The 52,174-nt window shown below is 39.8% G+C and overlaps 2 protein-coding genes and 1 pseudogene across 2 annotated transcripts; 2 read left to right on the top strand and 1 right to left on the bottom strand.

The window, feature by feature from the left end:
- The first annotated feature begins 362 nt into the window (after positions 1 to 362).
- tpt1 (tumor protein, translationally-controlled 1) lies at positions 363 to 5,767 on the top strand. Its single transcript, XM_038720230.1, has 6 exons — positions 363 to 515; positions 1,161 to 1,234; positions 2,373 to 2,557; positions 2,670 to 2,775; positions 3,667 to 3,783; positions 5,302 to 5,767. Exons 1-6 carry the CDS (start codon positions 488 to 490, stop codon positions 5,302 to 5,304), a joined length of 513 nt encoding a protein of 170 aa, XP_038576158.1. The 5' UTR covers positions 363 to 487; the 3' UTR covers positions 5,305 to 5,767.
- A 2,458-nt stretch (positions 5,768 to 8,225) lies between these two features.
- On the bottom strand, positions 8,226 to 50,505 carry LOC119903927 (annotated as a pseudogene).
- LOC119903926 (BTB/POZ domain-containing protein KCTD4-like) lies at positions 29,397 to 31,370 on the top strand. The gene has a single exon (XM_038720229.1). It carries the CDS (start codon positions 29,638 to 29,640, stop codon positions 30,412 to 30,414), a length of 777 nt encoding a protein of 258 aa, XP_038576157.1. The 5' UTR covers positions 29,397 to 29,637; the 3' UTR covers positions 30,415 to 31,370.
- Positions 50,506 to 52,174: the final 1,669 nt, after the last annotated feature.

The following is a 52,174-nucleotide window of genomic DNA, read 5'->3' as shown; positions in this document are numbered from 1 at the left end:
CATAATGCGTTCCTCCACATCCCAAAGGTGCTCTGTTGGATTGAGATCTAGTGACTGTGGAGGCCATTGCAGTACAGTGAACTCATTGTCATGTTCATATATATATATATATATATATAATATATGTATAATAGGACAGTACAGGTATAAAACATAAAATAGGTGCTACATCATGTCATTGCTGTGCTGGAGAATCTGACCGCCATTGGAATGAAGGATATGATAAAATATAATAACAAAGTCAAACTTTACATGTACTAATTGAAAATGATGAGAAAGTAAGTTGAGTGTAATGGATGGGTGGGTGTGGGTGTAGTACCTCTTTCGGCCGCCGTGTCAAAGTGGCAGCAGAGCGCATCGCCGCGGTGACGTCAGCAGGATGTAAATACACCGCCTCGCGGCCCGATCGGTCTTTTTCCTCCCCTGTGCTGTTCGGGCGGCAAGCCTACACTCTGTCTCTGGAAGAAATAACACCGAAGCAGCAAAAATGATCATCTACAGGTGCATCATCTGCAGTAAGTAACCACGTCCTGTGTACTCTTTCATGTCCGGGAGGCAGCATTAGAGTCGCGGCCGTTATTTTGGCGGTGTTGCTTTATTGGGGAGAGTTTGCCAGACTAGCTAGTTAGCTAGCTAACTCGTGTTTTCATCGTCCCGAGGCTAACCGAGTGTTAGCCACCCCGTTGGCTAGCCGGTTAGCTTTTATACCGTTACTCAACTACCGGTAAGTTGGCGAAAAGTGGAAAAGTGTGCCTACCGTGTGCCTAATAGTGACGGGAACCCTTTTAGTGAAGTGATAAGACACTTCAGGATGTAAATGTAACGTTAAGCTTAATGTTCGTCATGATAAAGTAACGCGGTGTACGTGGCCTTTCGCCATCACGTAGCTGCTATAGTTAGCTGCCGTTTTATTTATGTCTGACTAGCAGATTTTTCTAGAGTTAGCGTTAGCATCGCTACTTGGGGAATCTGGCACCACAGCGCGGCTTCTTCGTCTTATTATTTAATCACTAACACGGGTATCAAGATGCCCCTCTAGACATAAGCTGTATATAATTGTAAGTTATAAATATGGTGTAGATTATGTCGCAACCAGAGGGTAGCCCGGAGATTTGCTTTGTGTTCAGTAAGTGTGATAACACTTTTTTTTTCTCCCGCAGATGATGAGATGTTCTCAGACGCCTTCAAAATCAAAGAGCATCCAAGCGGGATCTTCTATGAAGTTGAAGGAAAGGTGAGTCAGTAATACCAAGCTAGATGTGTGAGCATGATCAGACTCCGGAGGTCTTTCTCTCCACATGGTTGGCCTACACAATGAACAGGACATTTTACCAGTTCACCCTGTACGAGGATCTGCTGGACCCCACTTCAGTAAAAACGTATAGCCTGTGATCGAAGTGCTTTCAGAAGAGCAAAGACAGTAAACCACATAAAGCAGATAACAAGATACACAGTGAAAGCAATAAGAAATTAAAATACAGTTAAGAGAAGTAAATAAAATCAACTAAAATCAGGAAAGGCCCTATTACAAAAATGTGTTTCATTGGTTAACGCGCCCTGATTTCCTCGGGCTGGCTGTTACAGAGCCTCGGGGCCCTGACTGTGTCCGCTTTAGTTTTCAGTTGAAACTCTGGAACAAACAAAAGCACTCTGCCGAGGATCTTGAGGTACATGCTGTTGCATATGGGACTAAAAAGTCAGATATAACTGAATAAAAATGTAGCCAACTTTCATGGTTTCATACACTTTATTTTAAAGCATCCTGCCCTCTGAAAACAGCCCAATATTCACGGGACACGATTAAAAGACCATCACTATTGTCTTGTATTTACTTGCATTATTAACACACAAGAGACCGGGGGAAGGTGTTGCAACAAGCAGACCTGTGAGGGAACATATTTAACTTGTTACTCTTGATAGACAATTCACCATCCATTGTCCCTCACCTGAGATTCAGGTATCGGTCATGATCAGTGCTTGTTTTGCATCTGACTATGCCTGTAGTCATTTAAGTGTCTTCACATGATGTCACTGCAGTCAGGATGATTTAGTGGGTCTGTAACCCTCACGCGCACACACACAAGAATGACTCATGATAACTGAAGTTAACTACCCGGAGCCACAACCAGACCTCAACCACAAAAGTCAGATTTAGTTCTTCAGTGTGAGTCTACCAGCAAGTTTTTGCTTATTTTAACAAATGAAGTAAAGCTTAACCCTCCACTGTTGATCCAAAACTCTGATGTTCCAGCGTACATCTATCCTCGCCCGCCCACCAGCTGCATTACCCTGTTTTCACTGTGATCCACCATAAATTAATGTTCTGTCTGCCTCATGTCTGTCCTCTGTGCTCCCTTGCTTAATGTGTCTAGACCGTCACCAGGACAGAAGGGTTTGATGATTCTTTAATTTCTGCCAACGCCTCAGCAGAGGAAGTGTCTGAGGGCACAGACTCTGCCTCCATCTCTGGCGTAGACATCGTCCTCAACCACAAACTGCAGGAGACGGCCTTCGACAAGAAGCAGTACATGACTTACATGAAAGAATACGTGAAGGCGTGAGTATGCGTGCCAAAGGTTCAATGCACCAAGGAAGAGATGTTCAGATTTTAAATATGGGGTGGAGAGGATTTGATCATATGACAAAGTTGTGTCTGTTTGCATGTCCAGCATTAAGGCCAAGCTGCAAGAGGACAATCCAGAGAGAGTGGATGGCTTCGTGGCTGACGTCACACCAGAAGTTAAGAAGATCTTGGCAAACATCAAGAATTACCAGGTAATTACAGAGTCTCACACCATATTTATGAAACTCATTAAGGCAAAAGGTAGCTCCCAGTTAGCAGAGTTAATGGTGGAGAAACTCCTCAAAATACACTGATCTGGTATTAAAACAGAATGGAAGGGGAAAAAACACAAACACGCTTAACTTCCCATATCTTTATAAACAATTAAGTTTATTGACTGATCAGTCGTGAGGTAAATGTTTGCCACGTCAGAACTAAAAGCGTTTCCATCTCCCATTTAGTGCTTTAACTCTTTTTTTTTTTTTTTTTTTTTTGAGAAAGGTGAAAACCGCCTCAAGTGAGTGTAAAAACCTTGTATGAAATTGGCGTATTTTCAAATTTTGCCGTGTTCAATCGACCTTTTTTAATGTGATAATTTAAAATGCGGATAAAAAATCATTGAAACACATCCAATGAGCAGGCAGCTAATTTTTCACTACAAAATAAATTTTACTCACCTCAGACTCTTTCTGTAGCACAGAAGATCTCTGCTGCCAGCGTGTGATAATAAATTCTTTCAGCCTTATTCTTTGTCTTTAGAATTTTTATCTCTATTATAAACTCCTGTTTTGTGTAATTTCCCACGTCACTTTTCATCAGTTTTCTTGACAAAACATGGTTTGGGGACCAGTTGTCAGGTGATGGGTTTTTGGAGAATCATTACTTAAGTGAAGCCTCCTGCATCAGTCATTGTTTTATTTTCGTTGGTCAACTGTTGTATTGAAACTCAACTTTGTTTGCTGGCACTTCAGGGAATAGATCTCAGGACTGGCAGGCGAAAACAGTACTTGCTTGCCACAGTAGCAGGCAGTGATTTTCAGACCGTGCTAGTGTCCCTTGGGTCACTATTATCTTGTGACATGCCATCTTATGTCTCCCCACAGTTCTTCACAGGAGAGTCCATGAACCCAGAGGGCATGGTGGGACTGCTGGACTACCGTGAGGACGGCATCACACCATACATGCTTTTCTTCAAAGATGGTCTGCTGGTTGAGAAATGCGTAAGTACTCAGCTGAGTCTCCAAAAACACAAGTGTCATGAAGCTGCTTGTAATGCAGCGGTTAAAAAAACATTTCCCAGGCACATAAAACATTTTGACGTGTCACAGCAGGAAAAGCTCAGGCGTACAATAAGTCTAATTTAGCTTCAGTTTCAAGCTCTTAGTGTTAGTCAAGTCAAATTGTCTCAATATCTGAGCTGATTTTTGACTGCAGCAATTTGACATCTGTGATAACAGTCAACACTTGATCCTACACCTCTTTAAACTACATGCTGTGAGTTTTTAACACAGGCTTTAGTTTGAATACCTTGTAGAGCCATGGTAACATCCCTGTGTCTCACTGTCCCCCACAAGATCAAGGGCAGAATCAAAGCTGCTGGCAGAAATAAAACTGCCTGTTACCTGATACACATGCGCGGTACTCGGCCAAAGAGAGGCAACTATGCTGTTTTTTCGTTTGCAAGGGTCTTTGGTGTTCAATTAGACCATCAGAGTATGTCTGCCAGTCTATAAAAATGGATTGTTAGCTGTGGCGGGGCACTTTGCGATTCAGCATGGTTGGAACATGTAAAATAAACTATATTCCTGAAAAAAGAAAACAGTTGGTTTCAGTCCTCCTCCCTCTGCTGCTGGTAGAGAGGAGCTGGCTTCTCTCAACAAGCTGCTGAGTTTACAGGGATTAGCAAAATTTTAAGGTTTGTAGCATCTCAGCTAAACAGGTTACAGACAGACTTTGTTTTAGCTTGTTTATAACAAACTAGCTATTAGCCGAGCTAGCACATGTGCTTGTATAAATCCACAGCTGCAGTGGATGAGACAGAGCAGATTATAATATCGCTCTGTACAGGTTCCTGCTTATTGTACAGATGCCGAAAAAGCAGAAACGGCCTTTCACTAATATTGCTGATTTCGCTGCACTGACAGGTACGACCGTAGTTATGGTCAACGTGTGTAAGCTACACTGATCTCCGCTCCGCGTGTGTGCATGCGAAGCTCTGGTGAGACAGGAGGGGAGGGACTGCAGCGTGGCTCAGTGTTGGGCTGCTACCTGTGACTTGTAACCAATCAGCTAGTACTGTGGGCGGGACATTGTACTCAACACTCTGTGGGCTTGGACAGAGGGAGGTGGCTGCATCAGAGCCAAAGGAGCCCTTTTTTAAAATTTTTTATTAATTATATCGGCTCTGTTTTTAAAATGGCCGATGCAGATTATTGGGAAAAATACGCTAATATCTGCACAACACAGGAATCCTCACTAAATCTAATTCTTTTTAAATGTAATTGGGGATAATGAAAGTAGTATAAGTTATGGCAGTAATGTAGCAATTGCCATTAAATGTGAGCTACAGTTGACTTGTAGTAAAGTACTGACTTTTAAAGTGTCGGGTGTACTGGATCACTGTATAAACCAGAATTGGTTAATTTTGCCGTGCACAGGAGGTGACGTACTCCTAATTGTGAAAGATGACCGAGGATGCTTGGTAGATGTATATTAACGTGTTTTCATCTTTCTTGCAGTAACTACCTGGAACGACATCTGCTTTTCAATTGGCTGCTGCTTCCCAAAAGGCCCCAAGAGCAGACTAAAGGAGCACTATACTTTTTTTTTGCATCATGCCTGATCAGAAACATTCTTGTACAACTTCTTATATAGTCACATTACGGCACACAGCACCACTCCAAGGCTGGGTGAATCAAACAGTATTGGTCACTGAATACAGTTTTTAACTTTTTTCTTTTTGGCTTTTGCAGTGTTTGATTTTTATCCTGGGAATTGGCCCCATTTTGTGATTAAAAGTAGAAGGCGGGACAGTGAGTGGAGCTCTGACTCAATGAGTTTTTCATGCCTGAATACTGTTCTGCAATGATCTATACAGGTTGACCTCCTCAGACCTCTTTGTGTTTATGGTTGCATTAAATAAGATTCCATCTACAATGAAAAGACTGGTTTAATTTGAAAATAAAATCTAGTACCACCACTAAAGTGTTTCTGTGCATTTGTGGGATGTAGAATAAGCCTTTACTTTCGGACTTTTCTAAGGCTACACTTACTTGCATTAGTGCAGTGTTACTGATGCATGTTAACACAGCAGAGGGAAATTACTTGTATGAGTGGAGAGTAGTAGGTTCTTTCAATGTGGTGCAGGATTTTGGCCCTTTAGACCCTTTTCGTAAGTCCGCATTTCTGCAGACTTTGGCTGAGGGAATTGCCCGCAGTTCATAGCGGTATGACGTGAAACACAGGCGTTACCAGGGGAATCAGGGAAGCGAGAGAAATATCACGGCAAATCTGCATCATGAGAAGAAAACTGTAAACAAGCATCGATACCTGATGTTAAAATTGTTGAAAGTTCTTCACTTAAGATGCTGCGTAGGACACATGAAGTCAGAGGAATGCAATCACCTTATTACACAATATTACCGTATATTTTGCTTGATGCTATTTGACCAACAATAGTGTATTGATTAATTACAAATATTAACATTTAGGCTACCTCTCCTCCACTCTGTAGGGCAAGAGCCTGCAGGACTTAGAAATAAGGCAAAAACATTAGTGTGCAACGTGTTTCAGCATCAATGTAACGTGATAAAGTGGCAAAGGGCTGTCCCGTTCCTGTTTACAGCAGTTTGAGCCCTTGCAGCCTGTTGCACTCAATCACTTTCCAAGTGGTCAGTAAAGTCTGAGGGTTCAGGGTTTAGGGGGGACATTGGGATTGAGCCAATGAATGCAAAATGATCCTCAGTTTAGTCCACGTTGACGTGCTGTCAGTACGAGTTTTGAAAAAGTGACTAGAGAAATGCCCGTTGCCAACGTTTAAATCTTTTGATGGATAAAAACAGTACAGTGATTGTGTACTTCAAAGAAGGAGAACGAACCCTTTTTACTATGAATCCTCTATGATTTAAAGTAAAACAAGGAAGTTCACTGGGGGGAGATGAACACTTCAGGCCAACAACCAACCCAGCGTGGCTTGTATAAAACCAAAATCACACCGAAAATCAAAGTAAAACATGTAAATCACAGGCTGTATGACTTTCATCATGGTAACTCATAACGTGACTCAGTAGTGTGTTTGGCCCCCACATGCCTGTATGCATTCCTGCCCTAACGTCTGGGCGTGCTCCTAATGAAACGGTGGATGGTGTCCCAGACCTGGATCAGGGCTTCAGTGAGCTCCAGGACCGTCTGCAGTGCTACTTGGCAGCCTCGGAAGCACCGATAGATAACAGCCTAGAGATTTTCAGTTCAATTTAGGTCTGAGTAATGAGAGAGGCAGTCAATGGCATCATCATCCAGGAACTGCCTACACACTCAGGCGACATGACGCCGGGTGTTGTCCTGCACCAGAGTAAGGTCTGACAATTGCTCTGAGGATTTCATCCTTGTACCCAACAGCGTGGTACGGTTGGCTAGCAGGAGGTCTGTGCAAACCTCCAAGAATATGCCTCCGCAAACAATCACTGATGTTCACTTAATTTTTTTGAGCAGTATAAATAAACCAGTTGACACTCTTAGCACACTACTTCCTGTTGAGTTAACAGTAGTGACACTGTAGCTCTTGTGCATGTCTGATGTGACCCGACGCAGCTACTGTACCCCTTTCATGTTAGTTAAGGTTAAATCATCACCCTAACACAAGTAGGGAGTGTGTGGTCAGACTCTCAAACTTTCATTTTTAATCAGGTTTCAGCCCCGTGTGATTTACTGTAAATATAGTTAATGGTGTCCACAGTTGCTATAGCAACACTACTAGAAAGGTGAGTTTCCAATCATGTTGCTCTTTAATCTTTGTGTTTCTCTGGTTCACTGCTGCCGTTGGCAGGGCACACTGCCTTTATTTTGTGGAATACACAAATCGCGCAGAATATATTCATACTTGTACTATTTGAACAAAAAAGAAATGTTCTTGCTCAAGCTCATCGTCAGTGTAGCAGGAGGGCCTTGAGTCTTTAAACAAGACTGTATAAAAGGTCTAAACATAAATGAGTTGAAAGAAAGGCTTGTTCGAAATCAAACCATTGGCTGCCTGTGGTACAGTGTGCCTAGATAATAAACAGTAATGTCAAGTTCACTATATTTGGGCCTGTTTTAGCCCACGTACTGCGCACACTTGTACAGACTTAAACCCTCCACTGAAATGCATGATAGATGTTCAGTTTTGTGCTGTATACATTGTTTCCCATTCAAATGAAATCATGTGAAGTCAGCACCTGCCTGTTCAGCCACAGAGTGTTCAGAAAGACCCAACACAAAAAACAGCATTCATTAAAAGTAATGGTTTGAATGTTCTTGTGATAATACCTTAAAGGAGACTATTGGTGGTTTTTCTACAAATCAGACGGTCACATTTTAGATTTTCTTCACCTTCCACTTCCAGACAGATGCTGGGTATTCATTGCTCAAATTAAAAAGACTTCAAACCAGCGTGAAAGGGGGGAACAATCTGTTTATTTATGTTGCTGGCTAATGCAGTTTAAACTCAAACATCACATGCTACCTGCATATGTGCATTTCCTTTTTCTACATTCAGGAATTCACTTAGATATTAACAAATATGACCCAGCTGAGATCTCAGGTTGTAGCTCTGTTCTTTCCTGTGAGATGAGACCGACATCAGTGAACAGGCTCAGAGGAACTCGCTGGAACTAGGCGGTCTGCATCTCCTCCTCTTCCTCGGCAGACTGGTAGTGTCGGTACTCTGACTTCAGTTCCCAGGTGCTTTTATGAGCTCCCTTGCTGTTGTACGTCCCAATTTCCCTCATGATTTCTTTCAGGTAGGTCTGGAAAAACAGGTTGAAATGAAAAGATCGTGACAGACCACCTATATCTTTAACATATGGTGTATTTGACAGATGTGTTGCATGCTTTTGTGTATAATTTGCATCCAGCAAAACACACATAACAATTCTTCCTCTATAAAAAGTAACAGATAGAAAAGTGGAATCTACATCAACGTCCAGGGTCCTTGTTCCTGGGTTCCTCCTCTCAGGTACTTAAGCGAGTCTTTATGGTGTACCAGCAGAGATCCTACAGGAATAGTTTGCCTACTTCCAAAAACGGAATCGTTTGTATTTCTATTTTATTACTTTTTTAAATATTTAACTTTTTACTTCACTACATTTGACAGGTCAGGGAATCAAGGTCATTTTACTCAGAGAATAATGTATGTGAATATTTAAATTTAGAATAAAATAATTTTTTACAGAATGCAAAAAAAATTTATGACATTTCATTCTAGATTGAGCTACTCATTTAATAAAGTATAGTATGTAACTAGTACCTTTACTAGCTTTGACATTACAGGGATGAATGCATTAATAATAATATATTATAATCGGCCAAGTATATTTTGATGCTGTACTTTTACTTATAGTGCATTCTTGAATGCAGGACTTACACATTACATCTTGGTGGTTTAGAGGGGCTTATGTGCCAGAGTATTTCTTGCTTCCAGGCTTTGTGCCAAGATTAGCTAACCAGCCACTGGTTGGTCTTTTCATCTAACCCTTGACAAGAAAGAACATAAGCGCAAACTATTCCTTTAAGGTACTGAGAGGTTTGGGGTATGTGCCAACTCCTTGTGACTTGAAGACTCTGGCCTGATGTTTTGACAGTCCCCATCTGCTTTCTGATTTTATACTAAATGGCGGTTTCCCCGTGACCCTGCTTGGACAGCACCGTTGCCTTTCCTGAACAGACATAAATCCAACGCAAACCTCATTTCTAATACTGAGCAGGAGCTGTGGAAGACTGCAGTGCTGTGAGAGAGACCATACTCTTCAACCACCACCGGGTGTCTCTGTTGAGCTGCTGAGCAGAGACGTGGCCACTGAACCTCATGAATAACAGTCATGTGTTTCAAGACTTTTCATAATGGGCATTTCGGTTACTTTAGTTCAGTTAATTTGAGTGTTAGCCAAGTGCTTTAGGAGAGAAATGATGGTGCGGAGTGTATTGCGGCGTTTGACTCCTACTCAGCCGATGGTTATGCAATCAGATGCAATCAGAGGGAGAGGAGGACCTCAAGGTCTCATCAGCACCTACACATTGCTGTTCTCTGCGAGCTGGAACGAATCCACAGCAGTGTATCGATTCATCCCATGTTTGTGTGTGTGGTGCATGTTGGCACAAATTTGAGCCACAAAAGATTGTGTGAACAGGCATGAACGTCATGTTGTGGGCGATTTGTTCAAATTTAACAAAGCAAGGTGGGCAGGTGTGTTGTGTATTTTTTTGGTCTTTCCAGCAATATTGTTACATGCGTGTTTGTTTGTTTGTGTGTGTGCATCCTGCTCACCACAGGTTGTTTGGTGATGTCCACCAGGTCCTTAATGTTGTAATACTGGTGTTTCTCAAAGGCAGAGAAGAGCATGTCGAGCACGACCTGTCGCTCAGCCCTCACCATCTTCCCGTCCGACTTCTTCTTCTTCTCATACTCCACCTTAGAAGCATCCTCAATATTACTAATAATAATACTATTACTAATAATAATACTAATGACATAATGACACTTGTAATATTACAAACGTGAATCTGATCATTATGGTTTGATTCTGTCACAATTTGATGAGAATCCATACACCGTTATGAGTTCTTACATTGAAATCGTGGTTGGCCACAGGCTTGAAGACGGTAGTGATGGCTTTCTCCAGCTGCTGTGACAAACGCTGAGGCTTGGTGGACTCTTGAATCTGCAGTCTGACACACACACACACACACACACACACACACACACAGAAAGTTGTGATCTCCGCTGACAGATGTGCCTGTTGGCAGGGAAGCAACTGTCAGGACCTTGAGGTGAAACTAACCAAATAAGTAATGGCAGCTGCTCTGTCCAAAGATATTCTGCCTGCTATTTATTTTTTGTTGACTTTCATTCATCCTGACAACGTCAGTGAACACATGCAGCTGCCTGATGTTCTGCCATAATTACCATGATATATTCATAGTGATATATTAACCGTAAACAGTTATGCTAATGAATCGATCAGTAAAGCTTGCTTTCAATCTTTATATACTTCTTATTTTTTTCTAATTTCTTTGTAGATGAGTCACATTTCATCCACCAGGAGGTTAAAAAACAAAATGGATTGCATCACAAAACAAACAAACAATAAAATATTAGTAATGTCAACCAATGAAGAAAACACACATAACTCTATAAACAACAAATTTGATTTGAATTATTTATCTTAAATCCGTTTTCCCCCTTTAATAAGCACATTATGATCACTTTATCTACAGAAGGAGCCTGCAGTGAAGTTTCTACCAAACTGACACACACACACACACACACACACACACACACACACACACCCACCCACCATGACAACAATGTCCTGCATATCCTGTAGCCTGCCATGATGGAGGGACATTTGTCAGCTGCCATCCAAATGGGAGATTACAAAACTCCATGTGGAGTCAGAAACACAATGACAAATCTACATCACAGCACCATCCTGAATCCCAGCCAGATGATCAGCACAAAAACCTCAAGAACACGTTCATGACGGTCGCGAAGGGTACGCTTTATTTTTGCTCGTCCGTTATTAAAGTGTCTTACTGATGCTGATCGCTGATGGAGAAACTGTCTCACACACTAAAGCAAACTGCGTTGTGTGTTTGCCTTGGGTTGTATTGTAGCAGTGCATCTGCCACAGTGATGCGGTTGCTATAGCAATCCCCATCCACTAACTAGCTGGAATAACGGATTCTGATGAAGAGGGGACAGAAACCATTAAAAAAAAAAAAAAAGGCAGAGTGGACCTGAGTGTTTAGTGTACATAAATTAACAGTTCAAGTTCAAGTTTATTTATTTAGCACATTTAAACACAACACTAGTTGACCAAAGTGCTTTCCACAATAGACAACAAATATACATGACAACAGTAGAAAAAGTATAACATAAATGTCACTACTCAACTCTGTTTGAAGGCCAATGAATAAAGAGTTTGGACAGTTGCAGCGATGCCCCTTGTCAACACGTCAAAACTTCTCTGCTCTTGTTGGAATTAATTCACAACACTTGAACAGATTTTGTTTTGTCCAGGGGTGGAAAAAAAAAAAACAAGAACAACAAATGCTGCCCTGACTCTTATGCATTTGTGTGGTTATTATTCCACAAATGTTAAGAATGATTCATCAGTAGTCAGTCTGATCCTTTAATGTAATGGAAATGCAATGCAAATATATTAAACTTACACTCAATGCAGTGTGTAAGGGGAATTGAAGTTATTTTCGTAACAGAAACTTTAACACCACAATATTTAAATGTTTCCCATATTTTGCAAAAATATTATGTTGTCATCTGGTGCCAGTAACAACTGCTGTGCTGTTTTACAATATTATGTTCAAGTGAAATAAGTTCAAGTGTTGGCATTTAAGTTTAAAACTGTCTATAACATCCATTTTGCTGGGTTTTTCTAACCCAGTGCAGCCATGAGGCACAACAGCATTTAAGTTCACCTTATTTGATTTCTGACGTAATTCAGTCTCGTCAAACAAGCAATTTGAAAGTTCACTCACTTCTTCAGCTTCATGTAGTTGTCATTGACGACCGGCCTGCATTCAGCTCTGTGCACCACCATGCCCTCCAGACTGATTTCACCTACCACAAAGACAGTGACTCAGCCGCTCAATCATGATTCAGACGCATGCACACAGACACGCCGAGTTCGTTGAGAAAAAAAAAGAAAAAAGGTGCAACTCTCCAGTTAATAAAAAAATAAATAACTTATGTTTATATAACTTTTATACATTTTGCAGTTTAGTAAAACACAATCCAAACCGAGAAAATACATGTGGCAACATTCAGCTCACTGGACATGAGTTATTGTATTCTCATATCATATAATAGCTGTACTTACCTGTTTCCAACGTGTAAATATTGTTCAAACACTAAAATTGTCATAATCACACAAGTCAGATTTTTGTTAAATTTATCCGAACTGGCGCTTACAATACAGAAGAGCATGAAGAGGTAAAGAAATACAGTCACCTCACAATTTAGTGGACATCCCTTTATATTGTTAATGCATGCATATTTTTAAACCTCACACAATACTGCACAGGGCGTAAACATGGGAATCTATCCCGTCTCTACCAATATGACACGCTCATGAATCAATATGACATTAGAGAAAGACACACGTGTTCACTCCCCCCCCATCTCAAAATTGCTAAAGAATTCAAGTTTGGCATGACTCTTAACGTCCAGCGTTACGGATGTTGAGGCACAGTTCGCCATGGAGGACACCCAGCGCTCACTGTAAATCACAAGCTTATGCCTCGTGGAGCTGAAACAATTTGTAATAGTCACTTATTCTGCCTTCATGTACAGCTTTTATTGTGATGTTAAACATGCTTTGAGTGTATTGGTTTTTCCTTCACATGTAAAAAAGGAACTGTGTTATTAAAGGTAAATTCCCTACAACAATCCATGATTACCCCACAGGCCTCTATGTATTTTTCCCCCTCATTTGCCACCGGATAGATTTTAAAAGGAGAGTGGGAATGCAATCACCTCGGCAGGTACCAGATCCGTCCGTTACTTTATATTTTGCGTGTTGTACTTTCCCCTTGCTGTTTGGTGTAAGGCGAATTGGTACAAATTAGTCAGTCATTTGTTTAGTTGATTGTTGTCTATTCATTTTCTGTCAATTTTCTTTGAGCCATTTATTATGCAAAAATACCAAGCAATTTCTGGTTCCAGCTTCTCAAACCATAAAGTTCCTGTTTTATGTCTTTGTAAAATCATATTATTTGGGTTCTGGAAAACAAGCAATATGAGGATGGACTCTGGGAACCTTGGATGGGCAATATTCACTATTTTCTGACATTTAATTCACCAAATTATCCCAAATACATTGTGTTGTTCTTCTTGCATAGCTAGTTTATCAGGTACACCCAGCTTAATTCAGTACAATATACAACAATCTTGCAATAAACCCTACATCTACGAGTCTTATTGTTAGTTTTTGTTGCGTAACATGTTTTTTTAATATCACAATACAGTACAAAACAGCACCACAATCAACACCTCTGACACAGTGTCAACACAAACAAGGTTGTCATCCAGGACAATTATAATGTCTGACACAATAGCAAGGATGTAGTTAAAATACATGTGATGTTCCAGGCAACCCAAACTTTTGCTCTCAGTTTAGTCTCAGGTAGTTAATTTCAGTTAACACCTGCACATGCTCAAAAAGGGTTTTAAAGTCATTCACTAACTGCTTTGGGTTACTCCTAAATATGGCAAACCTGGACTTGACATCCGATTTGATCTTTCATCGCTACAACTCCACAGATCACTACGCTGCTAGAGAGGCTTTATGAAAAGTTTCTGAACGCCTTTGAGCAGCAAAAGCCCCAACCGGAGCTGAACACAACTAAAAATCCGCATTCAGACGTGAAGACTGCAATTTAGAAAACACTTTCTCATCCAATCAGACACAGCAGGAGAGGACCAGAAAGAAAGAAATGGCCCAAATCCAGGTGTGCACAGCGGGCTGAAGCAATTGCTATAAGTGGCGCCTCTAGAAAGAGCTGAATAAAGTGACTGAACATGTACCACGGCGGCAAGTTCAGTTTCCCATTTTTAACAAATGTGCAAAAATGTATAATTAGGAGAGTTAGATTGATAAAATCCAGCAAACTGTTATGGTCCTTTTAGAAGTTACATTTACTCAAGTAAGTAAATAAGATTTAAGTAGCAGCAGAAGTAGTGGAGGGTCACTACCTTAAGTTGAGCGCCTCTGGACTAAATTAGCTAACTGTGTGTAAAGTAGTTAAAGCTCTATCTTGACCAGCTACAACAGTAAAATGCTACATCAGCATTTTTACACAGAATATGAGTACTTTGATCTCTGATAATATTTATGTGCATTTTTTAAAGTAGGATTTAAAATGCAAGACTTAACATAGTATTTTTATACTGTGGTATTCAGGTTGGGCAGTAACGCGTTACTCAGTAATGCGATACTGTAATATAACTTTTCCCAGTAACCAGTAGTGTAACGGATTACTTTCTATAACAGTAAAATCATTACATTTACTAATCCAAGTAACGTGCGTTACTGAACGCACCATCCTTGACGTGAATACGCGTCTGTGCGGCAGCTCAGTGGCACCGGTCTTTGCTGTTCATGTCAGCTGATAGCCAAACACTAAAGGAAGAATGGTGAACGAGGGAGAGAGGTGTTCTTTCCACAGCTGTAAGTAGCTGCTGCCATTATTGTGTCACAGAGAGGCAAAGAACATTATCGTCTATTGTAAACTCTGTGCGACCTGCAAAAAGCTTTCAACCACGAACAATTCTAATTTACTGAAGCAAGTAGAAACAGTAGTTCAAAAATCAAGATTTACTTGCTTTTTTTTTGTAAAGAAAGGGTATATGTTTTGTAAAACACACACACTCCTTGCTGTTGTTATGAATATGATATTAGTTAAAAAGTCGGGAGAGACTGCGTTGTTTGGGGGTGAAGGGGGGTGGTAGTGAAAGCAGTGTTTCCCCATACATGGATTTGTTTGTGGTGGCCCAAAAATAAATCATTGTATGGGATAATTATCAACGCTGACTGCCACATATTGATTTTATATTGTTTTTACTAGGAGTACTTAAAATCGTATTTGATTGAGGGGAATATATTCATGCAGCGCTATCGCTCACTCTTATCACCCAGTAATAAGTAATATTACTACTTTTTTAAGGAGTAATAAGTAACTAGTAAAATATTACAGTAACTTGCCCAACACTGGTGGTATTGATACTTTTACTTCTGCTAGGATCTAAATTGTTCTTCCACCACTGCCACATAAAGTCAGCCTTCAATCAACCATTCACAACTCTGCCACTCAATGTGACATTTTCAGCTATTTCTGATTTACCTTGAATGTGGTCTTTTCATTTAGCGCATTCATTTTTCATGCTGTTATTTCATAAAGGTGCTTTAGCCAATTATTCAACCCACAACCTTTTTCCTAAGCCATGTGATGCCTCTTCTGTTCCTCTCCAAATCGGTATTGATAGCAGAATTCATGGTTTACTCCCCTCCCCCGCCCTTTGCAAGTTTTGAATTGACTTTCCAGGAAATGGTGGAGTCCAGTTGGAGAGCGTTGGCGTTAAATTGGCAGCAGTGCGGTCTATTGTGCATTGTTGTACAATTTGGCATCAAATAAACCAGCAGAGAGAGAGACACTCAAAGGGCAAACAGAGAGAGGAAGTCTACAGGGAGCTGCTGGGGTCAACAAACAGGGGGTGAGGCATTGATACAGAGCAGATTGACAGGCCCAGATGACCTGTGGAGGAGGGAGAGAGGCCGTAAACTTATTTTAACGTTTTCTTCCTACAAACTGCCAATAACCTCCTTTTGTCCTCACACTTCCCTCCTTTGTCGTTTCCTTTTTCTTTTAGTCTCTCCCACCTAGAACGTGGGGGAGAAATGCAAAGAAGACAGACGAGGAAAAGACGTCATCTGAAGCAACGTCAGTGTGTGATGACGCCAAAATAGCAGGATCGCCTGTCAGTCGCCTTCAGCAGCTCTGTGCTGTCTTTTGTTCCGTAGAATGTGTTTCCACAGAGAATGTGATGTACATTCAAATATTAATCACCGTAAACACATGCACCACAGACCTCTTTTCAGACTGTGTACAGCTCAAAACACTTTTCATATTAAGGGTTCTTCACAGCTCAAACAATGGAGCATTTTTCTATTCACTGATTATGCCTCTATTTACTTAAGTTGTGCTTGTAAAGTCACTGTTTAATGATTTATGATCAGAATGTGAGAAATAATTTAGTAGTAGTTTAGTTACGTTTGATTAAAAAAACAAAACAATGAGAGAGCAAGAGAGATTGGCTAAAAATCCTTACCAACTTGCTGTATGTGAGTGGGTTAAATTAATTTGAGAAACCAACTAGATACATGCACAAATTCAAATAATGTTAAACTGTAGCATGTTTACTGAAAGGTTCTGTAAGTTGTCCAGGTTCTTTGTGTATTTTTGTTGTCTCTGCCTATGATGCAACTGTTTGTCTTTGAACATACATATTTCATTGTGCTGTGAATTATTTAAGCTTCTGCTTCAGTCATCAAAGAGCAATTGGTATTGATAAAAAAGTGGCTACTTGACTGGTGGTTTCAGTTAGTAAACTTAAGTCATCTTTCACAAAAGGGAATTTACAGCATCATAAAGCTCAATCTGTTCTGGTAAAAAAAAAACATTGTGTGTAAAAATGGTGTGCTAGTCACTGCTGTCTCTCCCAACTTAAATGATAAGGCTGATCCTATGCCATGTATTTCATGTTGTCAACAAATCCCATTAAAAGACGAAACCCTACAATGTGTTGGTCCATATCTCAATACCTGTTTAACTTCCAAACTCTCACTGTGGAACTTCCTTCTGAAGACTTAGTAAAAACGTGTCACAAATACAGTTGTGGATAAGTTTGTGGCATCTAGTGGTGAGGGTTGCGAATTGCAACCAGCAGCTCATGGCGCATTCACGTGCTCCAGAGTTGTGAAGTCGTTCTTCCTAATTCAGTGTGTGTTCATGTGCTTTTGAGTCAGAATGTGGAATCAACATGGACGCCACTACAAAAATGTGTTGATTAACATTATCAGAGCATATAAACAAAACAGACTCTCACACTCTACAGAGCAGTTTGTCCATTTGGGCTACTGTAGAGACATGACAGCGCAACATGGTGACGTCATGTGAGGACCTGCGGTGTATGTAGATAGAATTAGCTCATTCTAAGGTAATAAAAACATAATGTTCATTATGTAAGGTCTTTATACACCTTTGAAAACATTGTTATGGATATTATATTGCATTTTTGTCAACAGATCCTCTTAAATATTACCCACTGAACCTTAAACTTTAACCTCTAAGACTCAATATAACAGCTGGCCACTGTAGTTTTTAAGCTATCATTTCTCAAACAGAAGTAAATAGTCTGTTGGGGACTATTTTCAGCTGCGGATTAATCCCCATTTGGTGTGCTAATGAGTATTTACAGCAACACAATCAGCCAGTGCAACACTGTGGCTCATTTATGTGCTTTTAATAGTTTTTGGACAGCAAATAGAGCTCTATGCCCAGAGAAATAAAATATATAGTGTCAGGCTTTGGCTACAGATGCAATTCTTGTCAGCAGGATGAATTCGTTGTCGTTTGTGTTTATGGGATTGGTTGGCAACCAAACAAGAGACTACCACCGGCCTTAAATTGAAAAAAGCCTTGATATATTCAGCGTTAACCACAGCCGAACAAATGCAGGTGCAAGTGCCACGGTCACCATAGTAACCATCACATGCCACCTGACATCACATGTCACGCAAGAGTCTGTCTTTAATTTGAGGCAACAAACCCTTCGCAGTACGTGTCACAGATCTCACTAATGTTCATCTTTGCCTTTTCCACAAATGGATGCAATTATGTGCAATTATTGTCTGGTGAGTGCAGAGCGCTTGTCACCAACACGTCTAAAAACACACGAGAAACATGTGTGCACATGCACAGGATCACTGACACACACACACCCCAACATCCCTGTTGTGCGGTACTCACGGTCAAACACCTTGTTGGATTTTACCAAGGCCGTCAAGAAATGAGGACAGTTTCTTTCCTGCCACTCAAGTCTTTCAGTTTCCTCTCTTCTGGATCCAGAGGCACAAATGCCTTTGTCAACATGGGAAGACACACATACTGTAGATAAATGGAGAAAACCAGTATGGGATGTGGACTGACCACAGCGTGTGTAGCTCAAGGCCTCTGTGTGTGGGAGGAACACTTGAGATAAATAGACTCCTGCACATTACTTTTACTATAAAACACTTAAGTTTTAGATCGGTGTTTTGGTCCAGACCTTTGGCAGACACTCCGTATCCTAATTCTCCGAGGCACCCATTATTCAGGGACGCATAAAGACTTTATTACCATTTAACTGTGGAAGATCCAGCCACATGGTGGATTTCCATCCATTTGGGCAGTTGCTCCCACCAGCATTTTCAAATATCTGCGAGGTACCACAGACACATTGGGCCTCACGCAAGACCACTTCTAGGAATAGATTAATTTTTGAGTGGTTTAATTGAATTTTTCACATTCACCTACTTTCTTATCAAGAAAAAATTCTTAGATACAAAATAAATTTAAGAGTGGTGCAGACACTCCAGACACAAGCTGAGAAGATTGATACCACTCTCAAGTCTGTCCTTTAAATATAAAGCCAGCAACAGTGTGAAACAGTTAGCCTGGCTTTGTCCAAATGTAACAAAATCTGCCTACCAGCACCTCTAAAGCTCACTGATAATTAACCTTTTATGTCATGTTAAAACAATACGTAGAAACTTCCTAGTGTCCTGTTGTCACTGAGACTGGTGTGTTCTGGTGTGCCGCTTTACTTGGTCTATCCTTGTAAAATATTCAGTGTCCACGTTTTGTAACGTAATAGATAACTCATTCTGTGTTTCTCTGCAAAATGCCAAAATGGGTCGCCAACTATACTTGGGCGGCCACTAAAATACCTGGCAGACCCGTCCAAGTAAAGTCTATGTGTGGGGAAACACAGGGATGTATGTGTTTGGATTTCCTTTCTATGTGAATAAAACCATGGCAGAGAGATAACAGCCTACATGCACTTCGCTCTTGGGTTTATCACTCTTCTCCCACATTGTTGTGTAACACACACACTTGCTCTCTGTCTGCCAATCATTTCATACTCTGAATTACAGAGGTCTAAATTTAACACAAGTAATGTCAAAACAGTAAGCCAGCGTAGACACACACACTATTGTCTACTGCATGAGTGATGATAAGAAGAATAAGAATAAAACTCTGCTGCATGTCTTAAATGTGACACAGGTATCTCTGCCACCGAGAGTGTATCTACAAGAAGGTTCAGGAGTTCACCAAAAACATAAGAATTAATTCAGAGGACACCATAAGATATTGTGTTGGGTGGACCGATGCGTCCAATGATGTCATCATGATTGGGCACTGCAGCTAAACAGGCAAACATACTATAAGCTCCAAAAAAAACAAAAAAACACTTCAGGCATCCTCACTTCAGAGTTCATGTCACGGCTCGGTTGTGTTTCAGATGTAAGTGAGAGTCTTCCTGCAGTCTGGTTTTCAGATGCCACATTTTGTGCTGTTTATTTCTGTTTCACGGTCGACTAAATTTAAGATGCTTGTTTCCAGTGTTGTTTAGAGTGGTTCTCCCCCGCTCTCGTTATATAAACACTATCATTCCTAAAAAAGACCCCCTATTTTAACTTTGTGAAATTAGGTCTACTGCCTTATATTTGTACAGTATTGGAAAATGACTTTATAATTGCTATATTTACATATGTCATGTAAGCGACAGTAGACAGTGGCGCATCGGCTGGTATTGCAGCAGATCACGTCCAGCATGACCACAGTGCATCCAGCTGACAGGCGTTACTCTTTAAGTGCGTTTATAGTCTTCTGTCTGATTTCACAGTAATGTTGACAGATTTTCTCTGTGAATCAACATTTGCTGCACTTCGGTCTCTTTACAATGTCAACACCGAGAACAAACCAGCAGGGTAAGTAAAGTAGCTTATTAAAATTTGACATATTAATACAGTGAGATCAGTGTAATACTACAGAATTTGATCCAAAAAGTGCCATCACTCTCTTGTCTCTGAATTAAAAACAAATATTAACAGTTTGATAAAAGAGAAATCAGGATAACAAAGAAACACGTAGATGAAAAGCCCTGTATTAAGACATACATTTAGCTAACTCTTTAAGAGCAGAGCAGTGAAAAATGGCGAGTAAAGATGATAGTGGAAGAGAGGCAGATGCAAGGGGGTGAGGAGGTCACTCGTCCACCCCCTCACGCACATCTCTTACTCTCCATCTGCTCAGAGGCCCTTTCCTCAAGGCTCTCACCTTCCTAATGTTAAACACAACAAACAGTTCGCCGCCCACCAGGCCTCCATCCACCATCACCGTCTCTGGATAAACTATCCCGCCTCATCTACGTTTCACCATATCTGCCACAAACACACCGAGCCTTCATATACTAGAGTCAGAGCAACAATACAACTGCGCTGGTCAAAGACCATCAGCATGCAAAGCAGGTGCTGCTCGTCAGGATTGTAAAATCTTTGCAGCCTAACAGCTCTTCTTTTTTTCTTTTCAAGGTTTACTAGCCTTAAGCTCCATTCAGTGTCTATACAAAAAATATCTTTCGTACAAACACAAGACCTATTGCATAAGCTGCTCCTGTTACTGTGCCTCAGGCTATTAATGTGGCTCTCTCTGCTCTGAGATCACTCTCCAATAAGACTTTTTGGAAAGATTTCATTCCTTCTCTAAAAACAACACCGTCTTGCCTCTGATCTCGACTCAGATCTGATTGATGCCCGGTGACCTCCTGGTTGTACTGCCAATTGTGATTTTCTAGGTTTGAGTTAGCTTTCAGGAAAAGTCTGGAAATACTTTAGAAAGAAATGTAAACACACATGCACAAATACCATGAACGTTTTTTATTCAAAAAAAAAAAAAAAAGAGAGGTGCGGTGAGAATGTGTGCACGTCATACATATATTTCTAGAGTCAGCCACCAGTGACATGATAAGGCTGGAGACGGCATGACATAAAGACAGAGTTGGAATGTAATATAACATTTGTTTAGGCTGTAAGTTCATTGATTGACTTTTTTTCAGACTACCCATCATCTGTACAGTTCCCATCAAATGTGCATGTACTGTAGACTAGAATACAAAATTCCCTCTATGTAAAATGCCAAAATTGTGCAGCGATATTATTTCACTGGATTCCTTCATGGGGGTGAAGTAAATCCACACAGATTTTTATAATCAAGTTCATCTTTGACCCACAAATTTGTACCGTTTTGACAGCGCTGACCTTCGAGTGCCAGCGAGTCCAAAATGGAGGAAGCTATCATAACTCATTAGCGGTGTTGCACCATTCACTGTTATTTAACCTTAATGTGGCAGATAAAACTGTTCCACAAAAGAGCAATGCTTTGCAGACACTGATGAGACAGGAATCAACATCTTTAAATAAAAGACTTCGTAGGGACAGAGCTTTATTATTTTTCCTCTTCAGAAGAGTTCGTTTGGTACAAACAAGCAGTTTATTTTTCATTATGCAACACAAGGTTGACATGGAAGTGTATAGTCCCTTCCAGCGACACACACAGAACATAGAATAAAATAAAATGTATATTAAAATATGGTGAACAAAATGCCTAGGGGGAGGACACAGAGCAGTAGAGGGGAAAGAAAATCTCCAGGAGCTATTATGAACGACTCACGCAAGCCTGGCCAGCTAGTGAGTTTGTGGTTAGCTTGCTCGTTAACTCATATATCGACGGAAAAACACAGAATGAACATCTCCTTAAAATTATTTTGGCTGCTAGCTAGGAAGCCATCTCACGGAAATGGCTGCAAGCAAACCCTCGAACAAAAGACGACCGGACTGCACTTCTCACTGAATTAAATGGTTTGGAGGAATTGACCTTTATGTATAAACTACTCAACAAATATGTTAAATACTGGAAACAATAAACATGTGCTTATGTAAGATGTCACCTATTTCATAAGTCATTGAAATACCCTGTTTATGTATTGTGTTGCTTATGTCAACCCACTCAACTCCAAAATAAACACATTTATACTTGATACCACATCCTGTGTTTATGATCTTGTGATATCATCATCATCATCTTTAATTGTGAAGCCGTTCGGAAGTCTGTTTCAACATGACCAATGCAAGCTACATCATTACCGCACTGATATATTACTGCTGGTGATGGTTTACAAGTTGATGTGATGAGTTAATGATACGGGTGCTATAAAAAGCATAATGGTTGTGTATAATGACAGCTGCTCTGGCCTCGTTAGAGAACCTTGACAAGCGCAATAATTCTCTTCCATTCGCTTAATTGGCAGGTCCAAAACTTGTGACGCAGACAGAAGTATTGATATGCAAACTGGGCGTGCCTACGTCTAACTGTGGTTAACTGTACGAATGGAAATCAGGCTAGTTTTATCCAGTTTGATAATTACCTAAATTTATAAAACAAATGTACGTTTGCAGGGCTTTAGAAGTAATTATATGGTTTTCTGTATATTATGTATCTGGATGTCAGCAAAACTTGGTCCTAAGATGTCAGTCCCTCCAGAAATGAGGGCTCTAACAATCAAATTTCATAAATGAGACTGCCCTTTAGGTATAAATTACATCAATATTCTCTTTCTTACACACTTGCACACTCACAGTAGTGACGGCGCCTTGTCTGTACATGATGACAACAAGGAAGCAACATGAGGAGGGGTTAAAGTCACTGACTGGATCTCCTAATATAATTTTCCATTAGAGCTCATCTCTACCAAGCCCAGAGGCTGCTTCATTAAGGAAATTTAATGATTCCATTCATTAACTTTGAAGTGATTTTCTAATGTCTGTAAATGTATTCAGCCCACTCGTTTTGATTTTGTAGCACCATCCATATGCAACAAGTGGGCTTCAAAGTGATACTAACACAGAGAAAACTGGGGACAGTTAAATTACTAGTTGACTGGACTGCCGTGGGTCTGTGTCTCACAAACTCAATATCCGTTTCAGAGTTTTCTTAAAATGGTGCTTAATGAGTTTTAAAAATGTAAACAGTAAAATATGACAGTGCAGTTTTAAAAAGTGTTCAAGTTTGATGTGGCTGGACCACAACTCAGTGTGTTACATAATATTTATAACAGAGCCCCCTAAAGATCTCAAAGACCCCCTTCGTAGCTTTGTGTAATCTTATTGTTATACTACCTTTATAAAATACATTTTTTATGCTGGATTTTATTGATGGTCATATAGGTAATTATTGAGTTGGTAGTATGATGTCATCTGGACTCAGCCACTTTTTCCAGATTTAATAAATATATCAATAAATTCAAAAAGGGACTTGATTGGCACAGGAAACAGACGTTTACATTGCCAAAGCAAGTGTGAAATAAACTTTGTCGTCTTCAATTCAAGGACCACAATGAAAATCTAAATTCAAGCAGGCAGCTCTATGAGGTCAACATCAGCACGCTAACATGCTCACAATGACAATGATAACAGGCTGACTGTGAGCAGGCATTATATGTTCATATTTACCATCTTACTTTAATGTGTTAGCATGCTAACATTTGCAGCCAGATCATCAAAGTTGGTACAATTCAAACTCTGGGCACCATCAGCGTCGCCAGGTCATTTTTCCAGGGCTTTAAGTCAGATTTTAAGTCAGATTTATTTAAAGTGTAAAATCACCAGCTGCGTGGTCCCAGTACACTTTACAGAAAACAGTAACAATAAAAATGACAGAATTGGAGAAAAAAAAAATAAATCCGAGAACACACAGCAATTACTGAATTGTCCCTAGCAAAATTTTTTATCAAAACATTTTAACAGAAATGTCAGTGTCTAGTTAATGTAATTTCTACACAAACTGTTAACAGTCCGCCGCAAAGTAGTGAGAGAATAACATGACACACTTGACCGTGACACAGACACTTGACGCTCTCGTCGCCGTCTCTATCCTCCTCGCTCAGAGACACCTTTGCTCTGTTTGGGACCGTCTCTCACATTACATTATATTTAGATTTATTCATTTAGCCGACTCTCTGCTCCAGGATGCTCCCCCCCTGAAGTGGCTGTGAGCTGCACTTTATCAGAGGAGCTGAAGTTTACATTTGTGTGGATTTATGGTGACATTTATGCCTGATCACAAGTATTTTCAGTTTCGGCTTTCCACCTCTGACGAAGATCAGTGTGCTCGTCTGATCCAGTACAGTCCCAGACGGGTTCTGTGTCGGTCAGACTTTCTAAAGGGGGTAGCCTACTAACATATCAGCAAAGCAAAAACGCTGGGTAATGCACTGCAGAGGAGCAGGTAGATTTTGTTAAAATATGACTCATTAGATTGCAATTTTATTCTCGTAATATTAAGACTTTTGTCTCAAAAATATTATTCTGCAAATGTAAGTTTTGAACATGAGCAGAAAATGTGCTGAAACACAGGAGTGCAGGAGATTATAACTGGATTATAATTAATTCATTTATCATTGGGTTAAAAAGGTGCCACATGCACTTCAGTCATGCCTACATGTGTGTTGACTCCGCAGGGATAAAATTAAATGAGAAAAGTTGACCTACAGGAGAAACATCTGACAGCAGAATACAAAATGCCTGAGAGCCTTTCTCCATTATATGACACTTTATTTTATATATTTTGAATTGTCACCTGATTTCTGTGTTTCTCTTTATATAAATAGACATTTCCTCAATAAATATGTGCAGAAAAATTAACCAGAATGCAGGAAATTAAGTGTTACAAGCACAAATATGTCCTCCAATTAATACTTATTATTAGTGTACTTATAACAATCATAATAAATATTTAAATGGCCTGATATTCAATAATTAAAATGTAGCTCAATGATTAAAAATGAATGAAATGGCAAGGGTATGAGACAAATTTCAGTTTGACAAATGGCATAACAAGTTACCAACAGAAAATTAGATGGTTGATAAGAGTTGCTGTGCATTTTTTTGTGGGTCGATACAAGTAGAGGTCATTTACTGTTGCTTTATATAATTACGTTCAATAGGCAGGGGGTGAAAACAGGTGAAAACATAAAAGACTGCTGGGCTAAGCCACCAATGTTTCAAGAACCTTCTTGGCAATTAATTAAATAATTGTTTGGTTTTGAAAAGGCAAAAAAAATGGTTCAAAGTGAACCACCCTCCCAACTCTTTAAATGCAGAGTATGACTGTTACTAGAAGCACCATTCAAACCACTTTAACATGGAGAAATTTTAATCTCAACACGCCTGCTGAGCCTAGATACAGTTGCTATGATCGGTTGAGGGAGGGGTTTAGCAAACCATCAATCAGTAACGTATTACTGTGTTTTCTACTCTGCGGCGTGTCTGACTTTCTACGTGTCACTTTGATTTATGTGATGTTCTTTTATTTTATCCTTTATTAGTGTTCAAGGTTTTATTTCTCTTTTGATTGCAGATCTCTAAAGATTATCACTGTATGTAAAGTGCTTTATAAGTTTTGTATTGAACCTCCTGACTACTCATATTTCAAGATTAATATCAAAATTCAAGTCCACTATGTAGGCCATGTGACATTAATGGGCCACTGAAACCCAGGGCGATATGTCTGATTATTAAAAAATAAAATGCTGATATCTGGATCACTTTGATCCATCAGATTAACTTTACCCCCAGCACACATCTGTCTGTAGATAGACTTCCATAATGGATCATGCAAGAGATTGACAGCTCTGAGCTCATGTGAGACCCTATTTTAAGTGGTTGCCATGTTAGCTTCACAGCAGTCAGTGACTCCATGCCACACCACTATCTCTTGGAGCAGCTCTATGAATAATTCACCACCTTTAAGAGGGAAGGAGAGACCTTGCTAGCCACATTTTGGGAAATTGAATTCGAACATCTGAAGCTGTCAGTTTGACAAAGAGACACAACAGCTGTGACAAACAGATTCTCACTGACTTTGAAGATAACGATCGTCCTGGATGAGCCAGTTTTAATGAACAGGAGGCAGAAAGCAGGTCAAACCTCCCACAATCCTCCCTGCTGCATCTTGGCCTCGTTTGCAATTCCAATTGAGTGTTGTTGATGATGATACCACTAATCACTTATGATTAGAAAATCGCCGCAGAGACAGAGAGCGCCGTCACTCTGGGATCTTCTCCCAGATAAACGCGCACACACAAAGGAAAGCAGCATTTCAGTAACCCACATCAATTATTACTGCCACAGCCTCTGTGTTTGAATCCAGCGTTTCACTTAAAATTAATCTTCAATGAATCCCTATGCAATGCACTTCCATTTATAGCACTAGCACTGAGGTGTAACTAGTTGACAACCTGTTGCACAAATCTAACACACCTGTTGCTCACATTTTCATTTAAGGAGATCAAGCAGTCTACGAAGTGGCATCACTTTATTCTTATTTAGTTTGTTGGGGGAAAGAGCTGCAGTGATTTCCATGTTCTTGCACACAGACAGATTGTGGACAAATTAAATGCAAATCTATTTAGTGATGTCTATGACCGTCTCTGATGTTACGTCCTTTTGTTATGTCATTTGTGCTATGTATTCTATCTTGCAAAAGAGATCTTGATTTCAATGAGATTACCTGATTAAATAAGAGGTTATTTATATAAATGAGGGAATATCTTCTGGAGGAATGAGGAGGTGTTCCACAGACCTGGCAAAGAGCACTGAAGCGGTTGTGTAGGCTCGTGGTGGCCTCACTCCATACTAACACACTTAATTTAGCTTTTTTTCTCCTTTCATTTGTCACCCATATCTTTTAGTGATCCGGGTACATTTGCACTTAAATGAAAGAGAAAAATAAAAATCCTTGACTTTTCCTCCTACTCACAGAATAAAAATGGTTCAGATAAAAATTTTTTTGGACTTACAAAATCTAACTTATTAGAGCTAATGTGGTCTCTTAACTTCATTAAGAGCAGTCTGTTGTAGTTTGGTGCAATGCAGAGACAAAGAGCATCATCTGAGTGATGTGTTTTGTAATGACTGTATGATTATCTCATTGGTCATGAGAAATTGTACCTTACAGAAGTAATACACAAGATATAATTCAGAATAGGGTAACCCACTGTACCATTTACAGCACAATAAGTAGTAAGTCAACCTTCAGTAAAACTCTTACCAAACTATGAGTGAACTTTGTGTTTGTGTATGCTTACTATGTACTGTATTTTACTGTAGATCATTACTAATTAAGGTGTGACAGCCCTATTTCCTCACTGGCATAATTCAATTTCTAATCTAATTAGAGTTGAAACGACTGGTGGATTCATTGATTATAGTCAACTGACAGAAAATAAATGTGCAATTATTTACATAATCCATGAATCATTTTTCATGAGATGCTGCAACCAGTGAATTATTGGCACAAATGCCAATAATTCACTGGTTGCAGCATCTCATGTGTGAATATTTTCTGGTTTACTTTGAGTTAGTTTAGTTAACTTTGGGTTTTGGACTGACATTTGAAGACACATCATTGGACTGTGGGATAGACATTTTTCCACAAATTGATTTTTCATAGACCAAACAATATATAGGTTATTCGAAACAATAATCTGGGAGATTAATCGATAACGAAAATAATTATTACATTTTGCCACTGAGTAGTCTAAAATATAAAAACATCCAGGCAAAGCCAGCGCAGTGTCTCTGCTGCGTTGACTGACAAACACTGCCACAATCAGGTATTTTGTCTTTGCCAGACTTCTGTGCAAGCGCTGATAAATTATGCAGATTTACTGGCATTACCTGCTTGGTGTAAAAAAAAACATCTAAAGTAGGTTACAAACCATCTAGACTGAAATATTTCTACAACCGGATTTTTGTCTGGGTCAGAATCAAGCATAAGCAGACATTTTATGTGCAGGCTGTCTGCGTAAGTGTTTGTGCATCTGTGTGTGTGTATAAGAAATAATAAAGTTCTGCCCAATAACTTTATTATTTCTCTCACACACACACACACACACTTTAACATTTGTTTTGTGCCATTTTCTACTCCCCCCCCCCCCCCACGGCGTTGTAATTTCTTAAAAGATGGTGCCTGAAAAAACAAAACAATGAGGAAAATGAAGGTGGTTACTTGCGTCACAAGAAACATACACAGTTAATAGGTGGCACACATCTGCAGTTGCACTAGGAGAAACACTGCCATGTGACACACACACACACGATATGGAGGCATTTGTGGCAAATTACCAGTCTGGTGCAAATCCCCTGAGGGGGGCTACAGGCCAAAGCATTAGTCAATTCAAAAGCTGTCCTTCATGACCAGACCACCATTGACTGTAATTGGTCCATTTCCTCCACAGGACCACAAAGCCAGCACACATACAAGGCTCACAAACAGTAATGCCCAAGCTACATTCGCTAAGACAGAGGAAAGCTTGTTACCTTGCAAGAAAGAAAATAGGATATTTACATAAATGCATTCCCTGTTGCTTTAATTTACATAAGACTAACGCTCTACGTCTCCCCGTCATAACCAGAGATGAGACAGAAACAGCATACCAGTAAACCCCCGAATTAAACTGGACTCCTTTTCAAACAGATTCCAGTTCACATGTAGGGCTGTGTGGTAAACAGATGGATTTGGCTGCAAAAGGAGTTTCATATTCAGACTCACACAAGCTGAGACAGTTTCACACCACAAGAATTATGGAAGCAACCCCCCCTCCATCTGGTGACAGGAGGGTGTGTGTGTGCGCGCATGTGTGTGTGTGTGTGCGCGGTAATTGCTGGAGCTCAGCTAGAGCTAATTGCTAGATCTCTCCTCTGCACCTTTTTTTATCAGAGATAATTAGGAAAAGAGAGCAAGAAAGAAAGAAAGTGCTCCCGGAGTCCGTACTCTGTTGTTTGCTCTCATATTCTCTCTCTCCTCCCTGCATGTGACGCTGTCTGCACACCCACTCCTAAAGGGAGAGAGAGATCTAGAGAGAGGGAGGGACACCGAGCAGAACTGAGAGCCAGTTTGTTTTCAGCTCCCAGTTCACTGTAGCTCCTCTGCCAGACAGCACTCACCCATCCACCATCACACACACTCAAACACATTCAACCCTCACTATAAGACAGCTGACAACACATTTTCATTTTCTCAGCAGCAGCAGCCTCACACAGCCAGATCCAAAAAAAAGAGAAGAAAAATCCTCTGCTCGATTTGAACGGCACACGCACCAGCTCGGAGGAGGCTGGGTCGAGGCTGGAGAGGGTGACTGGAGAATGGAATGGAACCTCAGAAGGATGGAAAGTGAACTCAGGCACATCAACCCGGACCTGCTGCAGCCCAGCAAGAGCTTCAAGAAGCCCTCTTCAGGGACCATCACCCTCAACGTTGGGGGGTTCCTGTACACGGCCCACCGGACCACCCTTGCCAAGCACTTGGGTACCTTTCTGGAAGAGCTGGCCAACGGTAAGAAGCCGGTCCAGCACACAGATTCCATGGGCAACCCGTTCATCGATAGAGATGGTCCAGTTTTTCGCCATGTGCTCAACTACCTCCGAACCGGAGAGCTCCAGCTGCCCGATGACTTCCGGGAGGCAGGACTCCTGCGACGGGAGGCTGATTTTTACCGTCTGAGTGAACTGGTGGAAGCTGTGATCGAGTGGGAAAGTCAGAGGGCGGCCCAGCGTGAAGCCGCCTTTTTGGAGATGACAGATAGCCATGAGCGGTCACAGGGCCTCAAGGTGTACTGCAGCGACCACGCCTTCATCGACAAGGTGAAAGCGCGGCTGGTGCAGATCTCCAAGAGTCGCCTGGACGGCTTTCCAGAAGAATTTGTGGTGTCGTCCAACGTGATCCAGTTCCGACACTTCATCAAGTCGGAGCCGGGCTCGCGGCTCGTGCTGAAGGAGGACAGCACATTCTTGTGCACACTTGACTGTCTGAAACTAGAGACAGTGATGCTCGCACTGAGATCAGGCTTCAAGCTGGTCACCAGCCTCGACAGCAGCAAAGGCTCTGTGGTGGCGGCCGAGGCCCTGCACTTCGTCAAGTAGGATGGAGGGAAACAGAGGGAAGTGCGGGGGGTGATAGAGGGAAAAGAGTAGTGCCTGATTCCATATCCACCCCGCTAATGTAAGGTATTGACTTGAATATCTTCTAACATGTGCTGAGCTGTAATGTGTCATTGGGTGGGAGAAGGAGAACGGGTGGGTTGGACTGTCTCACAGGACAGTGTTTATATCTTTACTGCACAATGCTGGCTTACAAAGAAAGGATTTGGCAACATTTGGGTGATTCTGTTATCTGCAGAATGGCATTTTGGCATCAACCTTTACACTGCTTTGCAAGCATTTATATAATTCAGAATGATTCCATGGGCAAATTAGCATTTATGATTTTAGAAATTGCATTTGAGTACATAGCACACAAAAACTAAACTTTGTAATGTGGGAGACAAGCAGTGATCAACCGGGGGGGGGGGATCAAACTGAGAGTCTGAACACCGACAGCTTTATCAGTGGATCTGTCTCTGCACAAGAACTGCTTCTGCTGCTTTGTCAACGGTTGCAAAAGCCTTCAAACCCAGCCGTGGTGTGCACTGTTGTGCCACTCAGCTTTTACTACAGCCTGTGTGTGTGTGTGTGTGTGTGTATGTTATACACTGTGTGTGCTGTGTTTAGTTGGTTTAATAGCTTGTGTTTAGTTTATTAGCCTCTCTGGAGCCTGAGGGGTAAACTGCAGCGCATTATGGTAGTGTTTTGGATGGACATACCAACTTCCCATCCAAAATCAAACTGAAGCAGCATAAACTGTTTCTCAGATCATGTCAACAAGTTGAGTTTAAGTGCAAAGAACCATGATTGTTGTAAGGGCTTTGAATCTAGCATGATGCATGTGCACTAAATGAACGGTGTGTTTGTTGGTGCTGTGAGCCTCTGTGAAGTCACAACAATGCCTATTACTTTTCAATGTGATAATTTTACAAATAAAAGTGACACTGAAACTATTGTAAAGTGTTTTGAAGTGTATTCTCAAAAGTCTGTGGCATTGCTTGGCGGAAAAAGCCTGCCGAATAGCGCTTATGATGATGTTGAGAAGTTACTTTGCATATAAATTATAAAACATCAGGCAGCCACTCTTAGAATCTACTAAAATTATGTAATAGCATAAAAGCTATACTAATCACCCTTTAATTCTGACCCATATGAACTTACAGTCTGCACAGTGTGTAACTGTTAATCACTGAGCCAGGAGCGAGCATTATTAGTGTTAAGTTTCCCGAATATTCTGATGCAAATAAGTGATAGAGACACACTGAACTGAACTCACTTTCAGCTTTACCAAACCTGAATTCCTTGCATAAATTACTCCTTTTACACTTCTCTGCATGTGTTAAGATGCCATTTTCCACATCTGGACCAATCTAGAAGGATCACAGGAGCAACAATAACTATGTGCAGCATATTCTATTTTACACACATTAGGTGTCAGAACAGTAGAGGGTGAAATGTTTCTGGGTTTTTGCTCCATGAATGAAAAACAGACCAAAACCCACTTTGGACAGTTAATTCTGAAAGTGGCTTTCATTGATCAATGCCACTTGAGGATCTTCAAAATTAAAAGCCCTCTTTGTAGAAATTATCGGGGCCGTTTCGATTACAACATTTTTCAAATCATTATTATAACTACACAAAAAATTGTTATGTACAATTTGTCTCAAATTTTTTGGGCTTCTAAGAAGCTAATCAGAGATATTATATAAAGGATTTTAACATTTTCGCATTTGGCGTATGGAAAGCAGACAAAGTGATATTGCTGGAAGCTTAGTATATGACTAATGACTGATTAATTCCAACCCTAATAGAAATGTATTGTATGTATATCTGCTTCATGTGGAGTGAATTTTAAATTCTTCTGCACATCCTGACATCACTGTTAGTCGGCCACACCCAAAAACGACACTGAGGGTCAACAGGCTCGGTGACAACATTTTTCAGCCTGGTGTTATGTTCATCTCTAACGTTATCATGTTGATGCTCCTGCATTGAACACACGATAAAGGCCTTTGATTTTCTGAATTTAGCAAATGATCTTACATCAAGCTGAAACAATGATGAACAGAATTTGATGACAGTCATTATTTGTTAAAAAAACCCTCACAATGTTATCATCCAATAATGTCTATCACACACAATCAGTTAACACTTAAACTAAAACATGCTCTGCCCTGCTCTCACCTTCAGACCACCTGCTGTAATGACTGAAAGTAAGTTGCACTGGTTCCACCACAGTGCAGCAACTCTACCTGCAGTAGCCTTTAGGGAGCCCCTTCAAACCCTCCCAGCTCCAGTAAAGATATTTGGTATTTTAAAAGTAGGCCAGTCTGTGAGATAAATCCTGCCCTTTTCCCCCAAGGAGGACCTCTTTTTATCTCTCTGCATTTTACTCTGATGTGTGTCTTCATCAATGTTAGCAGCAATATACCATTGTTCACACTAATGAGCAGGGAAAATATTTAACACAAAGGGTGGGGGACCTGTGAGGGAGAGGAGGTTCAGAATCCATGCAGCAGAGGCCCAAATATCAAAATATTTAGTCTCTAATACTATTTAAGCTAAAAAAGAGAGGGAAGCAAGCTTGTGACTGGGAGGTTTTCAGATCAGCAGGATAAGTCTGGGTGGGGAAAGTGAAAAAGCAGCGCTTGTCCCTCCCTCATTACCACCACTGAGGCCCTTAACCCCAACCACTCCAGTGGAGCTGCCAGCAGATCAGACTGCGGATGGATCAGACTCCTCCAGAGCCAAAGAAGACATTGCTCAACTGTTTTCACAGGCTGAGTAGAGCATCAAGTCAAATGAATTTCATGTGTCAAATCAGGGGAGTGCCCCTTTATATAAGCAACTAAACACATACTCTAAACAAACAAATCACATTAATATCCGAAGGGAGGAGAAGGTTGAATAAAATCCAAGTTAAGGTCTTTTAAGGTCTTGGGTCCAATTTATTCTTCAGTTTGCATTGCTCCAATCACATGTCAATAGGTTGATTATACTGGGTCACAAAGAAACACTGTAATGGCTGCATTTAAGGACAAAAAATCTGCTTTGGCAGTCGCCGATGTTCCTGGTGCCAAAGCAAATGCAAGACAAGTCTCGGCTGGTTCATGTCCAAACAATGTGAAGCGGAGATATGTCAAGGCCCATTTACGGAAACATGTGGGAGTAGAAATGTTTAAATGTAATAATTCCAAGTACTGAAAAGCATGAATCTCATCCAAATTGAATTCTTGCAAGAGTGGAAAAATCCCTCATTCTGCCTGTTGGAACTGTAACTCTGATTGTTGGTATGCTCTGTAACTAAGTGAGTGAGTGGCAGGCAACTCTGCAGACAGCTTTAAATGAAACAGCATCTCTCACTGTAGCTCTAACTGTGCATCTCCACTCCATGGTGACTGAAACCGCCTGCTCCAGCAGGCGATGTCGTCAACCGTACGACCAGCCGCCACCATCCACATCATGACTCATACACCCACATCAACCTCTGACATCAAGCAAACCTTTTCCAAAGCCCACTTCTCACAAACCCAGACGAACAAACTACAACGCACAAGTAACACCGCAAAGTGAAACGTGAGCCCCTTTAAGAGGAGATAAACGCCGTGAACCTGTCTGGTTCAGATGCCACGCTTAGCACTGATCCTTTACTGTAAACAACATCAAACCTTGGGCCCTTTTTTAATTGCAGATCAGCTCCATGCATCTTTTATGATGATGACTGCTTTACTTATTAGTTGCAGGGTCAAAGTGATCCATGCCTCATCAAAAGGCAGCTTTGGATGATGAGGGAGGCAGGAGGTGCAGGTGGTAACAGCAGTGAGAAAAGCTGAAATCACACTACTATCAACAGTCTTATCTCAGTCTGTTCACCTGTTGCCAGGCAAACTCAACTCCATACGCTCTCTCGAACACACACACACACACACACACACACACACACACACCACCCCTCCTTATCGCGACGCCTCAGTCGTGTGTGTCGCTTGGCCAGAAAATGACTAACATACCTTAGATATTTTTGCTTTCAACTCCAGAGAGAGAGGCGATGGCAGGAGGAGGAGGGAGGTCAGATCCCTTTTACTCACGGCTCAGACAAAAGAGGCAGCAGAGACTATTATTCAGTCACAAAAAAGAGACGAGAAACCGATAGATATTTTTAGATTGAAGCTGCCAGTCGTTGATACTTGTCCCTAATGAAACTTCAAGTGTCTCCCCTAAGAACTGTACTTTTTCCTCAGGGTATGAAAGTCTCTGAAACAGCATTTACACTTAAAAACAAAAACGTGTCTTGGGAAGCAGTGAGTCTCAAATGCAACCCTAAAGATATTTTTCTTCAAGAATAAAAACAATTCTTTCAGTGAGGTGAGATAACTCCACTTGCTCCCCATCCAGTTACTCTTGTTTCAGGAATTTTCTAGAAATAAGTCATCTTCACTTTGTATCTTGGACCCGGTAAGCGGTAAAGAGGTCAGATCAGAAAGAGAAAGATGTTCAGAGGAGCTCCAGCAGAGCAGAAGCAGAGAGACAGAACGAGGTGAAAGGAAATCAGAGCCAACCTGCCCTCCACCTTCCTACTGTATGTGTGAAAGTGGTAATTAACAGACAGGTGTATTCATTCAAATCAATGGCAATACAATGGAGTGATGTAGTGACTGACATTATTTTCATCCCATAGTTTCTGTATTGTAGGGTGTACAGGACTCCACACTTCAGCCTAATATAAACGTATACACACACATTGCCTGTACACATCGATTATAAGATCGTTAAGTGACCAGTTCACAATCAGCAGATGGATTTAATAGTAGTGTAGCTTTTGAATTCATGCTAAAATCCCATATTTACTGTTAAAAAAAATTCTGCTTTCACACCACAAAACAAACAAACAAACCGCACCAGCCGGTCTGCTTGGAAACAGACCGAGATCCTCCTTTTTAAGCAGTATCGGTGCAGTTGTTTGGTCCGCACCATGGTTCGGTTGACAGTTTTCACACCAGCACAAACAAACCACACTAACTGGGCAAACAGACAGATCTCATGAGATCACAGGAAGCCTCTGAAAAGGAGATTATGGGTTGCCAGTGAAGGTAGAGTAAAGCGGAGTAGAACTCAAAATAAAAAAAATTTCAGGAACAACATCATATCACAATGCAAGGCATTTGTATAGCACATTTCAGCAACAAGGCAATTCAAAGTTCTTTACAGAGAAATTACATGAAGGTGGAGTGTGTGATTTCAACTATTTTTCAATGAAGATAGCAAGAGAGAACCTGGGGCCATGGAGTATTTTTGCAGCATAACATGTAAGAGTACGGGTTAGTTTCTGTGTCTCTGAGCAAACAATGATGCTTCCATGTGTAGTCTGCTGTGTGCACGGTACTGAATGGACCACAGGGTACATACACACTGCAAAAATGTGTGAGGGGGAGTGGGACGTCACTATATATACACACACACAGCAAACGTTTACCCCCACGGCCCCCTAACAGGTTGATCCTGCCATGTACATGCCAAGTAGTAAGTGGATGTGTGAGAATATGTGGCTGCATGTTATTTTATAGTAGAGACCAGATTTAGTAATAAGTATAAGACGTTATCCCTGTTGTGACATACATCTAAATTTGTCAACCTGAATTATGACTAACTGGAAGACACTGTAATATCTTTAAACGCCAAAATAAGCCTGTATGCAGTTTGAAACGTGAGTAAACCCACTAAAAATAGACGACTGACATCAGTGGTAGACGAGTTTGCATTTTCTGTTAATTTACAATGTGTCGTGTTAAACGTCACAAATGTACCTGAAAATAGGGTTAGTAAACAGTATAAAGCAGCCCTGCTGATCAAAGGTGGGGTCAATAAATACCCGTGATGACTACAGAATAATTTCACCCAGGAGTGGGTACCCTTTCATAAATGCCAGATGTTAGTAGGCGTTGGTGGGGTTTTTTGTCCAGTGTAAAAGGACACTGGCCTTCTAAAACATGTCGTCTATCAAATCTGAATTATGACTAACTGGAAGTGGCTGTAAGTCTAACGCCAAAACACCAGGTAGACCCCGATGACAGAGTGCGGCATTAAATCATACCGCCTTCCAGATATCCCCTCCCCTTCACCAGCCAACTGCTCTGTTTGGGAGTACCGGGGCTGGTCCGCTCCACTGAAAGCCAGACTAATGGTGAGTGGGCAGCCTTTTCAATTAAGGCTGAGTGAGGCAAGTTTTGTTACTGTTGAGTAAAAGCCTCCCACACAACACAAAATGATTTTCTTGCTCAGACATCTCACACAAAAATAATACAAACATATGGACTGCGTGACCCCTGTGTGGAAGAACCGCCATCATATCAGATGTGCAAAACACTGACTGGCTATTATTACATATTTTAATAAAGAGCCAATATCCAGCCCGCTCATGCAATGGTCTTACTATAATGTAATCCCTTTTTATTAATGTGTCAGTGTGCATGACCCCCCCCCCAACAAAGGCAATAACCGACTCTAATCTACCTCTAGAAACCCACAAGGTCAGCGGAGCCTCTGGATGTTAAATACAGAGATGGGCTGTTGGAGTAAATTGGATTACTCGTTTGAAATGCAGAAGTTGAGGGAGGAAAAGAAAACAGAACAAGCTGTAACACCAGATTTATCATAAGAAAAATGTAAAATCATTTGACCACAGTCTAAAGCTTTGCATAGTTACTCTGAATAAATATTCCGCTCGTTTTAAAGTCTAAATAGAAGTCAAAGGAACACACTTGGACACAATTTAAAAGATGGCATTACCTGCAAACTGGGAGTAAATACTCAAATGAAAACTTGAAAATTGTTGACATGATATTACCATTAACATAATGGGCTCTGGAGACACAGCGACAAGGGTCATTTAAGGAAAACCTCAACACTTTCCATCTGCAACGTCACAGAAAACATGACTTAAAGAGGTTACATTCCCTCTTTACTATAACCTTTCCGGTCTTTCAACAAGCCACTGACTTGAGACTCACATTGTATCTACTGGCGACACAGCATCACGCTCTGGCGCTCTCTCATTATTCTGGGTGTCACGTGTCTCTTGCGTGGGAGCACAGCAGGGGTTGGACAAACCTTTATTTCAAGAGGCAAAACAGAAATGAGAACGCAGATGACGTTTCTCTAGCTAAACAATTGCTGGCTCACGCTCCCATTTTCACCTTGGGCAGTAACAAACATGCATCACTAAGAGGAATAGCGGGCCTTGAGTCACAGTGATTCAGCCCGTGCTTCACTGTGACTGCAGGGAAAAACAAATGTGAGATCTGCATTTTCTGAGCAACCCGCGGGGTGCAAGCAGCAATCTTTAATCCACACATGTAGACTTTTGTGATAAAACACAGCAGACTTTAATATACTAAGAGATGGGTTTATGCCCAGAGAACAGAAACAAACCATCTGCCTGCTCACTTTAAACAAACAATCATGCTCTCTGGGTAGAGGAAAACTCTACAATCATATTTCCTACATTTCAGTGATTCTAAGCGACAGGTGATACTTGTCTCAACTATCATTGAGGTGCCTTCGAACAAAAACACTTCACACTAAAATGCACCAGTGGAGTTTTACAGCGCCAGTAAAAGACTGCTTGTAATGGCTAGTAGATGTGTACTTCTTAAGCTGCACCACAATTTAAACTACACAACATTTGGCAGCATTATAAATTTTACAAATGCTTACAATTCCTCTTGGTAATTTACAATTAATATGCTCAAAATATCCAGCAAACCAATGCTACATTCCTATTTCACTGCACAATAATTCCTACACAGTTAGTGCTTTGCAGGACAGACAATCTGTCCAATGTGCTGATTAGAAACAATCTATTCTTACACTCTGCCGTCGCTGCCAGTGTGAACGCGTGGAACTGTATAATGAAATTAAAAGAGGAGTTCAAGAGCACGCAGCTCAAGTGAATTTCCATGGATAAATAAAACGCAACAAAAAAAAGTCAATCAATCAATTAATTTCGAACGATCCCCATGATAACTCATGTTTCTAGAATGGTGTGTTTCTCCCCCCCTTTTCGTTTCTGGTGGTGCTGTGAGAGCACAGAGGGCCGTGCAACAGGAGAGAGCCGACAGCTTCAGCCGGCTCTCACAGCGAGTATGCCCAAGACGGTTTAGCTCTCCAATTGTAGGAACAATGAAGCCTCCCATTGGATCAATGTAGGCAGAACACAGCCTTCACTATCCTAACCGAAACACTAAGACTGCTCTTTTGACCTCAGCTGTGGAAACAGCCCAACCATGCAGCTACTAGCGCATAACATCCAGTACAGCGGGGAGGAACTGCTGAAAGCTGAGGAATGCCAACAATTCATACTGCAGGCCCACTGAATCCTTGTGAATGAAGTCAGATATAGTCCTGAAAGCATGTGTTAGTGTCGGTTGACTACAAAGTCAAGCTTTTCAAGAGGTATTCCAGTCAAGAGATTTTAAACCCTCAGCCATTCATGAGCCACACTTTTGGAATGAAGGTACAAAGCTAAGCCAGCCACACTCCTTCAATAAAACACCTACGACAGTCTGCCCAGGATCCAATAGCCTGCACACTTCCACTGGTGTTGTGCATGAGGTTACTACACAACAGGGATTTCAAATAACACAGCAGGACAACAGCAGTTATTCAAAAAAAAAAAAAAAAAAAAAAAAAAAATATTCCAACACAGAAATTTCAGATTTTCCACTTCCTATATTTAGCCTGATTCCAGACCATCTGAATCGCATCTCCACTTCTGTCAGCGATTTAAAAAAAAAAAAGGTATGGTGTAGGGCCTTATGAAATTCATTAAAATTTATCCAGATCAGTTTTATTTGTTCCCCAAATTCTGCATTTTCCATTAAAAAAAAATTCAGTGATTTACAATCTAAACACATTTTGTCACCAGAAACAGTGTGTAATCATGTGGTGGATGAATAAAATTTCAATAAGAAAATAAACAAATTTTTATGAATTTTAATGAATGAATTCACATTAAATGCATTCAAATAGCAACACATGTGTTGTGAATTGTCCCCCATTAAAAACGTTATTACTTGACGACTGACAATTTCTTCCCACAGGTCTTCTGAAGCACAGCCTCCATAGATGCTGCTCGAACACACGGTTACAAGTGACGGAGACTAATCTCATGTGGGCAACAGAAAGAGCAGTGGACAAACACAGTGTACCTGTAAATGACACCAAAACACAGCAGCATGGTCTTTTCTGTTAATTTGGCTTAACTGCCGTGAAAAAAAAAAAAAATTATAATACTAGGGGAAAACCAAGATTTTAATAAATTACAGTTTACAGATTCAACAATATCCCACGTTGAACAGTTGATTCCATTTTTATTATCAAATTCTGTGATTCTGTCCATGTGGAAATCATAGGGCCCAAGTCTGGTGTTGTTCTCGTCAATGGCTGATCCTCGTTGGAGTAACAGCTGATTATTTGTCAGTGTAATCTTAAGTATAGCTGTAAAGTGAAAGTAGTTTTCCCTCGTTTCAAAGTTTTATCTTACTGTCCAAGTTTCCATTCAAATGTAGCACAAATTTTAGCAAAATGTCTAGAATATCTGCAAAAGAAAATGCTGCATTTTCATCCACTAACAGAAGAAGAACGCACAACGAGATGACGCGATTAACAGAGCACTTGTGGCACTTGTGAAACCTTGTGGAAATAGGGGGTAGTAATCGTGCAGTGGATAAGACGCCTGCCTTTGGTGTGAGAGACACGGGTTCAATTCCCCACTGTGGCACATCCAGTGTGTCCCTGAGCAACACACTTAACCCCTAGTTGCTCCAGAGGCGTGCGACCTCTGACATGCATAGCAATTGTCAGTCGCTTTGGATAAAAGCGTCAGCTAAATGAATAAATGTAATGGCATTTCCAGTTGTTTCATATATTCATTTGAGGAATGTTGCAGTCTCCTCATTGATTTACACAGATCTGATGCCATTTTTCGTTTCTTCAATGAAGAGTAACAACATGCTTCATGTACGTCATGGTTTACCTCACCAAGTCAATTGCATTTTGTCTCATTTTGTTTTTAAAATTGACAACCCAACTTTTCAACCTCAGACATGTGTGAAAGCCTTTTTGCGACATTTGGCAACTTAGTTATTTCTACTTCATCTCTGAGAAATCATGTTTTTTTTTTTAATGTCAGCTTGGCATGGCAGATGGCTGTTAGCACTACAACACCCAATGGCCACGGTAGTCATTGCTATTGAGAAGGCGCTAGTCTGAGGCAGGAAATGGAGCAGTAGCAAATTTAAGATGTCCACTATTGTGCTAAATAATACATGTGGTCCTGCATTTGTCCAAATTTCTTCCTCTTCTTCTTCCTCACGAAGTTTGTCCGTTTGGGCTACTGTAAAATCACGGCGGTGCAACATGCCGACCTCCATGTAAGAGGACCCGCAGTGTATACAAGCTCAAGGTTACTAAAAACCAACGGTTCATTATGTCAGGTCTTTATCCACCCCTGAAAACATAGTTCTGTATATTATATTGCATTTCTGTCAATAGATCCTTCTAAATATCACTGGACATTTAAAGGCCCTGAAATTTTTTTCCTCAATTAGCCTCCTACTGTAAGGAATGAAGTCCTAAATAAAATCAAAATAGTCTTCCTAAGTTAGAACAGTTATTTCATATGAGAGATTTCTTTAGTTGGGAAAGGTGACGTCATATCTTCCCGCACACCAGAGTTTAGCAACATTTTAATCAAAATCTGATGACACTTGAGGGGTCGCTTGCTTGTATCAGTCGAATCTAAATCAAACCTGGTGAAGCACATTAAAGTGTTAAATTTTTTTCCCCAAAACTTTAACATTGATTGTTGCCTTTTTGGTCATGAATATTGAAAATTTAAGAAACATACTTGCTTACTTAAGTAAGTAAGTTTTGAAAGGCACTAATCAGTAGCAGAGATTCAGAAATTGGATGTTTCCTACCAAAATGTATCTTGAGAATTAACGTTTTTACTTATGTCTCTATATACGCAGGCTTGTACATTTGATATTTTAATCAAAGAATGATATTTTCTAATTGTATAAGACAAGAAGAGTCAATTGACTGAGTGAATATTGTTTCTTTATAGACAACTTAGGTGTAAATGAAGAACTGAGCATTTATTGTGCTTATATTCAGGTGTGATGAAAAAAGTTTTCTATTAGTGGCATAAGAACTAACTACAAGTAATGATGTACAAGAACACTCCAGTAATAGTTGTAGCAGCATTGAAAAACAACATTTTGGGTTTTTTTGGTTACTAGATTGGTCTCTAATAAAATTCTAATCATGGCATCAAACTATCTTAAAGAAACTGCATGCTAACAAGGAGCTTTTAACCCCCCCCCTCCATGTCTAAATATAATGTTTGTATTTAAAGCAAAAGTGCCAAAGTACGTAGTCAAAGTTATAGCAAAGTACTCCTAGAATCTACAGTTGTACAAATTGGTAAAACAAAAGCAGATACTCTGTTTTGGGGAAATGAGTTATTTAAAAAGGGTTCAAGGACTGGAAAGTTTTGGTGAAAAGCTTCACAGAGGCAGCTGAAGGAAAGTCATACTGTAACAGAGCAGCACATTACATCTGGCTTTCTGTTCTCCCCTGCTCGCTTCTGAGGCAGCTAAGCCTGTTGCTTAGCAACCTCTTAATCAATACCTGGTTCTTGCCGGAACAAAGCAGAACAACGAGAGCAGAAATAATGGAGGAACACTTAGCTAGCAGCCTTACAATAGAAAAGCCATGTCAGACACCATTCGTGTACATATCAATCACTGACGGTCACCATTAGCAACTGCTCGTTATTGCTGGATCTTTGAATACTTGTATAACAGGAGGTGGAGGAATGTCTTATACAGAGTCCGAAATGTTTGGATTATAGGGATTAGACGCTGCGTGTCTGGCAGGATTACGTATTTACTCACTAATGGACATCGGAAGAGCTGGAATAAAGTGTGCTTTTTTTGGTCAAAACAATCTAAACTTATTGTGAACCGCAAGTCGTCATACAATTGTTTTATATGGTTATGTGATTCTTAACACAACACTAGTGTCATCAGGGATTTGGTGGACTGAAAAGTAAATAAAACAAACCAGTATACATCTAACCTAAGACATTTTTTTTCCTATTTTAGATTTACATTAGCGTGTGAATCTCTAAGTACCGCAGAGGGGGATGAGAATTTGGTCGTTGCTTTTACAGGTATCCTGTCATGAACTAAACATTTTGACCTGTCGGTGGTACAAGATAAAAAGTCAGGAGATCATCAAAGTCAGGAGGATTAACCATGAATGTCTGTTTAAAATGTCAAGGCAATCCATCTGAGATCATTCGCTTGGAACCAAAGTGGGCCACTGACACTGCCTTCGCTCCCACACCTACTCAAATTGTGCTGATATTTGACACCTTGGACAGAACAGGTCTTCAGAAAACATTTGATGTCCGTTAGAAATCAAATAAAATATATAATAAACCATCAGCATTCAAATTTATACCTTTTTGGTCTTAAATCTTGTCTTTGTGTGATAACTTTGTCAAAAACACCAAATACAATACAAAGCAATTTTTTCCCGAATATTATTTCTCATTTTTATACTACATTACCTTCCCTATACTACTTGTAATGCTTCATATTTAATATAAATGTATCCAATCAATGTAAATATCAAATGGTTTTAAAAGGCAAACACTATTTGTTCTTCATTCAGATTTTGAAAATAAATCAGAGTCCGAAAATAAAATATCACAGTTACATTATGACAGAATATACTGCAGTCTTAATACAATACCCATAGAGTACTATATATCCGTACTTCTATTACAGGTCTGTTACTACTCAGCACTGCTAACATTATTACTGCTACTATTCTACTACAATACCACTACCACATAACGTAGCTCACCTATTTCTCTGATCATTTTGTTTGTTTTTTTTGCAGAATAATGAACACAGCAGTCAGTGATTTCTATGGTATCCTTATCGCAACCCAAATTATCAATATCTTATGAGTTGAGAGCATAAACTACATTATCAAATAGTCTATTGTTGTTATAATTCCCTGATTTTGTTAAACCAAGGTGGAGCTAATGGTAATTATATTAGTAATATTATAACAAGGTTTTTTAGTGATGGTGAGTAGTTACAGACCTTTAAGAGCAGTAGTACTTCTATAGTACTATAGTGGTTTTGTATTAAGTGTGGAAGCTAATTTAAAATCTTTAGTCTTATTTTTCATGCAAAGGGTTATCTGGAATAATATATCACTTCTTTTGTGAGAATGGCATACACCGGCTTTTGTCAAGTATGTTCTAGTCATTTGGTAGTACCAAGGCCACGAACAAATTGTATGAGAACTGTTTTGTAAAGAATTTCTTGTGCTAGGAATATGCTCCATGTCTATATCCGACAGATTAAAAGTACATACATACACACACACGAGTCACTGAAACAATGGCTGATGAATCTTACATAGATGAGTTTTTGTTTTGATTGTGTGATGTGATGTTCAGACTCCCTGTATGTGACAAATCTGTATGAAGAGCAAATAATGTCAGTCTATAAAAAAAACAATATTTACATTGTATTGATTGCGGCCTATACATTTATTAAATATGAAGTGTTACAAGGAGCAGAAGGAAGATAATTTAGTAAAAGAAAGGAGATATAATGTATTTGCGTTAACACTGCTTTGTATTATAGTCCGTGATATTGACAAAGTGACATTTTATGAGCAAAAAAAGGGTATACATTTGAATGCTGATAGCTGATTATATTTCTCACATGTACATCTAATTTCTTCTAAAGACCTGTTCTGTCCGAGGTGTCAAGAATCACTCAAATCTGAGTAGGTGTGAGAGTGAGAGTGCAAGTGCAGATCAAACCGTACGTGTAGGTAAAAGCGAGGACTCTGTGTGTGTGTGGAACTGGAAAAGCGAGTGGGAGACCGGTGTCATACAGTACACCTTTCTGTGGGCAAGTGGGGGTGGAGCTGAGCGTCGGTCAGGTAAATAGAGACTACACACACCACCATATCTCCAAGGACATTATCCTACTTCTTGTTTCCAGTGCACTTTCACAGTCAAGCGAGTCATCTATAGCACAGACACCTTTAAGAAAAAAAATAAAACAAACAAAAAAAACAAACAAAAAAACACATCCCACATGTTTCCACATTCACAAACAAAGGAATGTTAAACTGATGATCCCCTCTGACACCTGTATTGAATCCCAAATCTTTAGTAGTTCTACTAAAAATGGTTTTTTTAACACTTAATTTTTGCTGTAAATTTCAGTGCAGAGCATTTTGAAGTATCACTGTTTTTGGTGGTCATAAAAAAACCTTGAAACAGAAAAGTCCATTATCACATGTAGGAGGTATTATTGCAAGTGTGGGTGATTCTAAAGTGCACGAGGGCGGTGATAGACCAGACCTTGTGGCTGTAGGATGCACCCTGATGAAAAGAAAGCTTTATTTTCATTACAGATTTGAGGCACAGTTTACAGACAATGACTTGAGATGATCATCTGTTGTCAACGGCACTAACATGCAGAAATGTCCTTTCATCTGGGCTGCGATTACACACTCAGTTGTCGGTTTATTAGGTATACCTCACTAAAACTAATACATAATAATAAAAATAATAAAAATTAATAATAAATCCAACTTTCATGAAGGTTATAATGTTCAGTTTCTCTTGAAAGCGTTTTATGGAGGGGTTGATTCAACTGTGTCGTCATTTTAAAGGCTTCAGTTTGCTGTGGAACTTTTAACACAATTGTTTTATACAGACAGGTATTATTTTATCATTTATGCCTACGAGGGTAGGCTAATTAAAGGCTGACTGGTTAATCCACTAATGCTCTCCCTTTCTTTTTCAGTAGTATGTAAGTACTGACAAATGCCATTTGAACACCAATATTAAACAAGCTTTCTATCCCTACAGGCAACATCAGGGTTGGGTGATATGATTGAAATCTATAAATCACAATATTTAAAAAGGTTCAGTGTGTAAGATTTAGTGGCATCTACTGGTGAGGGTTGTGAAATGCAACCAACTTTCCAGTCTACCACTGCCCCTTACCCTTTCAAAGAGCTGAAAGAGCACAAAAAGGTGTCTCGACAAGAAATTAGGTTTCTTAAGGTATATTTATTAAGAAATTATATTTACTTAATTATTCAGTAAAACCATGTTATTGTGACTTGGCCACTGACAGATAACATGGAAAATGTAAGTCAAGAGTGTGTAACATTGTCGCTGTTTCTGCACCACAGTCCATTATGAACCATACATTAGATAAAGGGAAACACATTAGTTCTCTCTGTGATTATGGACCCTCTCCAAAACTGCCCGCCACCAATAATATCTGGCCTGCGGTCAGATTATGGTGCTTTGATAGCAGCAAAAAATATAAATAAATACTTTGATAGCGGTGCTGAAATAGATCTCAGTCATGGCAGCAACAGTTATCACATAATCACTTCCTCTTTAGTGGTTTTGCCTACAAAATAAAAGTGCGAGAAGCTTTTTAATGTAATGTTGTAACTGGAGTTGAACTGGGAGCTCTTACTTTGAAAGATTCTGAACGACATTAAAAGAGTCTGTAGTCTGCTTGACACACCTCTGAAAGAACCACGATTCCCCCTAAAAATATCCTCAGCCTGGAGATATTTGGGAAATGCAAAAGCATCCGTAGGTTGATGGATGTGGATCAAACACCGAAACAAAAACAGTGCAGCACATGCCGTGATCTGAGAAACATTCACTGCAGAATCCATTTGTTGAAGAAGGGAAAAAATAAAAAAAATAAATAAAGCAGTCCCTGCTGGAGACCTGCATCCTTTCTCTGACGTTGATGACCAAAGTTTATGTTTGGCCTCTTAGTAGCTAGTATAGCCACAAGGCTCAGTGTTAATTAACTGCCCAAAATATTTCTCCAATCCTACCATTACAGTTTTAACAATGTTATACCTGAAATAGTTTATTTAACAGAATTTGCTAGTAAACGCTGAGACAATATGACCTTATGATATGATTCATCTGACAGTCACTAAACAATAATGATTCACTGTGCTTCCCCCATTTCAGATTACAGCTCACAAGCAACTGAACGTGCATCTTTGAGCTGCTTTCTGACTTCAGTCCTGTAGTGAACACCAGGCTGGGTTGCCTTGCAGATATATTGGATTACAAAGTGTCTCTAGGAGAACTTAATGTGTATTGTGCTGAGGAACAAGTTACCATTCAGACTGTCCTGATTGTGTTTCCAAACATAGGACAGCTGGAAAAGGGTTTCACTGAAGATGAACCAGTGCTCTACACCTTTACAGTGCAAGTTCAGGGTTATTGGTATCAATTTCAATGCAGTTCCAAACAAGAGAACCTGGTTTGTACCAAATTCTAATATTTACTCAGCTCAGTTTTCATTACTAAATCTACTACACATAACAATCAAACATAAAAAAAATAAAAAAGGATTGCATTATATTCCCAGATTCAAAATGCCGGAGGATACATTGCCCACTGAGGACACACAAGGTTGTACAGGAACCGATTAGTTTCTGTGGGCTGGAAAAAAAAAAAAAAAAAAAAAAAAAAAAAAAAAGGATACACAAGGTGAACCTTTATTTTCTTTCTCTTTCTTTACACGACATCCATAGCAAAATGAGTCATTATAGACATCTACCAAAACAAAAGCATCCCAGTGTATTTCTTCTACCACCAAGCGTATTGTGACGTCTACTTTGCTATGTGCTCTGCTGCCAACAGAAATAATCTAATTGATGCGATCCTCCGTTTGCCTGTACCTTGTTTTACTGACTGCTCAGCTGCTTAATGAGGAAATTAGTTTTAATGTTTTCCTGTTTCTCATAATTCATATCAATGTGATTCACGACAAGTTCCTTCTGCTCCACGTATAGACATCCACCTCGAAATCCACGCCGGTGATTGCATCCTCTTCAACACCTGCAACCTGGACAAGAACCCGATTGTGTCACTGAAAAACCCAGTGATTGTGCGAACTGGACGCTAGACGCACCAAAGTTGGTCACATACCGCATGCTCTTGGCCACTTAAAAAACAAAATGCCCGACAGACATGGAAAATAATTAAAAATCACATGAATGCACTGGGGAAAGGCTTCTGAATCTATAACCATCCATAGTCATTATGGTTTGGCTCCAGCAGCCCACTTCCTGTCACCCACAGCAGCCAGGTCAATAATTTTAACGAAAACACTTGAGACAAGAAAAACAGGTCATTATCTTGACACTGCCATCCAATCGGTCCACTAACAAATAACACAAGAGCAACCATGACCGTGTCAGTACTTTCAAGCCTATGCCATGCACTATAAAAGTGTTGGATTTGTCTATTTAACCACTATTATTATTATTAGTTTTACCTTTATGAACCACTCAGGGTTCTCTGCAAAACAGTCCCACCTCACATTTTTGCCGTCTGCTTTTGTAAAAGTTGAGCATATTTGATCACTCAATATAAAATTACAGAACACGTCCTGTTTTCGCTCCTCTATATATAAAGTACTGTCACACTTACAGCCTTCTTTCACTCAGCGCTGCACTGGAGAACCACACACTGCTCCATTTGGTTTCACACGTTCCACTTTGGATAGAGTTTTGCCTTCCAGTCAAAATGTGTGCATCAGACTACTTTGGCTATGATTGGAGTATGTTTGTTTTTATGCCAACAACACCTAATTACATGCACCCTCTGCATGCTTAAAAAACACTATAAGAAGCAGTCAATTTCATTGTTCTTGAGCACTGGCACCCTGGGAGGTACAGACTTGCATTTGACATTTTGCTGATTTGAACAGCCTGCACCCTGCTATTTATTTACCATTTCACCAAATTATAGTTTTCACTGAATTATGGGATCCTTTATGTTTTATTTTATTCCTTCTCCATTGCATCAGTCCAATTAAATTCATAAGTGTTCTGTAATTATCATATCGAATGTCTTGAAATAATGATTAAATCTTCTTCATCATCATTTACTTTTAGTGGTGCAATACATGAAAACGATCAAATACATCTATCCTATTAGAAGTAACACCCATTAATCTATTGCAATTCTCAGGTCACATTCCCATGAACATCCAAACATACAATTGCAGCTATTTTTAAAAGGTCTGGGTCTGATACAAATCCCTGCAAATCCTTCTGCCTCATGTATATGTATGACACATCGTGCCTGGCAGCAAACGTCCTCCATAACTCAGAAGCCCCCGAGTATTCTCATGAATTTTACAGTGCAATCAATGTAGAATCACCAGCTTTCTTTCAAAGTAAGAAAAGCTATGAAACCAGAAGAACTGAGGACAGTTAAATCTGTAATGTCGTGTGCCACCATCCTGAGTTAATTCAATGTGACTGTTGGTTTTCTTCTTTAGCTGTCAAGAGGACAGGTCCAGGACCTGTATCTTGATCAAGTCTAATCAATACATTTTATCTGCAGGTAACAGAAAATTCTTTGAGACACATTCTAAAATGTTTTGTTGCTGGTTTTAGTTTGAGTTAACAACAACATCTCAATCAGATAAATTAACATGTGAATGATTCTGAATCAATGCAAATTTACTGTTTTATTAATCTTTAAAATCCAATTTCAGACTTTGTGTAAAGCCTCATTTTTGCTGAACTGACAAATCTGCAAATACTACTTGCAGCAAGAGTGTTAGAATATATCTGTCTAAGACTAGACTTTTGTTTAGCTCACAAACCACACTGCCCTGTGGACCGTCACAGGAATCACACACGCTGTGAAATCTATTTCAGTTTGAACCCTTCGGCCCCATCAAATGTGTGTTTCAGATTAAATTATCCAGCACTAAAGAAACAGAGAGACGGAGGATAGAAAAGCAGAGTTGGAGACTGACCTGCCTCGCTGTGGCTGAAGACAGCCATGGTCTGTCCACCCACTGTGTTCATAGTGAAGGGATGATCCCTCGGGACCTGCAGTGATGCATCCTTCTCCCCCCAGAGCGCCCAGGGCAGTCAGCTCCTCATTCAGGCTGAAATGTACCTGAGAAACACAGCTGAGTCAGGACCCTGCTGACTAGTCATATCAGCAACCAACTCTTTGATTCATCAGGTAAGGTCAAATATAAAATGATGAAACTGTATTGATCTCTGTGAGGAAGTTAGGTCAATGCAGCAGCTAACAGCGAAGGGATACACCAAAGAAGAAATAGGGAAAAAAAACAGTACAATGAAAATATACAGTCTGCAGTATGAATGGGGAAAACAATCATTAACGATTGATGTGCTACTAACACTACTAAAGCTGTACAGGTTTACTGTAAGAACGGTCACTATTATATGAGGCGGTCTCACCTCTGTTTTGCCTTGCTCCCTGTCAGGTGGATGAGAAGACAGAAAAAGGTGCGTATCACTGACATGATTTAAGCATATCTAAAACAACAAAAACATGTATTCAAAGCTTCTAAATGAAGACTTTACCGACATACTTTCCAATGGTAAGGGTTCCGACCTCGCCCTTCTCGGTGGCCTTGTCCCATTGATGAGATAAATACTTGGGAACCTGGTGAAAGATAATGACGATTTAAGGAGGTCATTTGTAGTTTTTAAGAGGACACCTGTCAAGATATACACACACCAAACTTAACATGTCACTCAACAAGAGCTTTGATGGTGAATTTTGATTTTAAAAATAATTAAATTTCGACAAAGATAAGCTGCAGCCATTTTTATTATTATACTGTTTGTCGTTGCATACTGCATCCTTTGGTGGATGAGTTAAGTTTATGTTACAACTATTTGTAAAAGCAGAACTTTGCACTGAAATTAAAGGTTGTCCGCTGTGTATAATCACCAGTAAACCTGTAGCCGATAAACAAGACGACATGGTACATGTTTTTGTGACCCCTCACCAGCCTCATCGATTAATTTGATAATTTAATAAGATGCGGGTGGACAAACCTTTACAAGCCACACGCCTTTACTTTGTTTGACTCCAGTCAGATTAACCTCCGTTTTGTCTGACATAATTTAGTAGTGATACAGGTAAACAACAAGCGCAGGCTGCGCATCGACGGATCAATTTATTCTGCAGGGCCCAATTAAGAACAAATCTTCAAAATAAAACTTCCTGTTACATCTTTCAAAATAAAACTCAGAACCACGACACAATGATGCTAGATAGTAGGAGCATTTTATAATCTAATATCTTGTCTGCAGTTGGTTTATACCTAACCAAGCTGCTGCACTGACCCACCATCTTTACAGTAGGCTATATGAAAACGATGTAGGCCTGAATATTTAATTTTATGGATATGGATAGAAGGTCTCACAACAAGTGTGCTACTCAAGTGTTTATTTAAACAATGAAATTACGAATTCTTTATATCTATGTGCACAACAACTATTTGATCTTTTTTTGTGAACAATTTTATATATATATCTATATACATACATTATATATATATATACATACATACATATACATATACATACATATATACACCTTCAATCCCTCTTCCATAGTAGATCACTCAATAATATAATATTTAACTGTAGGAAAAAAGGATTGAAAAAAATGAAAAAAAGAGTACGGTAATAACAAGTTTAAGACAATTGTCTCAGGTGTGTGTGATTTGGGGAACTGCAGGCTACCACTTAATATTACATGACATCCCACCAGTAAGGCAATCACACAACTGTGTAGCAAACAGTTTGTGGTAGCACAAAGTATCAATTGTAGTGTAATGTTATCAGAATATGCATCACAAAAGCACAATGTCAAAAAAGATAATGAGGGCCTTAATGTGGGTTCTGCTCCTGAGTCCCTCTATGAACTTCAATATTTCTGCTGGTCTTTATATGGTACATATTCAAATTAGTTACATTTACATAGCAACATTTACCACACAGCCAGCATGTCTAACTCCAGCTGAGAAATACTGTGTACATCATGCAAAGAGAGGGCCAGGAACAGGAGGTTAAAAAGCAGCTAATTTGTGCCGCGAAGTTACAAATCAATTAAATGGTGTTGTTACTCCATCTGCAGCTGCTGCTGGCTTCAAAACATTCTTCATTTAATTTGGATTAAAAAGGTCTATGAACAAAGATCATATTGCTACAGAAGCTTAACACAACTTCTAACCCCTAAAGAACTGTATCCCACAAGTTCCTTTTAACATTTAAACTACCATCTTAAGGGGAATCTCATTCTGTGAGGGTCTGCAAATAATTAACTTTTCCAATTGTTGTGCTTTTATTTCGAAAGATTTAGTACATTACTGGAATTACACAAAATCCTACTGAAATGCACACACACTCAACAATGAGCTGACAATTACTATCATAGCAAATCAAACATCTTTAAAAATAAAAAAAAGAAGAGGGCAGAGCAAATATAGAACAGACTTCATTAAACAAAGTGCTTACACGCTTGTCACAATAATTCACAAGGCATCAAATCAACAATTCCATTTGTATTTAGTGAACTGAATAAACAATTGCTGGCAATAATAAAATGTTGATGGAAGAACGTTTCATATTTAAATGTTACACAGTACCCAGCCGTACTAAAATCAAACATTTAGATGTATTAAAACACCTGTAGCATGTTTTTTAGTTTGTTTTCTATAAATAAACATACATATAATATATTGGAATGACCCCATTTATTTGCATATATATATATATATATATTTGAACAGTGTATGAATATGTATTTATT

This window comes from Micropterus salmoides, unplaced genomic scaffold, assembly GCF_014851395.1.
Source record: "Micropterus salmoides isolate LMB-PRFRI ecotype aquatic unplaced genomic scaffold, ASM1485139v1 Ms_hic_scaffold_15, whole genome shotgun sequence".
Taxonomy (NCBI): Eukaryota; Metazoa; Chordata; class Actinopteri; order Centrarchiformes; family Centrarchidae; genus Micropterus; species Micropterus salmoides.
The sequence above is the reverse complement of the archived record's forward strand: the minus strand, read 5'-3'. Positions and strand labels throughout refer to the sequence as shown.

Excerpts from the sequence above, each read along its gene's own strand:
- tpt1 (XM_038720230.1), top strand. The coding sequence starts at position 488 with ATGATCATCTACAGGTGCATCATCTGCA. Across the intron at positions 516-1,160 it reads CTACAGGTGCATCATCTGCA|ATGATGAGATGTTCTCAGAC; the intron begins GTAAGTAACCAC and ends TTTCTCCCGCAG. Across the intron at positions 1,235-2,372 it reads TCTATGAAGTTGAAGGAAAG|ACCGTCACCAGGACAGAAGG; the intron begins GTGAGTCAGTAA and ends TAATGTGTCTAG.
- LOC119903926 (XM_038720229.1), top strand. The coding sequence starts at position 29,638 with ATGGAATGGAACCTCAGAAGGATGGAAAGTGAACTCAGGCACATCAAC.